Source organism: Larus michahellis, chromosome 1, assembly GCF_964199755.1.
Source record: "Larus michahellis chromosome 1, bLarMic1.1, whole genome shotgun sequence".
Classification (NCBI taxonomy): Eukaryota; Metazoa; Chordata; class Aves; order Charadriiformes; family Laridae; genus Larus; species Larus michahellis.
Genome location: NC_133896.1, coordinates 190,633,849 through 190,705,572, shown reverse-complemented (window position 1 = coordinate 190,705,572; position 71,724 = coordinate 190,633,849). Strand labels below are relative to the sequence as shown.

At 44.3% G+C, this 71,724-nt stretch overlaps 1 protein-coding gene across 10 annotated transcripts; it reads left to right on the top strand.

The window, feature by feature from the left end:
• The first annotated feature begins 14,926 nt into the window (after positions 1 to 14,926).
• On the top strand, positions 14,927 to 65,765 carry LCP1 (lymphocyte cytosolic protein 1). Of its 10 annotated transcripts, XM_074565386.1 has the most exons (18): positions 14,939 to 15,027; positions 41,249 to 41,449; positions 44,956 to 45,046; positions 46,797 to 46,948; positions 47,695 to 47,824; positions 49,101 to 49,233; positions 49,804 to 49,885; positions 52,235 to 52,400; positions 55,651 to 55,793; positions 57,466 to 57,492; positions 57,835 to 57,930; positions 58,456 to 58,651; positions 59,318 to 59,396; positions 59,600 to 59,714; positions 60,546 to 60,679; positions 61,681 to 61,804; positions 62,703 to 62,827; positions 64,285 to 65,765. In XM_074565386.1, the coding sequence occupies exons 3-18, from the start codon at positions 44,980 to 44,982 to the stop codon at positions 64,415 to 64,417; spliced, it is 1,902 nt and encodes a 633-aa protein (XP_074421487.1). In that variant the 5' UTR covers positions 14,939 to 15,027; positions 41,249 to 41,449; positions 44,956 to 44,979; the 3' UTR covers positions 64,418 to 65,765. The 10 variants fall into 10 exon arrangements, with proteins under 10 accessions (XP_074421476.1, XP_074421504.1, XP_074421487.1 ...); XM_074565375.1 differs by lacking the exon at positions 41,249 to 41,449 and having other exon boundaries at positions 14,927 to 15,027; XM_074565439.1 differs by lacking the exon at positions 57,466 to 57,492 and having other exon boundaries at positions 14,969 to 15,027.
• Positions 65,766 to 71,724: the final 5,959 nt, after the last annotated feature.

The window sequence follows — 71,724 nt, the reverse complement described above, 5'->3', positions numbered from 1 at the left end:
AGAGTAAATTATTGAATCACAAGTTAAGGTAGACCAAGGTATCCTTTAAAGGGGTCAGGTCTGGAAGCTGAAACAAAAAGTAGGCCTAAAAGATACATAAAAAATGGATCAGCTGCATAAAGAAATCCCTCGGCCTTTTGATTTAAATGCAAAAAAGTAACATCCTTAAGAACAATTCCTCAGGGTTCACAGATTTATCATGAAACAAAACCAGAAATACACAGTTTGATTCCCCTGTGAGTGGCGTCAGTTCAGGCAGTGCCAAAGACATGCCTGAAGGCCATATTAGCATCTCAAAGCCCAGCCCACCTTGCCCCTTGCCCCAAAATCCTTTACTGTCATTCTTACTCCCTTCCATCAAATCCAAATAACCTGTTCTCTTTTTTTCAAAGGTGGACACAGTCCAGAACTGGACTTTCTGCTAAATTTATCCACTCAAGGAACAATCCCCGGACACAGCTCGTGTGATACCGAGTGGCATATGCACACTGACTGCTTACCTGCCTGAGAGCAGACTGCACCCACACTGCATAGCACTGAGCCATGAGTGTCCTCTCTGCTTTCATACGTAATTATTATTTTGCAAGGTTTGTTGGTTTTTTTTGGTTTTTTTTTTTTTCAGAGTGCAGATTCGGAAATAAAGTGAGGATACTTCTTGAAGCCTACCATACAGGTGTCTTTGTAGTGTGTACAATAGCATACAGGAGGGTAGAGGCTGACAAGCCCTAAAGCATTCAATTAATATTGAAGAGAGGGACAAATCATGTGCAATTTTGTCCATGCTGCTTACTAAGTTGGGCCCCTGCAATGAAGCAGCCACAGCACTACAGCGGAGTTCTGTTGTAGAGGAAGCTGTTTGCTCACACCAAGAAAAACTGGGGATGAATGAACATTTTTTGCAATGTAGATGATCAGGGAACCAACATGTAACAGAGCACAGACACCGACACACAAGCTCTACACCTGCAATCATTGAGAGCAGCAAGGTCTTCTCTCTTCTCAGTGCTCTGGTCCAGGCTGCTTTCCTAATTGTGTGATGAAATAAGCGGCCCAGTTCTGTGGCTGCCTCCAAGCTCTGTCATTTTGGGCTTGCATTCTCTTTTTATCCCACCCTCCCATGTTGTTCAAACTGTGTTAGACTTCCCTTTTTAACCTTCCTAATGCATACTGGATATACTAGCTCAGGCAGCCTAGTCAAGTTCTGGACTATACTTATCCTCTAGAGAGGATCCAAACCATCCAAAGGTGTAATCCAAACCACCTCCGGAGCCCAGGTGGTGAAATTCTTTTTAATTTTGTTTCTCGTTTATTAAACTCTTTCTTTCATTTCTAACCTAGGAAATTTTATACATACTCTGCTAGGAGAACACTGCTTCTGCATTATCATGGCTCCTCTGGAAAGTATGCAGTTATTGTTACACACACCACCTCAAACTACAAAGACGCTGAGATAATATTTAACTAATGTTGCATATAATCTCAAATACACATTAATATATATAATCTAGCATCTAGTTCCTTGTATGCCAGACTTGGCTTATGACAAATACACAGTAAAGTATATTTACATAACATGCACTACCTATTAAATTGCCTGCAGTCATATAAAATCTAAATCTAAGGGCTACAATACAGTAAATTCTAAGCCATAATAAATAGGTACATGAATGTAAATAATGAAGACTATTATCATGAAGCAGGATTTATGTACTGCACCAGAGTTCAGAATTTTCTTAGATTCCTGGAATCTTTTTTGCAAGAAAAACAATGCTTCAGTGCTAAGTATTTCCCAGGGCAGTAGTAAATGACTGTAGTCAAAGAGCATCATCTATATTTCATTAAAATTAAAAACCAAAATGAAAATTCCTCTGGATGTAAAGAAAAATCTAAAAAATGCAGTTATAAAGACGAAAAATATTTCCAGCAAAAATGAAAATCCATTGCAGATGTTCTCGTTGGTATTTGTGAAACATTCAAGAGATGCAGTATGAAGAGGACAATCTTAGATACTTGAAGGATTTTGTCATGGAGTTCAAATTTGTTGTGCCGATTAATTGTTTCAAACTGTGTAATTCATGAACAACAGATAAGAGCTCTCAAGTATCTGTTCCTCATATGAACATAGTTCACTAATTTGGCAAACAGCTGCAACAATTCCTTCTGATTTTAAATAACTGCTTTTGAGGATTTAGAAGCAAAACCAGAAGCACTTTGTCTTGTAAGCAATATGATAACCCTGAGAAGAAATATCTTGACAAAACATTTACCGAGCTGTGTAAATGGTGGTGACTCTGCTTCACGTGCAAGCCCTTCCCTTTTTCAATTCACAGCACTTCTGTTTCTAGGAGTATCATCTGAAGCAGGAGCTGAACCCTGGAAATTTGTCCTGTTTTGGCTTAAGTGAGATGATGGCATTGGTAGTCCTCGGTGGGCCTAGACAGGAGGCTGGCAGGCAGTGCCTCTGGAGAAGGTGTGCATCTCTGGCCTTCCTCCCCTCTCCAGAGAGTGCTCTGGAAACTGCAGCTCCTGGGCCCTTTGTACAAGGGGGAGTTTGGCTATTCGGTCACATTCCCCATTCCGACGGATAGCTGTCTTGGACTCCTCCAAGGACAAGACAGTTGACTGGCTGCTTTGGTTCTAATCTGCTGATGGGATCATAAAATCTTAAAAGCAGGGCAAATTTAGGGTGGTGTTTCTCTAACAACAACAAACTATGGCTGCTCATGGCTTGGACAGGAGTACTCTTCACTGGGTAGAAAACTGGCTGGATGGCCTGGCCCAAAAAGTGGTGGTGAATGGAGTTAAATCCAGTTGGTGGCCGGTCACAAGTGGTATTCCCCAGGGCTGAGTATTGGGGACGGTTCTGTTTAATGTCTTTATCAATGACCTGGAGGCGGGGATCAAGTGCGCCCTCAGTAAGTTTGCAGACGACGCCAGGTTGGGTGGGAGTTTCGACCTGCTTGAGGGTAGGAAGGGATCAGGACAGGCTGGATCGACAGGCCAAGGCCAATGGTATGAGGTTCAACATGACCAAATGCCAGGTCCTGCACTTGGGTCACAACAACCCCATGCAGCACTACAGGCTTGAGGAAGTGTGGCTGGAGAGCTGCCCATCAGAAAAGGACCTGGGTGTGTTGGTCTGAATATGAGCCAGCAGTGTGCCCAGGTGGCCAAGAAGGCCAATACCATTCTGGCCTGTATCAAAAATAGCATGGCCAGCAGGACCAGGGAAGTGATTGTCCCCCTGTACTCAGCACTGGTGAGGCTGCACCTCAAATACTGTGTTCAGTTTTGGGCCCCTCACTACAAGACATTGAGGTGCTGGAGTGAGTCCAGAGAAGGGCAACAAAGCTGGTGAGGGGTCTGGAGAACAAGTCTCATGAAGAGTGTCTGAGGGAACTGGGGTTGTTCAGCCTGGAGAAAAGGAGGCTGAGGGGAGACCTTATCGCGCTCTACAACTACCTGAAAGGAGGTTGTAGAGAGGTGGAGGTCAGTCTCTTCTCCTAAGTAACAAGCAATAGGATGAGAGGAAACAGCCTCAAGTTGCACCAGGGGAGGTTCAGATTGGACATTAGGAAAATTTCTTCCCTGAAAGGGTTGTCAAGCATTGGAACGGGCTGTCCAGGAAAGTGGTTGAGTCACCATCCCTGGAGGTATTTAAAAGACGTGTAGATGTAGTGCTTACGGACACGGTGGTGGACTTGGCAGCATTACGTTTACGGTTGGACTCCATGATCTTCAAGGTCTTTTCCAACCTATATGCTTCTATGATTCTATATAACAGTTAAATAGTGCTTTTGCTGGAGTTTGCAATTACATCTTTAAGAACAAAAGCAAGACACCGTAGAGTTGCATGAAAACTTGTTTTCATATCTCACACGGTTCTAAGATGCTGAAAAATATTTCTTGTTTCCAAAAGAAAGCAATGATGTCAATAACATTTAGGTTTGTTTTGTATTGAGCAAATGGAAACGTCTCGATGACTTAGGAAGATATTATTATTTAATTCTTTTATGAATCTGCTTTAATAAATAAGCTGACATTTCAAAGGAAATGAGCCTTAGATAAGTTAAAAAATTATTTTGCAAAATAAAAGTTAAGACATTTAAAAGAAAATTGAAATTGTTGACTACTTTTGTAATTCAATTTCATTGGAAAATTTCAGACTAATTTTTAATGGTGGCCAAGAAATATCTGGAACACCAGAATACTTATGCTGAAATGAGGCCACTCCCCAGTTCTCATTTTGCTATTGACGTTTGCCATGATTCTGCATATTTATCTTGCAATTTCTTTACACCCAGATCTTCACTGCTGCACAGCAGACCAACACACAGTGACCCACAATTCTAGAGTTTCTGAACATGGTGGATTTTCAGGAACAGAACCCCAACCTCAGCAAAGCATCAGGTCTTTCAGTTCTCCTATAAACAACAAAAAAAATTGCAATACGACAAATCTTTATTTCCCTTATTGGAACCCTTAGCAAAGCTGCAGAGATCATTGTGTTTAGACGCTATATAAAGTTAGAAGACGGTTATACTGTGTAATAAGGCGTTTCAGACCTCAGGCAGCAGTGGAGAGACTCTAGGAATAACTAAAGTCAGCCTGCTCCAGCAGCACAACCACGTCAGGGCATTATTGTACATGAGCTGAGAGGCAGAGCTGCGTGGACTTGGCCACCCTGCAGACCCGGACCGTGTTCCTGCATGTAGCTGCATCTTACTGCGTGGATGTATCAGCCCACCCAAGGCTAGCCTGGAGCTCTCTGCAACATGCAAAAACTGAACAGGCCCTCATAAGGTTGGGACAATGCTGTGGTATTTAAGTACTTTTAAGTAATTCAAAATAATTTGGGTAGCTCGCCTCAAAAGAAGAACAGATGCAGCACAGCAAAGGTGATTTCACCAATGGTGACCATGAACCAAGAATCTTTTTAGTATGTGGCAAGGCCTGATTGTCTACTAAAAACAACCTGACAAGACTACACTTTCCCCTCTCAAGAAGTCAGCAAAATCAGAACAATGTTAGCAAATAGTTCTCTTAATAAGCCCCAGGCAAAGTGTAGATAAGTTGACTAAAACAAGGGGGGGGCGTGTGGTGTCATTTGAGGATCTCACTCTCAGCTGGTAAAGTGGGGAGTAGCTCCATTGATTTGGATGCTTTGGAGATGATTTATATAGCTGAGGAATTTACATACTGTAAACTTTTCAGCTAAAAGAAAAAAAAAATCTATAAATACTTTTCTCTACACCTACATAAGGGTATTGCTGGCAAGAACATGAAAAATCAGTAATTGTTTTTTTTATAGTACCAAGAAAGAGAACTCCCAGCACTGTTTGCTTGTGATGATGGTTCCGGTATTTCCATCTCTGTCATTGACAGTTTCTATCTTGGTCACACTTGCAGCAATGGATAATTAAGTGACATAATCTGTTTGATTTGATAATTAAACTTCTTCCACATATGGTAACAAAGAACCTCAAAATGTAAAAAAGTATCAGACAAAATTTGTACCGCATTGCTACAACAACATGGGATACTTCTTATCACATCTTCTAAATGCAGCCACATCACAGCATAACATTTTCAGGTACCAAGCAAGTTCACTGTGAATACTGACATTCAACAGGTTTTCTAGATGACAGAACAGGAAAGGGAACAATAATACCAATTCTTTCAAGGTCATGGAAAAAGGAATGGAATATTTAGTTGATTTACACAGAGCATTTGCTTAAGATTAAGGTTCATTTAAAGCAGAATGTATCTAGCTAGAATTACTCCCAAATCTCTAATCAATTATTCCTGGTCCACCCTCTCGCTAAATATATTTATTCTGAGATGTTAAAGTCCATACCTGAAATCTACTATCTATCTCCAAGGAGGAGCTTGCTTATCCAGATAGCACCTCTCCAATGGAAGCCTGCAGCAGGCAGTTGGGTGAAGCCTACAAACCATTTATATAAATGCAGCTTAGAAAACCGTTTCCTCATGCCAGCTGCCAGGGATTTGTTCTCCATGAAGGCAGAAACATAAATCCTGTCAGAGGACCCCACATGGGAGTTTGGGTGAAGCTTCTTCTGGCTTGTTCAGCCAGGAGACTAAACTGCTGGTTCAGGCCCACCAAGGGACAAAGTTTAGATCAGCAGGCAAATTCCCAGAAACCATGAAATACTAAATCTCCAGTTTCTTACCAAAAGCAAGAGGCACCTTCTCTCATTTTCTGCATCTGACAACTACTTCGTATGGTGCTGACATAACTTGGGTTGAATTACACTTTGGCAATAGGTACAGTGCTGAGCAAGTGCCATGAAAATTATGCAGGATGCATCAGAAAGAAAATGAGACACAGGAAAAGTACAGAGGAAATGGCAAAAGAAGGTGAGACAAAAGAAAAGAAGAAATAAACAACGGAGAATGGAACTATAGAAGAAAAGCATGTAAATCAGTTATAGCTACAGCTACTCTAATGGTAACAAAAGTTTTAAATCATTCTATGCACTTCTTTTTCATGCAGTGGTACAGTAAGAAAATTAAGATCATTTTTCTGTGGATAAGGTTACAAAGCCAAAAGATGCTTAGAATGAAAGCTGCTGTTGACTATTAAACACAGCAAAATGAGTAAAGCGTCTTTAAGGGATACACCTGAAGGCTAAGAGCAATCTTCTGGTACACAAAGCAACATAATACTTCCACTTGGGACCTAGACATCGGTTTTTCCTCTTCATCTTGCTTGCTTGCTATAAAATGGAAATTAGCTTCCCAAACATCCTCTACACTATTGCCATCAGAGGCACCATTAGAGTCTGTGATATATAAAAAGGATGTCAGGTATTACAGAACTTCTTGGGGGAAAGCAAACATTAGAAAATAAAGACAGAATGAGAAGTGTTTTCCAGACCTCCTACATCTAATCCTTGAGATCCTCTGTTGCCATACTTAGACAAAGCTCTCACACAGTAATCAATTAACTCATGAATACATGCACAAAGATATAAAGATTGCAGGTTCTTTACAAACACTTCCTTTCTCTTTCCTTTGATGGGAGAAGAGTTAAGTCTTCATGTACAGAAAAAACGGGGCCTGCAAGCAGAACCGGATTATGGCCTACAGTAATGGCAGGAGTTTGCCTTCCTCCACAGCTACCATTCCCAGTTACAGACACTACAGGCTTCTCATTGTGCTGGCGCGTGCGCAACCCGAAACAGTTCAGAAGTGGCATCCTGAGTGCTTTAGGTCTTGTACCTTCAACCTGACTGTCATTTCAATGCCAAACCAAGACTGCAGATTAATTTGTTATTAGCTTGTAATTACACTATTTCGCTAATGCAACAGGATGGAGCAGTTGTAGTCCTCCAGAGTCTACAAGTGGCATGCTGCGTTCCTGAGAATCTTGTTTCCCATAATGGCATTTTATGACCGTCAACCCATGACAGTCAACTGGTTTCTCTCTCAAAAGCGGCATATACTTCTTGATCCTACCTGTAAAGGGTCCTTCTTCTCTTTCAGGTTCAGGTAGCTTTAAGTAATGTATAGTACATGCTTTTTCTTTATTTTCCTCTTGCAAAAGTTGTCAGCAAAAGTATGATTCTGCTACTGAAGAGCCACATTACTCTATAGAGCAAATACTACTGATCTGCAGTCTGGGAATCATCTTAGGGTACTGGTGTGGCCAAAAGACTAGTCTCAGCCTGTTCTAATTTCTTACAAAGAGGGAAAAAAGATACACAATGATCTAACAAGGGGGCAAGAGAACAAGGAGTTTTTTGGGGTTTGTTTGTTGGTTGGGTTTTTTTTGGTAAAGGACCATCATTATTTTATCTGTATGGATACACTTTTTATGGAACATTACCAAAAATTAAGTAGTATCTCAACCTTATATTCTATGTTTAAACTTTTGATATTTTATTAGTTTTTTTAATAAACAGAAGTTCCTATCAAAATTGAAATACAGAACACAGTCCTATCTGCTGGGTCACATTTCTAAAAACACACATTTACATACCTAAGTGAAAAAAAAAAAGGGTAAAATATGATTCAGTGGTGTCTGTGAGCTCATGAATTTGACTGAAGGGCACTTGCCTTGAAGGAAAAAAGGAATAGCCAGGATCACTTACACTACAGGGCTGGCACTGAGCCCTAGTGTCCCACACTACTGAGGCAGAGGTTCATTTCATGCACCTCACGCAATAGATGGACTTTGATGCCAGGACTATCCCCAAAGATCTCATTCTGGAGGTCCACTGGTTCCCCAGCTAGTCCCCAATTTCCAAATAGTACTGCAACCAGTGGACATTTAGTCCTGAATTTTTTTATCAAGAAATAAATACTTAGTAAATTCATCCAGCCTATGTATATAATAAATATCTATAGGGCAGGCGTGAAGAGGACGGGGTCAAACTCTTTTCAGTGGTGCCTGGTGACAGGACAAGGGGCAATGGACACAAGCTGGAATACAGGAAGTTCCATCTCAACGTGGGGAAAAAATTGTTTACTTTGAGGGTGGCAGAGCACTGGAACAGGCTGCCCAGAGAGGTGTTGGAGTCTCCTTCTCTGGAGATATTCAAAACCTGCCTGGATGCATTCCTGTCAAGCCTGCTCTAGGTGACCCTGCTTTGGCAGGGGATTTGGACTAGACGATCTCCAAAGGTCCCTTCCAACCCCTACCATTCTGTGATTCTGTGTGTATTTCCACAAGCTTGATGCTCTGTTCCCTTTGCTAGGAAGACTCATTTCCAGGGACGTGCTGAGGGAGAAGTTACTCTTTATAGCTTTCTGCTACAACTCAGCTCTCAAAGAAAGCTGGGACCATTGGCTTATCTCCCTGCCTTTCTTGCCCTCCACCACAGCTGACAGCTTCCAGCCCTCTGCTGGCCACGGTTCCCCCCACCATGACATATCTGCTGCCTTTTCAGCCAACTGATTCGTTGTGTTACATCCTCACTTTCTATACTCCCCTGCAGGGGAAAAGACACCTATGCCACACCACACTACCTTTTCTTCCTAGCCCAGGGCTCCCGCTCTCAGGTCTCAGTCTCACACTTCATGAAGCACAAAATGATTCCATACACCAAGATGATCGAATTACCATTGCTGAAGAGTTGCTCGCTGATCAATGGGCATGCCACTATATAAATATCTTTCAGGTGTAATGGTTACATTTGGAGAAATGATCCTTGAACAGACTTTACTGCGCAGCTCTTAGATTCTTGTCAGGTTTACTATATAAATACATAATCTATAAATAGCATCCATCACTACTGTGTACTACTACAAGGAGAGCCATCACAACAGAACTTTGTTTCACGATAAAAGGTTCATCTATCACTTTTAAAATGGTTTAAATCATTGAAGCACAGCTCTGGTAGTCAGCCAGAAGTATTTACATCTGTTTGGATAGTGCCAGACTGGAAATGTATTGTACAGAAATAGATTTCACCAGCCTTTCAAAACAATATTCAGAAGAGCTTAATAATATGAAGGGGCCAGTAATTATATCATCTGACTTTTCAACCTTACTTCTCTAACTGAATTTTCTTTACCATTTTTAATACTGTTATAAAGGTATTATTTTTAATATATTACTGTTGTTTCTTTTAAATTAATATTACATAATGATAATACCAAATATAGTATGACAGTATTCTAACAAAACAAAAGTCAGATTACTTACCATTTATTTCAAGCATCATAAAAATTATTTTGATTTATTTTCTTTCTGTTTGCCAGCTTTATTGACTATGTGAAAATTGAGGAGTTTTAGCTACTTAGATACTCCTGCAGAATTATGGAAGCTAGATGGAAAAAAATAAAAATCTTGCTTTCGTCTCTTTAACCCGGTTTGTAGGGACAGCATTGTTTTTTTCATGCAATCACTTTATTCTACTGTGCTGATGTGTGAAAAAAAAACCCAACCAAAACATTGTAAAATTTCTGTGTGCTATACTTCTACAGCAGATCCTGTGGCCTGACATTTTTGACAGAAGCCAGTGAACCTGTTCAGATGCCAGGGCCCTTCTCTACAGATCTGTTTTCAGGATTGGTGCCTAGTTTCCAGCTTATTTTTTTTATTACTTAGGTTAAAAATGTTTTTGATTAGAAAAAAGGGCATTTGTTATTGTTTTTCACTTTTATTTTTAAAGGGTAATCCTTAAACATTTAATTAGTAGCTAATTTATATAAACTGGAAAGAGTTTTTCATTCACTTATACAGGCACACAAAATGTCAAGTTATTTCTGAACCATACTGCACTGCAAGTCCTTTGTTTTAATTAGAAATCCCTTATGCCTTTAAAATACTATAAACCAAGATATGTCTTTTTACATGGATGTATATTCTGAAAAGAGCAGGACTGACCCTCAAACACTCATATTTCCATTTTGCCTGAAACAAAGTTTTGTATCTCACTTCCCCTATGGTCTGACTCCATGTGATCTAACTTAATTTTTCTTCACACCAGCAGTTTTTCATGCTATCTCTCATCTTTTTAGATGAACTAGGGGGAAGGCCTCTATTATCTGGTGGGTAGTGTTCAAATCTGACAGGTGGAAGACCCAAGTTCCAGGACCTGCCCCAATGATTCTTCCACTATTTACATCAAGAGCCTCCCAAAGAGATGCAGGTCATAGAGGTAAGACTGCCGTCTTATTCACGCTGCTTTGCACTAGTAGCTTCACTTCCAATCTATCTTCTTCTATATGAACTTTAGAGAATACACGGAATTTGAAACTATGCACTACAGGAACTGTCTTCGTACAATTTACCTTTACCAACATTCTCCCTTGGTGTAGACAGTTTAGACGGCAGCTTAGGAGGCAGAGGTCTACGAAGCAGTTTTGGCTGCTCAACCATTTTCTGCTTTGCCTTTGTTCCTGCTGGGTGACCAAAATTTTTCCAAAAATTCAGAAAAATCTGACAAGCCAAACCAAAAGAAATAGTCATCTCTAGTTTAAGGTGCTGAACTATAAATGTCAGCTCAGATTAACTAGGTAATAGAAGAATCATAAAACAGGAGAAGTGTCCAAAAAGGGCATTTGTCCTCTTAGTGACTGATTCAACAGTTTTTCTAGTCATCATTAGTGTTTCAGGAAATAAAGCAGCGATATTATTAAAAAAAAGTATGAGCTATTCTATTAACTTTTGAATGCTTGCATTAAAGAATGTTTTTCAGCACCTCTGTCACAAAAGGTGGGGCAATTGGAGTACTTAACCTCTGAGTCGAAGGAGGAACAGTAAAATAGAGAAACGCCCTACGTCAAGCATTCTGAAAGCTTCCAGAAACAGTTTTCTGCTGGATAAACAGATTTAATAAAAGCAACAGTTAACCCCAGTAAAAGGACGAGTCTGCAAGTAGCAATTTTATGCTTCTTTCTGGCTTCCTATTAGTTTATGAATGCATACAATGATACTGATTTCAAGCAAAGAACCCTTGATTCGGTTTCAGAAATCCTGTTATTAGTTGCCAAGTTTAGCAAACCTCTGATGCACAGTAATTTTCAAGATTATCTACATTGTAAATTGCAGAGTTTGGGCTTTTGTTTTGGTGTAGGGCTAAAAACATCTAAGACATCACGCAGTATAAAGACTTGGTCCTAAAGAACTGGAAATCAGAAGGAAAACACAGAAGGGAAAGTACTGAAGTACTGATGAAGGTGACTTTGCAGAAAAACTGGAAGTGCCATCAGGAAACTAATGGCTCACAGGAAAATTTACAAAGATTAAGAAAATTGTCACATACAGCTAGAAGCAAGGACATCTCTGGGCAAAAAATATTTCAATAATTTAATTTGAAGGTAGACAAACTTAAGACTTCAGTGCGATTTTGCATGTGGACAAGATTAATTCAAATGAAGTGCAGCATTATATAAAACTGTGATGAACAGAACAAACACAGTCCTGAAGCACATAAGCAGGACTGAGTTCAGATTTGGCACTTAGCTAACAGACTTGAATGACAGTTAAACAAGGGGATGGAGAAAGGAAGAAGCAGGGGAAGTTTGAAAAGGAAGCCTGCAGTTCAATTATAGCCATGCTGAGTTTGAATAAATGGTCAAACATTGCAAGATGATGAGCTACCGCTACCCAAAAATAACTGGAATCCGGCATGGTTCATGACGTTAACCAGAGGCTGGGGGCAGCATCCTTGCAATAAACTGGAGGCATGGGAGGAAGAATATAATATTAAAAAAAGCAACCAAACAACCCAACAACAATGCAGGACTTCTCAAAAAGCCAAAGAAGTTGAGTTCCAAGAATGGGAACAAAACACTCTATAGCTATACCTGGACTTCCCTGGTGATACACTGCATCTTATCATTCCAGTCTTTCACTCTTCAGGATAAGGGTTCTAGCACCCGCCACATGGATCATAGCGCAGGGAATAATTCATCTTGGAAGATACCTCAGGAGGTCTCTAGTCCAACCTCCTGCTCACACCAGGGTTAACTATGAAGTCTGAGCAGATTACTCAGAGCTTTACCCAAGGATGGAGACGCCACAACCTCTGTGGGCAACCTCCGTGCCTCCTTCCAACACTGATAAAAATCAAGACATAGAGTGCACACGTGGTTAGGGCATACATCTAATGACAGATAAATGTTCTTGTTTTCTCTCATTTATAGGTAACCTGTGCTGAAACTGGCTGACAGATCAAGGATGGTGAGAAATGTTCACAGATTTGGCCAAGTGCCGTGAGGAGCACTGCCTGCAAATTACCCAGGAACAGAACAGACTGGAAAGAAATAAAGGCCTAGGATGAAAGTGGAGTGAAAGAACTCCTGAGAGTGAGTGTACACGCACATGCAATTGGCACAGTCAGGGAAGGAGGTGAAAGCACCAGAGGAAACAAGTTATGGAGATAAGCAGGGTGGATAAGAAGGAAAGCAGGAGACAGGGTGGGGGCAGTAGAGCAAATGCAGTGCCAAAAAGAAACCCTAGTGTTTCTGTCAGGGAAGAAAGATTGAGTTGTTCAAGCTGATAAAGACAGGAAGGACAAAAGCAAGCCAACGGGAGAGGGAACACGATTTTCTCGTGAGATAAAATTGACCATTATAGTTGGTGAAATTCTCAGTAAAAATCAGGATGAAAGCAGAACTGATAAGTATAAAGGCTGTGGTCACAAAAACATAGCTGTGGTCACTACTGTAGGTGTAATTTAGTTCAAGACACCAGACAGTTGAACCAACAAGACTCATCAATGCTGAAGAAGGGACAAAAAAAGTCAGTAGTGGGGAAATTCAGCCTGGTGAATAGGCAGAAGCAGAGTGAAGGATACAGGAGCAAAGCAAGGAGGTGTCTGTGATGAACCCTGCCAGGCAAAGACCTTGCGATGGGAGAAGAGCAAAGTCAGGGGCAGAAGTGGGGGAGGGAAACAATTACCACAAACATATCACGAAGCGGGAGAGTGGCGCAGAGTGACTTCAGATGTGGATCAAAAGAAACCTTGATACAGTTCGTATTCTGCTCTAACCATGGCCAAATACCAGGAACTGTCTGCTGCACGGTACCAAACCCAGGCTAATGTTGATCAGGAAAAAGCATCTGTTCTATGTATCAGCTTAGAGCAAAACTCTTTACAGAGGTGCCCTTTTAAAAATGTACTTTCTTGAACAATATAGTAACACAATAAGATACAACATTGTGCTTGGTTTTGTTCTTCACCCTGAATATTTCCCACCTTTAAGCTGAAATTTTGCCTTCTTCTTACCACCGTTTTCACATCTTTGTTTAAAAGGTGCCTTGCGCAGCACTGTCTGACACAAGCAGAACAGACCAACCTTTGACCAGATTTAGCTCTTGCCTGTTCTCAGAATGGGCAGCTCAGCCTCACCATACAAACAGTGTACAGATGCTCAGGACTTCTTGCTTTCATAGAATCATAGCATTGCCTAGGTTGGAAGGGACCTTTAAGATCATCGAGTCCAACCATTAACCTAACACTGACAAAACCACCACTAAACCATATCTCTAAGCATTATGTCTACCCATCTTTTAAATACCTCCAGGGATGCTGATTCACAACCACTTCCCTGGGCAGCCTGTTCCAACACTTGACAACCCTTTCAAGGAAGAAATTTTTCCTAATATCCATCGTAGACCTCCCCTGGTGCAACTTGAGGCCGTTTTGTCTTGTCCTATCGCCTGTTACTTGGGAGAAGAGACTGACCTCCACCTCTCTACAACCTCCTTTCAGGTAGTTGTAGAGAGTGATAAGGTCTCCCCTCAGCCTCCTTTTCTCCAGGCTGAACAACCCCAGTTCCCTCAGCCACTTCTCGTAAGACTTGTGCTCCAGACCCCTCACCAGCTTCATTGCCCTTTTCTGAACAAGCTCCAGAATCTCAATGCCTTTTTTGTGGTGAGAGGCCCAAAACTGAACACAGCACTCGAGGTGGGGCCTCACCAGTGCCAAGTAGAGAACAATCACTTCCCTAGTCCTGCTGGCCACGCTATTCCTGATACAGGCCAAATGCCTTGGCCACCTGGGCACACTGCTGGCTCACATTCAGCCAGCTGTCTACCAATACCCCCAGGACCTTTTCTGCCGTCCAGCTTTACAGCTTTAATTCATCCATGTCTACCTATCCCTGACAGGCCGCTCCGGCCCTCAGGCTGGGAGCTGAGGCCTTCTCTGGGCCCAGACCCCCAGGAAAATCCACCTTCCTCCTTCCACAGGTCCCCCTTCAGCCACAGGCCCCTGGCGTCCCCCACCCTGCTGTAAGGGCACCGCAGCCCCCAGGGAGGCTCTGGGGCAGCCGAGGGGTGCCGCTTCCCTCTCACCCCCCGCCTCTCCGCGGCTCCTCGCCTCAGCGGCAGCCGTTGCAGGCGACGCCTGACAGCAGCGCCCAAGGAGGCGTGGCCTGGCGGGGCGTGGCCTGGCCGAGTGGGCGTGGCCGGGCGGCGGGTGGGGGGCGTGGTCACAATGGTGGGCGTGGCCCGGCCGGTGCCGCCCGGCGGCGGCGGGAGCAGGCGGAGGGGGCCGCGGCAGCCCGCCCGCCCGGCAGCGCCTGTTGCAGCGCCGCTCCTCGCCGGTAATTATTCTCTGCTGTTAATTATTATTATTATTATTATTTCCCTTCCTTTAGCGGGGGCGGGCGGTGAGGCTGCGGGAGCCCCGGCGGCGGGGTTCAGGAAGGGGGTCCGGCGGGCGACCGGGCGTGCGGGACCGCGGACCGGTACGGTGCATCCTCGGAGGGGCTAGAAACCGGGATCGGCTGCTGTTGGTGTCACGCTCCGCCCGAGCGGGCCGGGATAGCAGGTGTAAATGCGGCGCTCCGTACCGCAAAGTGGGTCGAGCTGAGCCAAACCTCTGCCAATTAGTGTCGGAAAGATCATCAATTTCGTAAATAGACCCGGCGCTGCAGTCCTGATTTCCGCAAAGCCCATTTGATCGAGCGTGATGGAAATCTCGCCTGGGTGTAAAGTGTGTTGTGAGCGACTCTGAAATGTGGAATAGGGCAGGGAAGGGGACTGGACAGGACAGGGAGGGGTGGGACACCGAAGTGGAGGCAGTTTTAGCATCTCTCTTAGCTGAAAATGATCTCATTAGGTTGCATTTAGGGATGGATGAGGAGTCTGCATCTGCGTTACGAGAACACTGACCACCCAGCATCGTTTTCTGTGCCAAAAACTGCTTAGCTGATACATCTAATCCTAGTATTTATTTTTTAAATTCCTTTTTGTCCACAGGGTCCCGCTAAAGACAACTTCTTTATAGTGGTAATAGTTTTGAGAATTTCTGCAGGGCATTTCCTTTGCCTCACTATGGAAATGAAGAAGCTGGTTTGCATGTTGCAGATGACTCTGCTGTTTGTCCCCTGCCTGCAAGGTTAACGTTTCCCTACCAGGCTGGCAGCAATCAATTTCCCTCTCTTGCCTCTGCTTCTGCTCTGCCTTTGCACATCCTCCACTGGGTAAAGTGAGTGGAATAGGCTGAGGGAAAAATTTGGATGTCTTTCCTCAAAAGAAACTGCGTTAATGCAATTAAAGGTATGGCTGCAACATGCGTAATAGATGCCAGACGGGCATTATTTATGTAACGCACCAAAGCATTTACATTTTTTTATGTAACGGTCATTCAAGAATCAATATTGTGCCCGAGTGATTTATTTTATCATTGGCTTTTGTGCTTACCGGTGTGAGATTCAAAGCAAAACGTCACAACGAAGAAATACCCGTTACGTGCGTGCCATGCGGCATTGCGAGCTCTCCTCCATTAGGCTGTAAGCTCGTTTGGGCAGGACCTCTGGTGTCACCATCTTTGCGCAATAGTGATGGTTGTGTCTCCGCCATGGTGCAGCCACCCGCTGCGTGATGCTCGGGACTGGTGGGACACCTCACTTCCCACCCCCACACCCCTTTCTGAGGCAGAATTGGAGTGTTCATGCCTGCCTTTGGGTATGACCAGGGTGAGCATCCACATCTGGGAGCCCAGACACACTCCCGAGTCCCCTGGTCAGATGTAGGCGTGCACAATGAAGATGACACCCTGATGAAGGCTAGAAGGATACCTGAAGGATACCAGAATCCTCCTACTGAAACATTTTGTATGTGTTTGTGCTATTGACAGTGAAATACTGGGTTGCAGTCTTCCCTTAGAGGTAAATGTGTAATTTTATGACTGGCAATAGGGATAATCCAACAAACCCTTGCCAAAATTTTTAATTTTTCTTTGCTGGAGCACTGACTTCCTCAGGGTTAGTAGTCTCACCAACATGTAAGAAGCCAAGTGTTTGGCAGATGGGACATCGGGTCAGCCCAGGTACAGCAGATGATGGTGCTGCACTTGGGTTTGGCCAGGTCCTTTCTGCCAGGTACCTGCAAGGGAAGCCTTTCCTGAAGTGCCGTCTCATGGCTCTGCAACGGTGTCTGTATGGGCCAGTGCTAGGTAGTATGTGGACCCCAGACTGAAAATCCAACTTTTCAAATACCAGAGTGTGATTTAGGCTTCCTCTCTCAAGGACGTTTCGCATCCTGTGTTCTGCAAGCGACACGAAATTCTGCTCTTGTAGGGGCTCCTGGAAAAATTTCTCCAGGCTTGAGTGGGAGTGGGTTTTTCCTGCTTTCAGATGAGAGGAATAAGGTGGCCTTTGTGTTTGCAAGATCAAGGCCTACCTTTTTCTGTTTCAACATAAAAGACAGTTACAAGAGCTGTGCTTAAAACACCATCTCACTCAAAGGCTTGTGTGAGTTTTCCCTGGTGGGCAAAGAGCCTTTTTCCATTTTCTGTTCCAGAACCTTCCCACGGCAATGGCAGGGGCCGTGACAGCAACTGGGTGGTGGCACAGCCATCTGAGTGGGTCTCTACTGTGACAAGACACTTGGGAGGGCCTGTGGCCCAGATCCCCAGCAGTGTCTGGCACTGGTTTCCATTGGTGATCTGTCTTGGGTGACTGGTTGGATGGTGCTTCCATCAGCTGCTTCCAAAATTATCCCTTCTATTCCTTTAACAATCGTTAAGACATACTAATTGTGAGTGAGGTCAGCAACAGTGGCAGTCCAGTAACAGAGTATGCTATACATGTTATTCCTGAGTTAGAAAACAAGATGAACCTCCCTTTCCCACACCACCACATCACGCAGTGCTTCCTCACCATTGACGCTTTCTCTCTTGCATCCCATCACCATCTCTATGACAGACCTGCAATTCCTGAATTTTCTCACGTGCAACGCACACCTCAGGTAGCCCTTGCTAAAAAAATAAGTCCTCAGAAAACTCACACACTTCCAATCATCCGTGCGAGGTTAGAGAAAGGAACAGCGAGGAACCATAGCCAGGGTTGTGTTGGGAGCACGTGCCGGGAGATCATGATGAGGAACTCGGAGATAAACGTCTTATGCTCCTCTGCATTCACATCTGTAACCTGTACTATTGCTAAATAACCAGACTTACATATTTATCTATTTTATAGATAACCTGCAGATTTTTCTCATGAAAATACAATACTTCATCAGAAATTATAGTCTCTTCCTTGTTATTGGAGAACCCACATTTCCGTTTTGAGGGCTGGATGAAATAAGTACCAATCGTAACAGTGTGGGTTGGCAAAGTGGAATCATTTTCGCCAAGAAGAAGCTAGGACCATGCTGCTAGTCCTCCTACTGACCTTTTTAGTACTGGCGTCATAGGGAGCACACAACTGGAAAACACACAAATTGGTAATAGCATTACAAGGTGGACTTTGGTAATAGCATTACAAGGTGGACTTGAGCGATGGTTTTCTAAATTGATGGTGGACTCTGCAAAGAAAACATCTGCTTCTTTTCTCTCAGTATTTTGCTTTTTTTCAGGCTCTCCCTGTGCTGCCAGTGGGCAGAGACCCTCTGGAGAATGCCCGAGCAGAGCCCCCATCCCAGACAGCGCTCGGGAGCCCTGAAGTTTGTCCCACTGCGTGCATGCTTGGGAGCCTGAGTCGGATGCTCGGTGTTAGGGAAGGGAATGCTCCCCATGCAAACATCTGCAGCCTGTGGGCTTCCTCTTTTCCTTCCTACATTACCTAGTGACCTGGTAACCTTTAATAGTTACAGTGCATTCATTTCCTTCTCACTTATGGGAACACAGCTAGTCCAGTTTCCTTCTCTCTTATAGGAAAATAGCTAGTCCACTTAATCGGCATTTTGAATAAACCTAATTTATGTTTTAATCTGCTTTAGTTATATTTAATCTGTTTCTATTGTGATCATCCTTATACTTTTTTTAGGGTTTCATTCTGAATCAATATTTAACGTATTTCCCTAGTTAACATTTCCCTAGTTTAAAATATATTTATCTTTGTTCTTTCATTATTGAACCTTCAATATTTACTCTTCCTTTCCTGTTGTGATATTTTAGCACTGGTAGACCTTTATTAGATTGTGAAGGTACAGCCGTGACTACTACTGTTTCAGGAAGCCACTGAAGTTGTTTTGTAGGGTTTTTCTTAAAAGAAAATCTCAAATCTCAGTCAACACATTCCATTTTGTTCTTGCAAGCCCTTATCCTGCAGAAAGCGGACCATTTTAGATGGGAACACCCGTACATATGAGTTAAATAAGCATGTATGGTTTTACATCAGAAAAGTTTCCTTCCTCGTAGCATTGCATTTTAATGTAACCCTCTGAGCATGAGATTTGGGTAGATGAACTCCAGAGGTCCCTTCCAGCCAACATATCCATGCTCCTTTCTTCTCAGCCTGTTTAAAACTGGGTACCACAGGATGCAAAAGCGTGGTGTAAAACTCTAATGTCGAAGTATCTGGGACAGCAGAGAGGCAGCCCGTGCCTTTCACGTCACACTTAAATCAGCGAGTCCAAAAGTTTTTGGAAAAGGAGGTCAGCATCATTTCTGGAACTGATTTCCCCAAAGATAAGGCACTGTAAAACTACAGTGAAGAGATATTTGTTTCAGAGACCCATGTATTTTACAAAACGTTTTTGTTCCTGTAAGCAGAAATAGCCGTATTTCTTATCAAAGTGGAATTTCTTTCCTCATTACAGTTCCAGTCACCATGCTAATATGTTGCCTAACCCTGAAATAAAAGCAGTTTTGTTAACTTCCTACAAATGTTTGTTGCCATGTTGGGATTGAATTGCCTTTCTCTCTCAGGGCAGGAAAAAATAACAACAAACGTATCATTTTCTTGTGTGTAAAAGGGAGACAGTGTGCTGGGTAAGAGTGGAATTGAGTGAAAAAAAATCAAAAAAAAGCCAGAGTTACTGCTTCTTTTTTTTTAAATAATAGTTATATGGTCATCATGTTAAATAACAAGGAAAAATGCAAACCCCAGTGTCTGCTCTTAAGCAGAAGTCTCAAGTTGATTCACTGAAGACATACCTAAAAATAGCATCTTTAGAAAAAACTTGTTTGTTTTGTCATTATGTAAAGAACATTGTCTAATTTTTATATAAAAAAGTTTCTGAGTGATTGACCCTAGGAAGTTGTCGATATAATTTTTATTCTATTGCTTATGGGAAGAACTCAATTTCAGTGTATCTTGCAGAGAAAGCTTCTTTGCATTTACAAGAAAATAAATAAATAAATAAATAAATAAATTATGCTATATATAAAAATCTCTTTACAAACTGTACAACTTTTACCCTACTTTTTAATTCGAAAGCATCTGTACTCCTAAGTGTCAGCAAACTTTTCTAGCATTTATGCCCTGTATCCAGTCCTTGCTTGCCTGACATTCTGTGAAGAGAAATATGAAATTCAGTTTGTGAGATTTTTATAGAGTCATAGAATCATAGAATGTGTTGGGTTGGAAGGGACCTCTAAAGGTCATCTAGGCCAACCCCCCTGCAGTAAGCAGGGACATCTTCAACTAGATCAGGTTGCTCAGAGCCTCATCAAGCCTGGCCTTGAATGTCTCCAGGGATGGGGCCTCCACCACCTCTCTGGGCAACCGGTTCCAGTGTCTCACCACCCTCATTGTAAAGAACTTCTCCCTAATGTCTAATCTAAAGCTACCCTGCTCTAGTTTAAAACCATCGCCCCTAGTCCTATCGCTACATGCCCTTGCAAACAGCCCCTCCCCATCCTTCCTGTAGGCCCCCTTCAGGTACTGGAATGTCTCTATAAGGTCTCCCCGGAGCCTTCTCCAGGCGGAACAACCCCAACTCTGTCAGCCTGTCCTCATAGGAGAGGTGCTCCAGCCCTCTGATCATCTTTGTGGCCCTCCTCTGGACCCGCTGCAACAGGTCCATGTCCTTCTTGTGCTGAGGGCTCCAGAGCTGGACGCAGTACTCCAGGTGAGGTCTCACGAGAGCAGAGTAGAGGGGGAGAATCACCTCTCTGGATCTGCTGGCCACGGTTCTTTTGATGCAGCCCAGGATGCGATTGGCCTTCTGGGCTGCAAGCACGCATTGTTGGCTCATGTCCAGCTTTTCATCCATGAGTACCCCCAAGTCCTTTTTCCTCTATCACATCAAATATTAATATTATCATGAAATATTGGTTATAAACTCTTGAAATGTAACTGGCTCCTATTAGCTTTGGCAGACTATTTTTCTCTTCTTCCCCTCCCTATATGTTTGCTGTCTTTATGTACAGGCAGGTGCCATGACATTGCTCCTCAGTTTTTTCACCCGTGTATCCAGGCCAGAGTTTTCAAAATAAAACTTGGATTTCAGATTACCTAGTTTAACACATGAAAAAAAATAGAGCAGTCTCTGGAAAGTGCTGAGCAGCTCCCTTCAGAAAGCTGTACTGTACTTCTTAAGGTCCCAGGGAAGAGTATGTACCCAGGCTTTCTGGAAGACCTGCAGACTAGAAGTTCATGGAAGTCCTCAGGTTCTGGATCTCAGAGTTCACCCAGTTCCACTTGGGCTTAGAGAAAACAGCAAAGACCACACAACGTAAGTGGAAGTAGCTTGAATTACATTTTGCAGGCACAGTGAGGTCATTTGCATGTTAGTGACTTGATCAGCTTAGCTGTAATGAGTGAAGTTAATCAGAACTGTGATTAGCACAGGAGATGCAAGCAGGGACACGCAATGAGCTCACAATGTCAGAACGTTTATTTTTGCCAAAGGTGAATTAAAATGAAGTAGTTTATGCGTTATTTAAAAAACAAACTTAGTTTCACCTAACAGCTCTGTTTTAAAATATCCACCTTGCCATTTCTCCATTAGCGTGCTTTCCCATTGGCTTGGACCCTGCTCATCGGCGGGGTCCTCACCGACTGCTCTGCGATAAGGCTAGGCAGAGTAACTCCTCGCTTGGACGAGCTCCCCTTGCTAAAAAGACCAAGAATCAGAGGAAAGCATCCTCCTCACCAGGTACCCAAAGCCAAACGCCTTGTCAAGCTGGCTGGTGGGGTTGCCCCCGTAGCAGAAGCCATCTCTGAGTGTGGGAACAGGCTCCCCTGAACCTGGTGGGAGAGACCTGTGGGAGCATCTGCTGCCTGTGAAATGGTGCAGTAATAACATAGACATCGCACGGATAGATGGTTGCAAGGGGACACTGGGGCAGAGGAAGTAACACTGTGCTACTCCCTTCCCAACAAGGTGGGGTCGTCGGCTGCTGAAGGTCTCCCATGCTCATGGGAGCATGTTTCTCAGAACTGACACCAACCATAAACTCTTTGAAAAGAAACTGTCTTTGAATACGCATGTCAGTAGGAAGCCTGATATTTGCAGAAGTTGTTGGGTTTTGGGTAGTACTGGGGGTGTCAGTACGCCCAGGGCATATGGGACAAAGAATTAAAAAAAAATTCCTGCAAAGAGAAAATAATGTTTTGCGCATTGTGCTTCTTGACGATGGTAAATGCTGTACAGGATGAGGCAGTAATCTGTTTCTGCAAACGCAGTTGTTACATTGTCTGTTTGCCTCAGAGAGACTGATAGATCTAAAAAGAGATACCAAAGGAGAGAGATTTCCGAGAAAATGAGAAGGGGATGTGTAGTCAATCAGAGAAGGAAAACATCCTTCCTAAAGATCCTTTAGACCCGCCTTCAACAGGATGACGCATTTTACATCTGATTTCTAGTACCAGAAGGAATCAAAATCAAAATATTTGTTATTAATCGCATTTTTTTTAAAGAAATACCATCCTTCCCCTGCCTTCTTTTCATTTTGGATGTTCATTCAGTTAAAAAAGCAGTGCAGTCTTAATGCCGTGATATACCAGTGAGCCCTGGTATTTTTGTGTGGATGCCACACACGTAGCTGAGAAGACAGATTTTCAAGCCAATTCAAAATCAGCCCTCAGGTGAGGATTGGCATTTTATGCTGATTTTCAGGTAACCCCTGCTGGCTGCCCTTGCTGCAAAGCTGGGAGTGCCCAAGCATTCAACTTTGTGTGCGGTTCTCATTTGCATCCCGGTGTCCAGGCTTCACCAACATCAACTTTCACGATTATCTGCCTCACATTAGACCAGCAGAAAGTCGGAAGAGGAAGGACTGTCCAATGGTTAGACAACTATTTCAAACCGTGGGAGATCTCTCTCAGCTATGTGTATTAAAAATATGTCTTTCTTTAAATAAGAGAAGTAGAATACATTAGTCGGCGTCAGCATGGTTGCTACCAGCATTTGAGCTAGCTTCTTTAAGAAAACCCAGGTATTTCTGCACTATTCTACCTTCAGTGCCTACATGCCCTTAGTTAAATGCAACCAATGGTAACCAGAAAACCTAGTAGCTGCAAGAGAGGTATCCCTTTAGGCTATGACCACCATGTATCTGTCATGTATTTATCCTATCATCCTTCCTCTCAGAGGCTTTCTTGGTATGGGATTTGAGGACTCTCCTGCATTGGCCCAGGTGCACAGAACCCATGCAGTGGCGTGTCCCGGAAATTTTGGACAGAAGCACACAGCCTTTCCTTAAACGTTCACTTATTTTGCAAGGGCAGGTAGTAAAAGCTGTGGTTTGTGGCTGCAGATACCTGTGTGCTGGGAAGAAAGGGAGACCACAAAGCTTTGTGGGGAGGCTGCAGAGCAGCTGGTACACAGGATTTTACTAAATGCATGGTAATTTCTCTCATTCATGAGTCAACATCTATTGCATCCGTTGCTGGAACATACCCTTGGGCGTAGAGTAGCTGGAGCATCATAGTTCACATGCCAGCTGTCCTCACGGTGCCTCATTCATGCGGCCATGGCCAGCAATGCAGGCGTCCCTGAGCTTTAAGTAGAACAAGCCCACAGTACTGAAATCTCCCCGGGGCCTGGAAATACACTGGTTTTTAAAATGAAAGGTAACAGCTCTTCAGCCATGGAGGAAACTGAGATTACAACATACAGCTGAAACTAGCGAGGAGATGTAAACAGGCTGAACTAAATCTAGTCTTTGCAAAGGCACGTGAGAACCCTCTTGTTCAAATGCGATTTGCAAGTTGGAGCCTGCAGTCAAGGACGCACTTACAGTATCAGCGTGCTGCACAGGGGCACGGTGGGTCTGTCTTCTCTGTGAAATGAGTCAGGAGAAGATTGGTTGGTAGGGGGTAGTTGCAGGCCACCAGAGGCAACCACCCCAGTTTTTCTTCCTCTTGCACTGGGAGGAACAGCTCATGTGCGGAAGAGCAAGAGGGACCAGGCAAATTGGTGGTATTTTCTTCAGTGTGAGATCTTTGTCTGGCTCTGCTATAGTTTGGCTGTCCGGTGTTTCTGACAGCTAAAACGGATATTTCATTACACACTACTCAGTCATGTAATATGTAACGCTGTGAAGAGCCGAAGAACATATTTTCTTATACCTAAAACGTAAACACTTTCCACACTGATGCTTAGAAAAGGATTTAGAGTTACTGTCATGTAGGAAACTCTTTGCTGCTCATGTGAAGCTCATAACTCACCAGGTGGGAAAAGGCAAAGAAACGCCTGAAGGAGCGTTAAACCAGCCAAAGCAAGTTTAACCAGCGGACAGACTGCTCCTGCCACTCTTGACACTGAACCCTCTTTCCCTTGAGCTATTTGGTGGTTTGTGCTAATCTTTTACCTCAGTCTCATTGCACCTCACCTGTGTGCCTGTCCTTCAGCCCTGGCTAGGAAAGGGGATTGAAATAAAAACTGAAGATGCTCCTGCTTTCTTCTCCCCCTACCCTTTGCAGCTATCTGAATGATGGTGGTAGAGCAAACCAACCTTCTGTCTGTCTCGTATATCTGTTTTTTCTTACCTCCCTCTCTGTTTTGTCCGGGAGAGTGCGAGCCCTTTGAGGAAGCTTTCTTTCTTATCCTTTGTCTGTCTTCATTCCTGGAACCACAGTGCCTGGGCTCCAGGAGCTCTGGTAGAAACCAGCCCTAGGAACAAAGAAGACACAAAGATGCGAAGGGAAGAATAGCTGAGCACCCAGGAGCGTTCCGGAAGAAAGATTCCCATCTGCGTTACCCATTCCTCTGTGCAAACTTGAGGTTGGTTTCTGGCCAGCATTCACAGTGACCGAGGCCAGTTTCATCCCTGGGCAGTAACGTGGTACCTGGTCCCGAGTTTTGGAGTCAACTCCATGGCCAGTCTGTACATATTGCCCGTGGCAGCGCTTGCCAGCCACATATTTGCCACCAGCTTAGAGGGCGCTTGCCGGTATTACCGGTGAACATCACTCCGATAGCATGGGGCTTGTCTCCTGACTCTGCCCTGCAGAAGGCCCTGGTTTATAAATTCCTGACACCACTGACCAACACACACACACAAGATCAAGACAGTTTCGGAGTTTTCATTTGCTATTGAATTGTTTAATGTTTCAGTTTCCCCCGTGCCTCTTGAATGCTGTGTCAAAAGAGCAATTAAAGTTTGTTTCAAGTTTATCTAACACTCAAGAGCTAATGTTTCATGTTCGTTTCCAAGAATAGTTGTTTAGGGGCTCTTTTGACTCTTCTGACATTTGAAAACACACCTGATTACTTTGCCTCATTAGCTTTTGGTATGCATTGGCCACAGCAGCAGAGAAAACGGAGCAGCTAAGTGAGGATGAGGAGACGAGAAGCTCCTCTGCTTGTCTGGGGATGTGCTCTGCCCATTTTCCGGCAGTGCAGGCAGCTCCTGTATGGTACCCACTGGTGGCAACACAAGCAGCATCTGTGTGAGCAAACTCACACCACCCGATACACATCTGACACTTCACTCTTGGTACTTGCTTTCTAGTGGGGGATCTTCCATCTCTCTGTGTTCTCTCAAAGGTCTTTCGCTTTAAGCAGTCAGCAAAGTTAAAGTCTTGTTTTCTTTTTTACAATGTGTGCCTCCTGTATGATTCCTAACTTAAGTATCCTAATATAAGAGAGTCTTCCTGACCATATTTTAGTCAGGTGCTAAATAAAGTGCTAAAACTTGTCCAGGCTGCCTCAAACTTTTGTTCAGATGTGCAAAACCTTGCAATTTCGGCCACTGTTAGTGCCAAAGTCCTGATACTGCTCTATATAGACTTCCAGAATATGAACATCTCTTTGGATGAATACCCTTCAACTCTCTTGCAGAGCATAATCACACCTCTTCAACCTTATCTCAGCTGAGCTTCCAACCTTCTCTCGAATGAGCTTCCAAAACGTATCAGTGCCAACCACTAGGATAGAAAGGTCTGACCAGCAGGATGGAAAAAAAAAAATGCAAGGAAAAGCTCTGTTTTGCTTATTTGAGATAAGCAAAGCTGATACTGAAAACATGGAAGGAATCATAACTGTGTTTTTATGGGGCTTGGGCTGAAGCAGAATTACGGCTACGACCAGCTGTAATTGGTGTTCATGATTGCTCAGGCAGAGGGGGGCAAAAATGTCTCACCCTTTCCAAGCTTTTTCCCCTCATATTTGTTAGTTTATGTATGTCATGGAAGGGATTAATCCCAAATGCAAGCTCTGACTCAGAGGTTTTCTTAATTACCATGTAAAAACATCTAGATTAGTCGGGAAGGAGGGTGGCCTTGTAGGCGTTCCTTTTCCAAAAATAAAGATGCACCTGGTAAGAGTTTGTTGGGTTCAGGACCTTTGCGGAAAGCCTGACCTCAGATACCTCCCGTGTTTAATTTCCATACTAATGGCCCCACCAAGAAACCCCCCCAAAAAATCTTTTTTTGTCTTCCGGCAGCTTCAGTCGATGCAGGACATGTTCCTTCTGAGTGAAAGGCCGTCACCCAGTGTAGCACACAGTCAGCCTAACACTGATTTTTATTTATTTTTAATGTGCTGTAGAAAGACAGCAAGTTCCTCCTAGGAGAAGCAAACTTCCCCTCCCAACAGGGAACTAATAACTGCTTGTACGGGTTTCTGAGCAGCATTTCAAGCCGTTGACCCTCAGGCTTGGAAAATGCAGCCAAGAGGCTGCAAAAAGAAGTGGGGTTTCTGAGCTGAATAACCTTAGAAATATTATGAAGAAGGCTGGCAGAAGAGCATCTCTAGGGCAGGAGTCAGGGAGTGGGGAAATGGCAAGAGGTAGAAGGAGAAAGGGAAAAAATATAGAAAATGCGCCAAGGGAAAATGAAAGAATAAAGGGAAACATGCCAAAAAAAAAGAGGAAGAGATACAGGAATACAGCTTTTAAAGACGCTGAGTGAAAAAAAAAAAAAAAAGAAAAAGAAGTTAAAAACAAAGCAAACAGACTAAGGAGGTTAAAATTCCCAACATTTAAAAACATACGAAATCAAAACATAGTGGTAGATTATACAAGGAGGTATATACGCAAGTGTGCCTGCCTGCACACGACGCTTTGTTCAGTCCCGCAGGTGTTTGTGCGCAGATTTCCGTCTGGATGCAAAGCAAATTGGATTATTCTTTTCTTGGCAAAAAGCCAGGTGTGGAGAGTTTGTTCAGGAGAGCAGCTTCATTTGTAATCATTGGTTTGTATCTTGTTGTGGTTCGTTTTTTCTGCTGCCCCCCCCGCCCCCCGTCTTTGCCCCAGTTTGCAGCAGAAGACGGGTACTTGAAATTCTGGCGGTGGGATGGTGGTGCCTGGGTTCCCAGCGGAATTGGTTTATCTTTGCTGTGACAGGCACCTCGGGCACAGGGCAGAGCCCTGTGCCCACGTACTGGGGAGGGAAGGGAGGGGGCCAGGGGGAGCCCGTTTTGCTACCGTGCCAAAGCCACCTACGTTTCACCCATCAAAAATTGAGTCAGATTGAAGTTGTAAGTGGAGCAGATGAATGAGAAGGTTGGTTAACTATGGGACAGCTTTTGCCAGATCCAGGTTCTCAAAAATCACAACTTTGTTTCCCCCCAGCTTTGTGGAAAAAAAAAAAAAAAAAAAGTCATATTTATTATAATTAAAAATAAAACATTTTTTTCCATGTGTTTCTCCACAGTTTTTACTGCATTAAGCCCCGGGCCAGCTGAGCCACCGAAGTCACGTTTTCATACTTTCCTCCCCCTCCCCCCCCAAGGTTAAATATTTCCTGAAAGAAAAACAGAACAGCTAGAAAACAGATTTTGGGCCAAGTTCAGGGTCTAACGAAGACTCCGGTTTTCACAGGCGTGCAAAAAAAAAAACAAACACCACGCGTGGGAACCAATATTGTTGTAACAGCTCCTGCAAATGACACTTCCAGACTCATATCCTTCTGGAAATGGGTTTATCAGGTGGGCTGGTCCCTGTTCAAGAGGCGGGAGTCGGGGGCTGTGCTGGGAGAGCCAGGGGCATGTGCCCTCCTCTGGTGGCAGTCGGCCCCGGGGGCAGGCCACGGGATCGTGGCCACTCGGTCGCAGTGGCCAGGCTTTCCCAACCTCTTCTTCGCTCCCCCCACCAAGTAAAACCTGAGGTTAGCTCCGGCACCGTTATTAATATTTCACTAGTACTCCCCGTTGCAGCAAATGGATGGTTCTGCACAATAATTCATGGCTGGGCGTAGCCTATTAAATTTGTAGTGGGATGTACACTTTCATGTTATTTATTTATCATTGCTTTCATTTTAAAGGTCGTCCCCCCCCCCCGCCCCGCTATTTCATTTTTCACTTGCTTAAATGCCTCTCCTTCAAAGTTCAGACTGCTTGCAGGAAATTAATCTTGTTCCTTGTGCCTTTTAAATAAAGCTAAGCTCTTACGGCAACGGCCTGGGCCTGGTCCGTAAGGAAGATGTTCAGACACGGTCTGTCACTTCAGCGCAGGAGATCTCTTTGAAGCAAGTGACAACTGGGGGACGTTGGTACCAAGTCTGACAGCCTGAAGTCCATCCGTGGCCTCAGAGCTATCTGGTTTTTGTTCAACAGGGGTGTTTGGCTCATTCTGCTGAGGGACCAACCTGCTCCATGCCCAGCAATTGGTCACTGCCCCATCTCCTCCTCTGCCAGCAGGCACTGATCTCTCCTAGGGCCCTGCATGTATGTTTTGGGGACTATAAATCTTTCTAGGCTGATCGTAGGTTGTAACCCCTGCTTAGGAGTGGTCTGTTGCTTTGCTTTGTGGAAGCTGTCTACTCATAGATTGTTTGATCTTTGTGGCTCATCTTGATTCCTAAATAAGACAGCCTGTCAGCGAAACCGAAAGAAAGATTTCTTTAGAAGACTCAAAGACAGGTTTTCAGAGTTAAGGGTTTGGAAACCAAAAGCTGCACAAGCATGTAAAATCATGCACCAGTATCCCAGCCTAGGTTTAACAGGACATTATCATAGAATCATAGAATGTGTTGGGTTGGAAGGGACCTTTAAAGGTCATCTAGTCCAACCCCCCTGCAGTAAGCTTGATCTCCAACTAGATCAAGTTGCTCAGAGCCTCATCAAGCCTGGCCTTGAATGTCTCCAGGGATGGGGCCTCCACCACCTCTCTGGGCAACCTGTGCCAGTGTCTCACCACCCTCATTGTAAAGAACTTCATCCTGATGTCTAATCTAAACCTGCCCTGCTCTAGTTTAAAACCATTGCCCCTCATCCTATTGTATCCTTCTGGCTGTTCCTGTGCCCAGCTCCAGGGAAAAAGGTGAGGTTTGGAGACCCACTGCTTCTCAGAATGACCCCACCAAAACCACGCTTTTCAGTATGAGAGAATTTCTTTTTACATGCCTCTATCTCCAGATGTGTCACTATACAAGCCTAGATGTCCCTCCCTGCCCAAGTATCAATGCCTTTTTGCGGGTTTGTGCTGAAGGTTGCCAGATCTGCTGTGTAGCAGAGGTTTCCCTTCATTTTCTTCACACCTGTGTAGGCGTGGGCCATTACCCTCCACGCTGTCTTCTCCCTCCTCCTCTGGCTCCATGCAGCAGCTCTGCAGGGCGCTGCTGGGAATGCCAATACAAGAGGTCCATGGGGGTCGGTGGGTCCTGGCGTGGAGGACGGTGGTTGCATGGTGGTCAGAGATCCTGTACCCGAGTGAGGGAGAGCACGGTGGCAGACTCCAGCTGGAGGTGAAGCCCTGCGGGGGTAGGTCTGCCCCATCCTTCCTGCATGAATGGATTGAGACATGGAGCGAGGTGGTCTTGTTGCACCAACAGATATTCCTGATAGTATGATTCCACCCCCAAAGGACCCTGGTATCCGTGTCGTGACAAGTTCGGTGCGATCACCCACCATTGCTTTGCATTCTCGAGGCTTTTTCTGGCAGATGTAATGCAGGAAGAATACAGCGTAAAAGGTATTATTTTCACATGCATTCTGCCAAGCCCTCAGTCTTTATCATCCTCTCCCCTGCAGAGATCACACGTGGCATTTCAGGATACATCGCTAACGTAGGCAGTCCCAGCAGTGGGTCAAATTACCTCCCCCCACCTGAGCACATGCCATCGGAGTAATGACCCCCGCTTCACAAGGACTCATTTACCTTTCAACAGCATTTAAGTTCTCAGGGTCCATTTTCAGAAACGAGGCAGGCATTTCAGTGCCTAAATCACTAGTGGCTGCAGGAAGTGTCACTGACTTTAATAGGAACAAGAACAGGGTCACACGGAATAAAGGTGTGATTCAGACCGCGTCAAACTAGCGGGAATTAGATCGGGTCCTCTGTACTTACGTAAGAGCAAGATATTATTTGTTTAAATGAGATCACTTTTAAATAATTTCCATTAATTTTGATTTGCCCTAGTTTTTTGTGGACCAGGAGGTTCCCCTCAAAAGGTTGGTTTAAAATTGTGCTGTCTTTAAAACAAAGGTACTTTGCAAGGTCCGCAGGAAGCTTCCGCTCTCAGCTTGGACGCTATGTGCTGGTGTCCCTGCTCTGCTCCCCACCACGCCCGTCCCATCCTGTGTATGTTCTTGGATGGAGGACATGTCCACAACCCGTGACTGTATCAGCAGTGGCAAGGAAGGCGTTGCATGATACAAATGTGATTTTGCACAATAGTGCCTTTTGGAGAAACTCATTGCCCGAAGCAGAAGCAGCCTGCAGGAAGGCGAAAATCTCGGGAGGTGGCTGTGGGAGGTTACAAACACAAGTGCCAAGAGATGGTTGTGCCTCAAAAGGCCACCGAGGGAATACCCTTCCCTAGTTCCCACAAAGAAATTGTTCACTTATAGCAGACCCCAACTCCCTCCTTGTTTGGGGATCCCTGTAAACCCCCTCTGGGCTGCCAAGTAAAGTGAAGCTGCTGTACCTCTTCTTAGGCAGATGTCCCAGTTCATTCATTGACGGAAACGGGATGAATGGTTCCTGCAGGCTTTTTGGATTGCCGCTTACCTTGCTAAGAAATACCCGAGCTTGATGACGGGAGAAAGCGGGCAGTCGCCGCCCTTCCTAAGGCTCCCCAAGGCCCCCGGGGGTGAAGGGGAGGAAGGTGAGAGCAGGCCAGGAGGAGGGATTGAGCCCGCGCTGCGCTCAGAGCTGCGGGGCGCTCGGAGCTGCGGGGCTGAGGCCGAGGCAGAAGAGGGGAAAAGCCGAGGAAGGTGTTGAAGCCCTGCAGTGATACAGTCTGGCAGACCTGCAGTGAAGTGTGGCTGCGTGGCACGGGCAGCAGGATGAGAGTGTCAGTGATGCAAAAGGTGCGTGGAAAGACAGGTCCTTCAGGCACGGGAAGGATAAGGGGTAAAGCTTTTGAAGTGGTGACAGGAGAGGGGAAAGGATTGTTTCTGACCTGTTCATCTGCGGCTCAGGGGCATGGTCTGTTTATAATTATAGTCCTCCCTCTGTGAGTGTTTAGACACAGTGACTGTTAATTTATGGTACTTAATTTGTAGACAATCATCTTGGCTGTTTCCTAGTCTTTGCCTGTAACTGGAGGAACAGCCCTCCCTAACTCTTCTACCTTTCATGCAAGTAAATCTCAAAGTACCTGTGTTTGGATTTTGGCCCTAAGACTGGAGCTGTAGGTCAAGTGTATTATTATATATATATTATTATGTTATGTTATGTTATGTTATGTTATGTTATGTTATGTTATGTTATGTTATGTTATGTTATGTTATGTTATGTTATAGTATAGTATAGTATAGTATCGTATAGTATATTAGTATATTATGTTCAGCCTGGAGAAGAGAAGGCTCCAGGGAGACCTTATAGCAGCCTTCCAGTACCTAAAGGGGGCCTACAGGAGAGATGGGGAGGGACTCTTTATCAGGGAGTGTAATGATAGGACAAGGGGTAACAGTTTCAAGCTGAAAGAGGGTAGATTCATATTGGGTATTAGAAAGAAATTCTTTACTGTGAGGGTGGTGAGGCACTGGAACAGGTTGCCCAGAGAAGTTGTGGCTGCCCCATCCCTGGAAGTGTTCAAGGCCAGGCTGGATGAGGCTTTGAGCAGCCTGGTCTAGTGGGAGGTGTCCCTGCCCATGGCAGGGGGGTTGGAACTGGATGATCTTTAAGGTCCCTTCCAACCCGAACCATTCTGTGATTCAATGATTATTCTAATGCGGGACAGTCATGGACACTTAATATCACAATACATCCTATTGTAACCCCAGCTAACCATAAGCATACTTTATTGCAAAATACAAGCTATTTGTATTGAAGAGTTACGATTCAACACAATTCTAGGAAATCAGTACTATAATGATTGTCCCATGTAAGAAATTACATTAGAGAGATCATCGTCATATAATCATGCATTGTCAGCAATACCGCAAACGAACATCCCACCAGGTACAGGTAGGAGTTACCTATTGCACCATACCAGTTAAACGTATTTCAGTGCTGCCCAATAAAATTGTTATTTGTATGATGCTTCAAGGATCCACAGTGTAGAATTTAAATAGTGCGTTGTCGTGACAGGACTTCGGCCGGGGGTATGTGTAAAGACTACTTAAGTTTAATAATGTTTGGTGAGACAGCATCATTAGGTATACACAGTGGCATTCCAGTAGGTCATGAAATAAGGCAGAAAAAGGAAAAGGGATTCATGGTTCATGGGGCAAATATATCAAAATCTTTTGTTTATACTTGCCTTATAAATCCGTCATACTTTAAATCTCATCGCTGCTGTCCTTGTATTTCTAAGCCTGTTCAAGCAGTGGTTTAGGCTGGTGCCTATTGGTATGTACTGGTATGAATCAGTGCTGTGTACTAATGACACAGTATTGAGCTCATTCTAAGTGAGATGAATATAAAATATCATACGCTAGGGTGGAAAATCTGAGTGCCTCACCTACCTTCTGCAAAAGCTAAAATAACTCAAGAGAGGACATTAAGAGTGCTTAGCAAACATTTCTGGTAAGGAAACACCCACCCTTAGTGTTCCTGTGCAAGTAAGATGTTAGATTTAAGGCATGCATCCATTTGGTGACCTCTTCCCTATCTCAGAAAAGGTATTGCAGCGTTCAAGAGATGTTGTGGAGAGCAATAGAAATAATTAAGGATTTGAAAAAGGTCTGTAAGAAAAAAGTTGGGGCAAACCATCAGGCCGGTGTTAAATATCCTAGAAAACCAAGAAGAGGAGCCCCGGCACAGTCTATCAAATAATGAAATACCACAGGGGAGGTATTTTTCTGATAGAAGGACGTCATCAAAAATGCCTGGAACATGTTTCAATGTAATTCTGAATACAGCAATGTATGTGCGCTTCAAGGATGGATCTTAACTATGGGGATTTGTTCAGAAGAAGGTTTTCCTGAAGCTCTCTACATCAGCATGTAGCTGATAATCCAGCTGGTCTGATGAATCGTGAATGAAACCTTTTTCATTAAAGCCATCCAGTTTTGGTTATTTTTTTTCAGCTGCCTGTTTTCAGAGGTAAAAGCATGGAAGTTGTTAAAAAAGCTGAAGGATGATTCTTCAGCCTGTGGAAAGTGATGGGAATTTTGCTGTTAAGGCAGGACATTTCTTGAAATCTCCATGGGGTTGATGAATCACTTTTATCTATAGATGTTGTGTTTTCGGTTCTGTTACACTGCGTCATCCAGGTTGAAAGACAGCTAATATTTGCATCCGTCAAGCACTTTTATACTTGACTCTCCATGTAGCTGGGAAACGTGTCCTTGAAATTGGTGTTAGTTGTGAGGTGATGTGAGGAGCACTGTGTCCTGTTTGAGGCTCTCCTGTACAAGAAAGGCTTTGACAAACTATAGAGAGCCACCAGGGTGGTCATAAGCTGGAGCACACAAGGTCCTAGAAGAGGCAGAGAGGGCTGGACTTGTTCAGGCTGGAGAGGAGAGGGCTGAGAGGGATCCTCTTGGTGTCTACACCTACCTAATTGGAGCTTATAGAGAAGGTGGAGCCAGCCTTTTGTCAGAGGCGCGCACCGAGAATAAAAAGAGCAGAAGTTGCATCAAGGGAAATTCCAACCACACGCAAGGGAAAAAAGTTTTCACAGGGAGGACAGTCAAACGTTGGCAGAGGTTGCCCAGAGGTGCTGAGGAGTCTCCATCCCTGGACACACCACCCCAGGTGCCGCAGCCTTAGTTTGCAGCCAGCCCTGTGTGTTGAGCGCGGGGTAGGACTGCAGACCTTGCTGTTCTGCAAGTCTAAAATGTGGCTGCTTTTAATTGACAAAGAGAGAAGGTGTTTTGTGCATGCGTGTGTGTGTGTGTGCACCGCATGTTCTCAGTGAGAGAGAACAGAACTAAAGAAGGGTAAAGCTGAGAGGAAGTGGTACACGCCAGTGGCCCTGTTGTAGGAGTAACGTGGTGAAGAGCGAGACCAGAGAAGGGTAATGTCCTTATAAAGACAAAATCTATTTCACAATGACGTTTTGTCACCAGTCACTTCCCTCTCTGGGCTCAGTCTTGGGCTTGCAGTCTTGGGCTTGACTAGCGGCTCTGCAGAAAAGGAAGATTTTCCTAGTCACGCAGCAACCTGTTTCGACATACTACTGCGCCGTTTCCCAACCTCCAAAAAGTTTTATTTTTCTTTTTAAAAGAAGTTCTCCCCTTTCCATTGGATTTGCAGCTGTCAAGCAGTTGCTCCGGCCGTTTGGACCCCCAGCTTGAGCCCAGGAGGTAAGATCACAGCACCTGCTGTTTTTTTTTTTAGCAAGCCGCCCTCATCGCGCGTACGAGCAGTTTAACTGCACAGGAAATTGTGGTCACCGTGAAAAAGCAGTGCAGGTTCTGCATTAGCCTGAAGCATTTTCCAATTGTCTTGTGCACGGCTTTTCTACCGACCTTCAGGAAAGTGTTTGAGGGATGTAATTGGGCAGAGTGGTCTTTGACTAAGTGGAGTCGTGGTCTTTGGCTGAGTAGAGTGGTGGCCTTTGAGTGGAGTGGTAGTCTTTGAATTTGCATTTGCTGGCATTTCATTGGTTTGGCAGGGTGTGATAAAGTAAGAAGCCCTTATTTATATTGCAGAGTGAAGCCCTGGAAGAGGGTAGTCCTTATTCCAGTGATGAAAAACACGGATTCATAAAGCTAATGTATTTTGTCCCGTATTGTTTACAATACACTCTGCTGCCTGTTAGGACATTCAACACTAGGATTTTATAAATGTAATTTTACTCTCCAGAGAATAAATCAAACTGATGGAGCCTGATTGTAGTAGGGACTTCTGCTTTAAAAATGGTGGTATGTGGTGGTCCTAGCATTGTATTTGCCTTTTAAGATCTTGACTGCTGAAGCTGGTCAGGCTTGTCCCTTGTCTTCTTTAGGATTTCAGCTCAGGCTGTAGATGAACTGTGACTTCTAAAGGTCTACAGACATTTTAGGTGGTAGAATTGTGAACAGGAGCCTTTGGACTTAGCTTTTTGCTCTGTAAGAGCAGTAGACTTGCTGGTTTTGTCAGACAGTGGTTTCCTCAGCATGTGCATTTGGTTTGAACACTTGTCTGTACAACTGACCCTTGAGCCTGTGAGCAGCTTGACTTTTCAAGCAAATGGGACCTTTGTTAGGTCTTTGTTAGTTTAGCTGAAGTCACAGACAACATTGGCAAGCTTACCCCTCACTGCTGCTGATATCAAGTGAGGATGATCTCTAGCAAATGGCAGGCGAGACTGTGCCATCAGAAGTGCAGATGGGTGCTCAGCAGATGGCTGTTTGATTACCTTGATAAAAGTAGATCACGCCCTGAAACCTCTCATGGAGAAAAACTCCAGCATGTATCACCTTCCTCCCTTCTTGCTCATCATGCCGGAGCAGTTTGCCCTTCCGAGATGGGGCCAGAGGGTCTGCAGGGGGTCAGGGATGGGGCTGGGCAAACTCTCCTGAGAGGACAGGAGACGTGGAAACCCCCCTGTGTGGTGGGAAACTCCATCAAGGAGGGATGCTAGAGCCAGGAGGGACTGGGAAGTACCTGCCTGCCTGCTGGTAGAGAGAGTGGGGATTTCTGCTTCAATCCTGACCACGAGGTCCAAATTTACTTAGCTCCGAAGCTGAAGACAGTGCTCACTCAATAGGTCAAAAAATAGGTATTATGCTGCTGATTTTGAGTCTGCTTCCTCAATTGAAATCAAGTAAGGGTTGGGACTAAATACTGTTATGGTTTAAAATGTTTGAGAACCTATATGAAACTCACTGTACTTAAATGAGTCCAGTGGTCTAGCGTACCATGCACTCCATCGTGCTGTATTATGCTATCAGGGTTTTTTTTTTATCCTGTTTCCTTCTGATTTCAGTCATGAGCAGCCTAAAATGCAGCTGTGTAGCACGGAGCAGAGCTATCTTGATAGAGATCCTACAGTGAAAGTCATCACCATATGTTCTTTCTAAAGTATGAAAGAACTTTAGAAAAGAGGTTGAATAAAGGGGAAGGAAGGAGATGGGGGAGATTGGGAGAGTACAATGCATTCAGAAACATAGCTGATTTTCATACTTTTAGCCCTTTCATGCAAAGCAGCAGACTCCAGTGAAATGCTGATACAAAACGTAAAATATTTATCAAAATGAAAAATATTTATGAAAAAAACCTGAAACAGCATTTAGGATACTGCAACCAGCTGTGCTGCAAGATGGAGTAGGGGGCTCTGCATCGGTCGCTCTGTGCATCTTTGCAGTTATCGAAGGGGAAAGCTGTAGGGTGGGAAATAAGTCGGTCCATCCCCCCCCCCGCAAAGGTGAGACCAGCGGGTGTCCCAGACATGGAGCCAGCACCAGCGGAGAAGGATACCTGGCAGTGGGGACTCAGGGACCACACTGTAAGGCCAGATTATTCTTCAGAGGAAAGGAGCATGAGAGGACTGTTCCTCCTGCTGCTCCAGTCCCTGCTTTGGTTCCCCATTACATACTCGGCTCCCAAAGTGGCACCACTGCAGGAGGGCGTCCCAAGCAGCAGGACAGCCCGTAAGGAGATCTATGTTGAGATGCGTTCTCTGTTTTCTGGTTTGATTTGGTGGGTGGAAGGGACTGATCACTCAGGGTCTTGCTAAGCCCCTGTGAATCCCTGCTGAGCTGAGGGAGGAGTCCTGCAGAACGGAGCACAGGACACAACTCCCAGAATGGGAGCAACAGCAACAGATTCATAAAACCAGGTGGAATCAGTCAAATGAAAATATACATTTGTATCTAAAAATAATATATCCATCTCCTTTTTACAGCTGGAACATGTTTTTAATATTTTCCATGCACAGAGGAACTGTTTTCCGGCTAACAAGCTGGAAACGGAGTCCACGTTCTCCTTTTCTTGTATCAGATACCAGGCTTCCACAGGGCATTTGGGACTGAGTCAATACTTTGTGACCTGACCTTCTGCCATTGGGCTGCAGTACGATGACTACCTCACAGGAATAAGAAGAAAGGCTTTTCTCTGTCTGCCCCAGGGTTTTGTGCCCCATCCGCCACCCCGGTGATGATGGGGCAGAGGCTGGGTAACTCCTTGTACCTGTATCCAAAGCAGCCCCTGTAGATGCTCTCGTCTTCCCCCATTCCCCCACACTAGTTAGCGAAGGTGGAACTGGGTGGGGCAGGGCTTTCCTTGCCAAATCGGACATCTGCTGGATGAATGAAGTTGTTTGTCAGTTTGGCTTTGTTTGAAAACCAGCTTCGGGGGGGGGCGGGGGGGGAGGGGAAAGAGAGAGAGAAAAAATCACTGGAAAGTATTTGAGAATCAAAATGTTCCTTTTTCTATGCGAAAATGTTTTAATTTAAAAGCTAGCTAGCTTGTGTTGGTAAAGGGATAGAAAACCTAAGTGACACAACAAAAATGTAGTGTACTGAATCCATTTTTTCTTAAAAAAAAATAAACTACAGACTTTGGTTGAAAAATAATATGCGCATATATAGTGTCTCCCTGATAGGATGTTATCTGACACATAAAAGGCACATAAAGAGAGTTATTTATGGGTTCACAGCTCTGCTTCTTCAATGTCTTAATTTCCTTGAAGGATTAGCACTCCCTGCCACTGAGTGGTATATTGGAAAGAGATCTCCATTTCTCTGCAAGCTCTGTGGATTTTCCCTTCCTGAGCCCCGGTTGACTCATATTTGATTTAGGACTCGGGCATCACATTGACAAATAAGGTCCTTTATAAAACGGAACATTAAGGAAATAACTCACGGTCATCACCATGTTGCTTTCTGAACAGCAATAAATGTCTTTTCTCTGTGTTTCTTCAAATTGTATACAAAATAAAATATGTGAAGTGCAACAGCTTAACAATTCCAGTGCCTGCGTACACGGTGAGATTTTGCTGTTGCAGGCACCAGTCTTTTAAAATGCCTTTGAGGCAGAGAGTGTAATTTATTATGGGCTAAACGGTGAATCTTTATCACGTACCAGGGAGGAACTATTTGCCATAACTTCAGAAAGACTCCTCTCTGTATTTTGTATGCTGATTTAAACAGCAAGATCCCACCCAGATTGAAGGTACTGTAACATCCAAGTTCACATCGCTAATAGAGCCAAGTATGTTTGTGTCTACTTTAGGATTTAAAATTTAACTCAGCATCATTGAGGAAATGAGAAAAAGCTCGTATCCATGTGTGTATCTATACCTATTTAAATGGGGAAGTAGTCATACCACTAAGTGCACGGCTTGAAAAGTGAATTTTTCTTTATGAACCTCCTCACCTGTTCAAAGATGCTGCAATTCTTCATGCTTCTTCAGTGATTTTCAAAGTTGTTGTGCAAGAAATGCACCTAATTGACATGTGGTTCAAAACCTGGTGGTATTTGCTGATGCCGTCAGTCTTGGTGAGTAGCTGGCTAGCTGAATAACTCACCAGCAAGGAGTTGAAATATGGATTCTAGATTTATCTTGCATCATTAGCAGAAAAAAAAACCCTATCACCAAAAGATGTCCACGTAATCAGCTTGGAAACTGTGACGCCAAATAAGAATAAGGGACATGGATGGCGTTGTTTTTCAGTCTAGGATGGATACCCTAGAGCCATCGCTGCAAATTATCACTGCTCCAAACTGGCAGTAAGGGTGGGCAAATTTAGCATTAATGCTACTATCCTACTTTGCTGCGGGTAGTCAATGGATCACCTTGCTAGAGCAGGAATACAAGCACATTATTTTGATCAGAACTGCAAGAAAAACAACAGATAACGATAAATCTATGAGAGAGAAACATGATAATAGCATGTATGCTGAAAATATGAAGTTTAATTAGGGGAGATAAACTATTCTGGATCACGCAAAAGAATATGTGGCTGACTGCCAATAAGATGGCTTTGCCTTTTAGTTGCATTTTAGTTGAAGTTTTTTTGCCAACACGCACAAGATGAAACTTTAAAATTGAGGATCTTCCAGCCTGCACTGTTGTGGTTATAGCATTGATTCTTCTTTCAACATGAGATCCACCGAATAATTTCTCTTTTTCTCACCCTTTAGCGAGAACGAAAATGACAAAAACTTGTCTCCAAAAGGAAAATATTTATCAGAGCATAACTCATAAATCTTCTCTTTTCTTGTCTCCTCCTCAGCACTTCCATACTGTAGAAAATCAGCTGACTAAGGCCCATAATTTCAACAGAAATGCATAGAGATATATGGACTTACATGTGGGACCTTGTGAGAGAAAGGCCAAGGGAAATATTTCTGGGGAGGAATATCCTGCCAGGGATGTTCTGATGAGTGACTGCCAATGAGGAGGGCCCCAAATGTGCAAGAAGTATGGGGCAAAGATTGAATACGCTCAAGATACTCCTTTTTCCCATGTATTTTTCTGGCCTGCAAGACACTTTGGATCTATCACAAGAGTTTCTGCACAATTCTGAGGCCACTTCTGTTATTCCTGCCTGCTGGCAGCGTTGCCCAGGGCGGGCTGTGCACTGGGGGAGGATTGCGGGTGGTGCCTCTTTGATACCAGCTAGAGAGGAAAGGCTAATGCAGAAGAGAGCTGGGGAAGGATTCCCCAGCCCTTATGGAAGCTGGACATTTGGAAATTGAATTTGTGGATGAGACAAGACAGGGGAAAGAAAAGGAACTGGAGCTGTGAGCTCTGATAAAGTAAAAGGCAGAGTTTTGTATGTGGAGGGGGACACAGTCTTCTGCTGCCTCATGCAACTCTTAGAGCTATGTTTTGCAACAGAGAGTGCCTGTTGTTTCATCACTTTCAGAAAAAATAAACAAGTTTGAAGAGAAGACAGCAGAAGGAATAGGGAAATTTATAGATGACAGGGAACAAACATGAGGTCCTTTATCTGATCACTCTCCAACAGCTAGAGGGGTTATCATATTATTGGCAAAGTACTAGTACTTTAACAAAATAAAGCTTGAATGGTAGAAAGTTAACTAATATTAGTAATTTATTCAACTTTCTCGGCAGTGAATTCACAGTTAAGTCGTTCCTGAAAACTTAAATGTGTGTTTGTGAAATGTAATGTTGCCCCATGAAATTGTCTTTCTTGCTTTGGGGAAAGGTACAACTTTATGTCTAGCTGTAAAGCGCAGTTTCACATCTTCAAGGCTTTCATTGCCTTGCTTGCAGTAAAGTTTAAACACCAGGGAAGTGGAGGAAAATATGAAACAAGGTAACCATTTAACACAAGTCTTGGAAACCTTTAGGTTTTAATGGCTTTGCCATTTATTATTTATACTGCATGGTGGGTACACACTTTGCCAAGTAATACATAACCAGGCGGCTTCTCAGACTACGGCTTCAAAATCGAAAGAGATGAAAGAACATCAATAAGCCTGTGTTTCAATTTAGCAGTAACGTTCAGGTTTGAGATTATTTTAGTTCTTCCTTTATGTTCCAGACTGAAAATAGTTTGTTATTGGATGTCTTAAAACATCAGTCTGGTAGTAGGTTCTTCTGAGGATAAGGTCAAGTGAAAGGAGGCTTTATGGCATGGTTTGGAAATGAAGGCAAGAAATGGAGTGCTTCGTAGAGGCTCTTTTGATATCAGTTTGTTATGATTCTCAGCAGCTTAGGTGAGGCCATTTTCCCTTTTTGACATTAACCTGTAGATCATCGGTCTTCTGGGGAGGAAGGAGTGTATTTGCACAACTTCATTTTTGCTTTTGCAATAGCGGATTTATGCTGTTTGCCAAACAAGAACCAAGTGTCACTTCCAGGCAATGTGTAATCCGGATGTCCTAATGCCATCTGAAGCTCGGTCTGTCTCAAGGAGTCTTTAATTTTCCTTCTGAATTTTTATTACCTTCCATTTCTTTCTTGTTGGCAGTTCCATTGTCTGTCTTGTTCCAACCCGTGGAACTCTCTTCCCCTCCTCGGCATCCTGCCTCCACATCTGAACATGTGCTGACTTTCATCTTGTTCTCTCTGAGGAACAGCGATTCCTTCACTGATCTTCGATCACGCCAAGTTCAAGAGCCTTTCTCCCAGCTGCTGCTGACCTTCAAAATCTCATTTGTGCTGATGATAAGTAAGCTGTTTGCATTCGTTCTTCCTCAAACTCCCCTCCCTCCTGCCATGCCTCCCCCCTGCCCAGCTTTTCTCTTTGCTTCTTGCTGTACATCTCTGTGCTCAAAGCCATCACCTGATTTTCCCTTTGCACCTCCCTCAGCTGCTTAACGTCTATTCCCTTCAAAGAAGCTCTTTCAACTTGTTCGTATTGCCTGTCATCTCCACGTATTCTTTGCTGTTATGCCGTCCTCTTCATTTTTTTCTCTGCATCTGTCTTGTCATACTGAATTTGCAAAAGTTTTTGGAGCAGAGCAGTGCACCATATGCTTACAAGGCCTTGTGGATTATCAGTAATTGGACCGGGTTGTTGGATGCCCTCTTGATGGCATGCACAAAGTATTTTCAATTTGCACCGAGGAAGGTGAAGTGTTGGAAGTGTTTGGCCCCTAGAAGCAAATGACTCTGCTCTTGGCTGATAAAACAGAAGGAAAATATTGGGCCTGACCTCCCCCACCATTATCCAGAAGCATTTTACATTTCTGTGTGCCTATTACTTTTAATGATCTATGCAAAATAAGCAGTTTATACACTGAAAAGTAACTTTTGGAAGGTGGATTTGCTCCTTTTTGCTGTGCGTTGCCAAAGTGTTGGACTTTTCCCTCTTGATTTCCCTGTGTGTTGTTTTTATGACTTGAACAATTTTAAAACTGTCAGCAATTTTTAATTGGGAATAACTCTGAAGCCTTCAACCTTAAAATACTGGTTTTGATTAGTTGAGTGTAAATTTGAGCGCTTTCACACACTTCACGGAGGTCTTCTGCCTGCAGGTGAACCCATAAGACCCGCAGCGAAGACTTTCAACTCTTTCCCTGCCTTTATTGCGGTCCCTTGCCAAAACTGTGACTAGAGTTAACCCTGAAACCATGTAGAGGTGATGGCTATAAAGGGGGTTTCTTGCTGGTATGGATCTTAAGTGGCAGATGTACTGCAATGGGCACCAGTGTCAAACCCTCAGAGAGATGATCCATCGTAACTTCAGGTTATGGTGCACTTGACCTGCCAAAAGAACTTTGCAGGTGGCAGCATAGGGCTGGCTGACAGAGAGTGCCCATCCGAATCTCACCGCTGCATAAACCGAGAGGGGGATTTTAGTCAGCAAAACCAGGTGATGGTAGATGGTGGAGCTGACAGGCTGAGATCAGGATACACTAAGGGGATGAAAATGCAGAAGAAAGTAAGTTGTGTGTTGGAGCGGGCGGTGACGATACCTCCATTGCCCGAGTACAACTACTGCTCGGGTGATCGAGGACCAGTTCCGCTGCTCAGTGCAGAGATTCATCTGATTTCTCAGCTAAGTGTAGCCACCTTTACAACAGAGTGGGTAATATTGACCTAAAAAGGATGTCAGAAGGGTTCATTACAGCAAAGTGCTTCATCCTATTATGTACTATTAGTATAAATGCCTGCACATGTAAACTTGTGTACTACTAATAGGATTCTCTGTATTTAACAGACCAGTTAGTTACTGACCAGAGGCCACAAGTTCTCATGCAATCGAGAAAAGTCCATTTTATGTTGGTGCTAATTTTTTCTCAAGGTTATAAAACTCTTTGCGAAAGTAATGCTATAGGCAACAACCTGTGGTGTTTCTTATCTGTTAAACTCTAGAACACTCTTAATGCTATTAAAAGTTGTGTCGCAAATTATGTTGCTTGATCAATTGACTGGACTGGAAAGGATGATCTTGCAGTGGAATATAGATTTTCTCGCTTATAGTGTAAGATTTTCATGTGTTCGGGTGCATTTTAGGTAATCCACATGTTGCAAAAACACAAGGCATGCAACAGAAAAAGATTGGTAGTGAGGAATCAGAGGCAGGAAAGATGCCAGGATGAAGGAGGAAGACTATGGATCTAATTTTACCCTAGTATACATAACCCACATTGCTAGTGGATCACAGAGATTTTTACAGATAATCCTTGAAAGTGTGTTGCTTAGAACCACTTTTAATATTATATTAGTATTTCAGTAGCAACGACCAACTCCCTTGTGCTGAAAACTGCAGCTGGGTTCTTGTGCGAGTGCATTATGGATTATCCTGCATTTCTCTACTTATGAAGGTTGGGGTGAAGGAACAGATTTTTCTCCGGAAGCTGTCCTCACCCTAACATCACAGTCACGAGGCAGATAAAGGGTGCACGATACGACAGGGAGACGGCAGACAGGAAGCCAACCACACGAAACTGCCTTTGGCCTATTTCAAAGCCGCGTCCATAGTGGTTCTCGCTGATACAAGCAATCAATGCATGAGTTCAGGAGAGCATTAAATCTGAAGCCCAGCTAGGCTGTACACAACTCTGTGTCTTTGTGTAGAGGGCTATAGCAAATCTGTAATTTTTAAAATTATCCCCATATATCTTTATATGAAGTTTGGAATCCAAGCCTCTGGGATGCAATGTTGGTTTTATTCTGGGAATGAGGCATTTCTGATTTTTTTTCTGCCCTGTGAACACTGCAGTGGCAGCAACCACTTTCCAGGATCAACTCAGGTTTCCATTCTATTCTATTTAAATAGTTGCTCGGTTAATTAATACTTAAAGAGACATAGGACACTAGAGTCATTCTCACAAATATAGAATAATAGAGAGATAGTCTGTCTCCTGAACACTTTCCTCATGAATAGATGCAAGGGACAGTACGTGCATGAAAAACCAGAGGGGTATAATGTGCATCCTTTGGCCGTATATTAAATGATGTGACAAACAGAAGTAAACTTTCCTTTTCTCATTATTAAGAAAGGTGCCTAGAAGGGGGAAGTCTAATCCTGCCTCCTGCTTTATATCTCTGATGAGAGGAAAGGCAGGAAAACTCCTTCCAGCTGCCCATTCCTGAAGTGCCACCCAACCTCAGGCACTGACTTAGGTACCTTGGGGGGCAAGTCCGTAAACTCTCCCCATAGCCAGGAAGAGAAGTAGCCCTCTGGGAGCCCAACCTGGTGCTCTGAACACCTTCTGAAGGAGCTTCTTTCCATCCATCCACCCCATAAGGGTGACCAGCCTCCTCGTTAGGTGCCCAAAGGGACGTGGTACAAATATCTCTGGGGGCTCTGGAGCCCCGGGAGCAGACAGAGCTGCCACTTGTCTGCCAGTGCTGCTGCTGAAGCACATGGTGAATTGTGTTTCCGAACGGGGAATAACAACAGCCAGCACCATTTTCTTTGCTTTCTCCATGAGAAACAGAAGTTAGCAGAGGTAGGATTTAATTCCAATTAAGATAGGGTAAATGAAACTGTTGGGATTTTGAGCAGGGCCTGTCAAAACAACAGGAGGGACATGGATCTGTATCTCATGTACGCAGGATTTTACCGCTTCACTTGATTTCAGGATGTAGAGAAGGTTTTCAGCAGTGGAGAACTGCTCCGAGACTTTGAGTCGTTCTGTCAATCCCAAGGGAAAACCCCTCTTTTCCATCATGATTACAAACCCACAAAGGCGCCAAATAAAAACAAGTGCTTTCTTCTTGCAGACCTGCCACTCGGAGAAATAAGAAATGGCGTCGACAGTGCACTTCTCGGAGGAGGAGATGGCAGAGCTGCGAGAGGCTTTTGGCAAAGTTGGTGAGTACAGCAGAAGTGTCAAGTGCTTTTCTCATGTACTGGCCAGCCGTGAGGAGAGGGAGCCTACTCCAGTGCTGATCTGCTGTGTCACAAAAACCACAGAAAGTCCTTTTCCTGCCACTGCAGGCCTCCTAGATGAAACCACATCAGCACGCTGCAGAGCAATGGCCTCTGACTGGGGAGAGATGGCAGGGCAATGAGCAGGAGGGTTTATGAAATAACCTCAAAAGCTGTACAGAAAACCATGTTGGAAATGCTCTCAAGTGTTTTCCTAGGAGTATTGTTTATTCCTGGCAAGTTATTTGGGAGGCAAAAAGTTTTATTTTAATGTAAATTGAGTACTCCCTCTGGGGAAGAAGAGTCTGGAGAGGTCAAATGTGCAAATGGCTACAGAATTTGTAATCCCTTTACTACGACCTTTTAATTTTTTAAAGTGTGTGTTTCCTTTCCAAGCCTTTAAAAGTCTCACCTGATTTGCCTCCTTTAAAGTCATGCAGACCCATCACTGTCTACTCAAATTCTAAGAAAAGGTCCTTATGCTTCTCAGCAGCTCACTTAACTTTTATTAGCAGATCTGTCAGCCTCGCTGGGTTACGTGTTAATCAGTTCTCCTCACTGCTTCGGGTGATGGGCTGTTTGATTTCTGAGCAGACAGTAGTCCAGGCTGGTGATCTTGAACATCTGGGCTCTGTGTGTGCCCAGTGCACCCGATGCACTGACAAAGCGAATGCTGGAAGTTAGTTCTCATTCCCTTCCCAGACATTTCCCTCTCCAAGTCCAGATCCTTCTGTTGTATGACTTCAAAAATGGGCAGGAGGCTCTTTGCAGGCTGCGTTTACCCTGCGCTGCTGATGCTGAGAGCCGAGCGCCTTTTTGCTGCTTGCCACAAGTGATGCACATCGCAACTCACCACGCAGGAAATTGCCATGCGCTTCTTCGAAATCACCTCGGCCTCTGGGCTGGGGAAAAAAGAGCCTGCAGAACAAGAAACACACAGATATACAAACCCCAAATATAAAGATATAACCATATATAACTATATACATAACTATATATAACCGTAGAGTTTTAACAGAAACTCTTCACGCAATAGATTCACTTTCCTTTTTTAGTTGTGGAGATTTTCACAAACTGGTACAAAAGAAAGGACTACTTAACCTGTATTGGTGATCTTCTCATAAAATCTTGCCCTGGATCTTGTTACAGGCCCAGGAGGACCATCTGTGTTAGCACCATCACAGAGAAACACCCAAGTTGTTATTTTAAGCATGACCATATGCAGTTCCAAGCCTCTAAACTCATGAGTTCTGATGATATTAGATGCAGAAAACAGGCCAAAATCACAAGTTATATCTAGGAATGCGTAAGGTGTAACTCTATATTGCATCAACTCCATTTTCTTTAGCTGTTTTGTAGACGGGATACTCCCTCTATAAATCACTTGCATGTTTGTCTATCTGTAAACCTTGGAAAGTCAATTATATCCATCTAAACCTACCTTTGTTAAGATATTACTGTATGTCTAAAACATACAAATTCATCACTGTGAGGTTTTGTTTGTTAAATGGTGATTGTAATTTTTTTTTTGGGTGTGAATGACACTGCAGTGGTTGAAAGTATTGGATTTCAGGATAAAAAATCTTTATATATAATGTACGCTTCCCTAGGTAAAATAAAAACAGCAGCCTTTGCGTGCATAAGATTTCATTAGGCTGGTGTAGAATCTGAATGTTTGCTTTAATCTTTGCAGATATCAGCGGGAACGGCTTCATCCACGCCAACGATTTAACTAATGTGTTGAAGGCAGCCAATCTCCCTCTCCCAGGATATAAAGCCAGAGAACTCATTCAGAATTTGACAACCACGGGGGATGGGAGGATCAGTTTTGATGAATTTATTTCAGTAAGTAAGATGTTTTTTGTTTAGGAAGATTCCAGGCGGGATACTCAAGGTGGTCCCCAGGGCACAGCAGAGGCAAAACCACAGGGTCTCATGGGCACTTAGTTAATCCAAGGAGTTCCCTTGCTGGGCAAGATGAGAGCAGGAGGTAACCGAACTAGACATCCCGCAATTAACTGGGACAAATTACACAAATGCAGGTGCGTATTGAATAGACTTAATATCTTTCAGTTTGGTTGATGCAGCGGGATGAAGTTTTTCTGTTATAAACTGTGAATATATTATGTTCTGGCTAGATGGTTATGAAATTTTTCAGCAGATCGAAACCGAAAACTTCATGGGGCATTTTTTCCATTAAAAAAGCTTCTTCTTTTTCTGAACTGGGATGAAAACAAATGCTAAAATAGTGGATTTTCCCTTGGGATGGAGAACCGGTTTTACTTCTCCTTTCTTCAAACGAAAACTGTTAAAGGCCCTCCTCCTGCACATTTTAGCTCCATGGTTTCATACCGTCTACATTTCTTTTACTTAGCTGATCTTTGTTCACTGCTTTGAAAACACAAAAGCTGTGTGTGATCCTGTTCTACCACAGCAGATACACAGATTTTACACAGAAACCCACTGAATAATGCTCAAGCTGTGCTTCCCTACGTACGAAGCAGAGAGGATGTGTCTCCTGGTCCGAGAGCTCACTGTTTTAGCTTGGTTTAATCCTCTGAAATTTTGAAATTGTCTCTTGTGCTTGAAAGATTTTCCAAAACCTGAAGAGTGATGACGTTGCTAAGTCGTTCCGAAAACAAATCAACAAAAAGGAGGGGATTTGTGCTATCGGTGGGACGTCAGAGCAGTCCAGTGCTGGCACACAACACTCTTACTCAGGTAGGTGCAGCTGTCCTATACTGATAGCAACTAGGAACAAGCCCTTGGAGATCATCTGCACGTTATCTTGGTGCAAACCCAGGTGCTCTGGCCTCGATGCGCTTTGGTGTCTGTTCAGGCCAGGCTGGTGCGAGGCAAAGAGTTGGTAAGGTGACAAAACACTGCAGCAGGGTCTTTGTCAAAAGTAGCGTGAGCTGGTTCACTGGGGTGGACAGAGTTGTGGCTATGGGAGGAAGCTCCAGCCAGCTTAGCTTCCCTTGCCATAAATGCATTGCAGCTCTGCTGGAGAAGAGCCTCCTGGCATGGCTGCAGCAGCACAAAGAATGGCCTGTTGTTGTCCCTGCTCACCAGCATGGGTTCCCCGCTGTTGTTAACCCATTTCCTTGTATGTTTTAACAGTTCTCTGGTAGCCTTTCTGTAAACTCACCTGTAACCAAATGGTTCCTGACCTTTTTCTAAAGAGGGCATGACCCCATCAGAGTCCTTCTCCCAGCCTGTTTCTTCAAGCTGAAGGTTTGGGGCAGCCATGGTTGCTTCTGCTGCCTCCTGGGCATAGCCCACTCTGAAGCAGCTCCATGGGGAGGAGGTCCCACCCTTGGCTGCCTTCTGCAGAGGCAAGGCTGCGGAACTCTCTCTGGAGAAGGGAGAGCAGAGGATGCTTCCAAGATCTCCACCCACCTGAGCACAGAGGACACCTTCTCTGAGTTACTGGGGGTGGTGTGAGCTGCTGCTGGTACAGGATAGTTACGTTACAGCCCTGTTGGACTACAGGGAACATTTGCGCATTACCCTCTGAATGCTTCTTGTCAGAGTCCAATACACCCTGGCCAGGCTCTTGTAGATATTCCAGACGTGGAGGGTGTAATGTACAATACAGAATTCACTTATTTGAACTTATTGGAAGCTATGTGAGATTTAGATTTCGCACAGTGATACAACAACGCATTCAAATTATGGTGCAAGTATAGAGCATAGTAACTGGAACATACAGTTGAATCACATGAACTTCATTACCAGTCTCTATAATATGCCTGCCCTCAGGACGCCGGGCAACCCCATTCAGTGGGAAGGACTATGGAAGGCGTATTAAGCAGCTCAAGCCCACTGCTGTCTTCAGCTCACTTGCCTGCCTCCTCAGAGCCTTCATCCCTTGTAGCCTTCATTGATCAGTCACACTGATGGGAGAGTCTTCTCCCCCAGGAGTTCTACCTTTGTAAGTAAAATGATGGTGGAGGTATTGCAGAACAAACTGATGGATTTGATGTTGCGTCCACAGAGGAAGAAAAGTATGCCTTTGTCAACTGGATTAATAAAGCCCTTGAGAAGGACCCCGACTGTAAACACGTGGTCCCAATGAATCCAGAAACAGATGACCTCTTCCAGGCAGTCGGTGACGGCATAGTGCTTTGGTAAATAATACCTATCTTTCTCACAAATGGGAACTGTGAGTTTGCAGTAAATGGAAGCTGCTGACTTTATATTAAGCTCATGAATCTTTGCAGATTCAGGGCCTTAATAATACTATGGGTTTTTTGCTCCTTTTATCTTTAAAAATATAAAGCTTCTTTCATGTTAAATGAGAGGTTTTCTTTGCCTCTGAGCCCTTACAATAAGATGAAGTCAGTGAAATTTGAGGAGTGAGTTAGTTTTATTTTTGTCCAAGGACTTTTGGGGGTTCACACAAAGCAGCACAAGATAGTGATTACTTTCACAGGAATTTCTGCACAATAAACCTCCCACACAACTTCACCTTGTGGCATTCTTGACCTCAGACCTATAGTACAAACTGCATGTGACCCAAAAGAATTGCTCAAGTATTGCATGTGTGTCTGCGTGGGTACATGTGAAAACAGAGGCTGACTATCTATATGTGTTCAGTAACTCTCCAGCTCTTTCACTTGTCCTACAAAAGCTATATCTGTATTTTGTGTGCACATAGCTAGTAGAGTATTTCTTGTTGTTTTTTCTTTTATTTTCAGTAAGATGATCAACTTTTCAGTGCCAGATACCATTGATGAGAGAACAATCAACAAAAAGAAACTCACACCCTTCACAATACAGGTACTAAAATGTAACAGGATTCTTTGCTTTTCCCCTTTGGATGCTTTGATATAATCACTTAGAGCAAAGGCCGAGGATACCATGGTCCTGCCCAACACAATCAGGCAAAGTTGTGGCAAAATGAGATGCTCAGGTCTACGTCATAAAAACATGAAGACTTATATTTATGTTTCTTTCCAAACATATGAGCAATCTGACTAAACAGTGTTTTTATTTGCACTTAACACAATCATAGAATCATAGAATTGTTTAGGTTGGAAGGGACCTTTAAGATCATCGAGTCCAACCATCAACATAGCACTGTCGAGTCCACCACTAAACCATGTCTACCCATCTTTTAAATACCTCCAGGGATGGTGATTCTGCTGCTTCCCTGGGCAGCCTGTTCCAATGTTTGATAAGCCTTTCAGTGAAGAAATTTTTCCTGATATCCAATCTAAACCTCCCCTGGTGCAACTTGAGGCCATTTCCTCTTGTCCTATCGCTTGTTACTTGGGAGAAGAGACTGACCTCCACCTCTCTACAACCTCCTTTCAGGTAGTTGTAGAGAGCGATAAGGTCTCCCCTCAGCCTCCTTTTCTCCAGGCTGAACAACCCCAGTTCCCTCAGCCGCTCCTCATAATGTATAATGCTTATCAGTTCAAAGCTTTAGATACTTTTGTGGTTGACGCCACATGAATGCAAGAGCAACTAGATAATACGGTGTCCAATTCCATTTGGAGTAGCTCTCAGAAGGCTGAACTTCCTCTCCAAAGTCACGCAGGCATGGCCATGGACTTGAATTCACAACTGCTGTGTTGCAGTCTGATGTCCTCACCAAAGTATTCGCTGTGATCCAGGAAATACCGTGGTATGCAATGTGCCTGAGATGGGACCGTGGCCTTTGCCTGCCTGTTACAATCTCTACTTTTACACCTCAAATACTGAATCCCTTCTTTATTTCTATTATGTGCACACATATGTGATTTAAAAATTGGACAAAAAAGGCAAATTTTCACCTATTTAAGGTTTATTGTGTTTCTCACATAGCAGTATGTAGAGAGATATTTTTCTATGAACAGCATCTATGCATCTGGGTACAGAATATAAGTAGATATATGGAATAGATATGAACCTAACCCAGTTTAGCCTCCAGCTACTCTGATTTGATGGAACATTAGCCAGGCTCAAGTAAGCTCAGAAGCCATTAAATTGGATTTTTATGCTGTATACCACAATTTTTCAGTTCTAATCGTTTTGGTCAGCAGCATAGCTTAGTGATGCAGCTCAGATCAATCCCTGTCACACATAGACATGATTTGATCAATATAGCTTCCACTTTAACTTAACCCTTTTACAGCTGTCTGGTGGAGAAAAGGTAATTAATTTGAAATGCTCCAGTTTTTCTAGCTTATGAGAATTTACACTATGTCTCTCTCTGCATTTTGTATGTAATCAAATCTCTCTGTCATGCCAGCAGTGATGAAATTAATGTGAAAAATTGCGAATCTGTGTGATAAATTGTATTTTCCAGGCTTCTTTGCCTGCTTTACTTGTCCTCTGTTTACCAAGCCACCTTTCTGAACAGGGCAGACCTGTAGGTCAGATTTTCTTATACCCTTTGTTTTAAATGGGAATGAAGTGGTGAAGGAACATAACGTCCCTGAAACATCACTTTCTTTCTGCCCCTCACTGTGAATCACAGAATCCCTCTGCTTCCACCGAACGCTCCCAAACCGGGACTCCATACTCCAAAGTTCAAAAAGAAAATAACAAGTTCTGACCTTGACTGAACTACAAAGTTAAAAACTCAGCAGGTTTATTCATGCTGATTCCTATGACCCTGTGCTTTTTGTATACATTGTCAGCTAGCAACTTATTTGTATCTTAGGTGGTAGGGCTTTTGCATAGTGCTCAGGGAGAGCTGAGCCTGGAATATCTGCTCATTGACTGGATTCTATCTTCCTCGTTCCTCCATGTGTGCAAGACTGAGTGGAGGAGAGCTTGCCCCACGCTGAGGCTATGTCTGCACTTGAACATGTGCTTGTGCGTTAGCTATAGAGACATCCTGGCTTTGATAACCAGGATTGAGCCAGAACGTCACTGTGAATGCAGACGTATGCTCTGAGCTCCGATGCCTTTTGACATGGTGTCTTTCACCTTTGCCAAAGAGGTTCTTTCCATCTTCATGCTGGGACCCAGAATTTGCCTGTAATCCCGGGAGATTCTGCGTTCCTCTGTGATCAGACATGTATGTAAATGCTTTCCCAGTGAAGCTGCTCACAGATTTCCCTAGCTTTGGCTGTGCCCCCTTCCTGTATCCTCAGCTCTCAGTTACTGCGTGATTCGGAAGTTCTCTTCTTTCCCTAGGAAAATCTGAACCTGGCCCTGAACTCTGCTTCAGCCATTGGGTGCCATGTTGTTAACATTGGAGCTGAAGACTTAAAAGAAGGGAAACCTTACCTGGTTTTGGGTCTTTTATGGCAAGTCATCAAAATTGGACTCTTTGCCGACATAGAGATCAGCAGGAACGAAGGTATGTCTGGCACTTCATTTCAGTGCTCTGCTGTTATCACTGAACAGTCTTCAGGCTAAAGCTGTTTAAAAAAAAGTATTTAATTTTTTCTGCAAATATTTGTTGCCTTTCTTCTTAGCTGCTCTAATTTCCTTTGCTCTTCACAAGTTCCAGCACTCCAAAGTCCAAGGCTGTGTGTAGGCTTGTATGTGCAGAGCCAATTTCATGCTCCCTGGCCCTGGAACGATGGTCTGCACCCAGCTATTTTGTCACTAAATCTGGGATAAGGAAATGCTACACTGTATTCAGGAAGCTTTACTCTTTTCTTGCTCTTGATTGCCAAATATCTCCTCTTTCTTTGTGAAATCAGAATTATAGAATCCCAGAATAATTTAGGCTGGAAGGAACCTCTGGAGGTCCACTCTGGAGGTCCTTTGGTTCAGCCATCCAACTACATGCTTACAGCTGTACCAGTCTCAAGATTAGATGAGGTTGCGAAGGGCCTTGTCCAGTGCTCTCCGGGCAGCCTGTTCCAGAGCCCAACCACTCCTGCTGTGGTCTTTTTTTTTCTTATATCTAGTTGGAATTTCCCTTCCTGCACCTTGTGACTGTAACTTAGAATCATCGAATAGAATCATAGAATCATTTAGGTTGGAAAAGACCCTTGGGATCATCGAGTCCAACCATCAACTCCACTCTACAAAGTTCTCCCTTACACCATATCCCCTAACACCACATCTAAACAAGTCTTAAACACATTCAGGGATGGTGACTCCACCACCTCCCTGGGCAGCCTATTCCAGTGTCTGACCACTCTTTCTGTGAAGAATTTTTTCCTAATGTCCAGCCTAAACCTACCCTGCTGCAGCTTGAACCCATTCCCTCTTGTTCTATCGCTAATTACCTGTGAGAAGAGACCAGCACCAACCTCTACAATGTCCTTTCAAGTAGTTGTAGAGAGTGATGAGGTCTCCCCTCAGCCTCCTCTTCCTCCAACTAAACAGTCCCAGCTCCTTCAATCGCTCCTCATAGGATTTATTCTCCAGGCCCCTCACCAGCTTCGTTGCCCTCCTCTGCACTCGCTCCAGCACCTTGAGATCTCTCTCATATTGAGGTGCCCAGAACTGGACACAATACTCAAGGTGTGGCCTCACCAGTGCTGAGTACAGGGGGACAATCACCTCCCTACTTCTGCTGGTCACAACTTCTCATCCTTTTGCTGTGAAAAGGATTTTTGCAAGAGAAAATACAGCTCTGGCCCCTCTGTAATTGTTGAAGACAATACTTGTTCCCCTCTCAGACCTCTTTCCAGGCTAGAAAAAACCAGTTTTCTCACCCTCTTCTCATATATCACATACTTCAACCCAACCATCTTGGTCTCCCTCCATTAAACTGGCTGCAGTTTGTTCAATGTCGCTCTTGTACTGGAGAGCCCCAAACTGGATACAGCACTCCAGATATGTCTCACCAATGCCAAAATTCTCCATGAAATAGCTTCAGCGTGAGGCTGTGGGTGCGTACATGCAGTCCACGTGGCACCTCATCTTGCTGCTTTGTTCCGTGCACCTATGGATAGTCCACTCATCCAACTTCTTGCCTCCAGTTACCATGTGGGTATTACTTTCATTGCTTCACGCCTTGCACATTTCTGTCTTTCATTGCCAGAGCCACCAGTTTCCAGAGTCCCCAGTTCCCATTCCTTTGCTAGCAGCCTTACCTTGCTTAATAGCTATTTTTCCATTACTGGTATTTTCTCCTTCACTTCCCATCTCAGACTTCAGTTTGTCAGGATAGGCCAGTCAAGATCATTTTGATTTCTTTTCAGGTTCTCTCTTTCCCTGAGAGCCCTTCTCTGCAGCTGTTTCAGCTGAAATTCCCCTTTCTTGAATATGGGACGCTGTTTACAATGAGCTCTCATGAGCACATGGTATCAAGGCAGGAATACATCCCAACCCCTATGGGAAATGCCTGAGATGCACTAATATCATGTTTGGTTTTCCCCTGGTCATATCATATGGTGGCTCAGAGTAGCTCAGAAGACATCTAATACACTTGAGTTGTTCTCATCCTCTGTTTGTATAAGCTTTTAGCTAATAGCAGTTATTCATATTAATTACCTAGTGAATATCTTTGAACATAGCACTATTAAATTACATTCCATTTTTATTACTGTCGTCTGGTTCTTTCTGTCTGATTTCCTGATCATCCTCTGTATTGACTGTGCCACCTAGTGAATATCATCGTCATCAAATTCTTAGCACGTTGCTAGTATTTGTGCCAAGATAATTGATGCCAAAAAAATGAAATCATTAATCCAAAAATCAGTCCATGATCAGCTCCACAAGAATCTTTCTTCCAGCCTACTTCTCTCAGTGCTAACATTGTTCTCTTCATAAAATCTGCTGTCTACTTTCAAATGCTTCTGTTATCTCCTTCTGGTTCTGTTTAACCTCATAGCACCCTATATCAAGTTGTCCATGGAACTCCAGATATAGTAAGTCTCCCCTGTTTCCTTTACGTAGCAAATCCATATTTCTTTCAAGGAATGACAAAAGATATTGGAAGGAGATCGGGGTAGTGTGATACACTCTCCCTTTTTATCTCATTGACAGTGTTATTTCCATGTTATTAATCGTTCTTGTCAAAACTTGTTCTAAAGCCTTTCATGCTCCAGAGATCAGCTGAACATCCTGCAGTTGCAAGGGTCGATCATTCCCTCCTGCCTCTTCCTCCTTTTATGAACATAACTATTATGTTAATTTTTCTATATAAATAGGATATCTTCTCCATTTGACAGATGAGTTAACCCTGCTGGCCCATGAGCTCATGAAGTCATGTGCAAGTTCTTCAGAATACCTGTGTGGATCCAGTTTCAGTGCGAAGGTCACTGAGATTTCTTTCATCTAAGCTGCAGAAAGACCGTGTCTATTTTTCTGATTCCCATCTTGCCCCTTTGTTCATTGTCATCATCTTTTTGTTAAGATCTGAGGCAAGGAAATCGGGTAGTTCTTAGACCACACTGAAATTGTCTTGCATTTCTATATGATCCACTACTAGGTCCACAACTAAAAGCCGTGTCCTCATTTTATTGATGAGACCCTTTTTCTGTTTATGTCCTCTGTCATGCTAAACCAGCTTGAATTTTGGCAACACTTCGGTCACTCACTTTTAGAAATTAGGGTAGCAAAATGTGTAAGAGAGAAAATAGTTACACATTCTCCTCTACAAGTATTCACAACATCATTATTTTTTTCTTTTTTTCCCTGCTTAGCCTTGATCGCTCTTCTGAGAGAAGGAGAGAGCCTGGAGGATCTGATGAAGTTGTCTCCAGAGGAACTGCTGCTGAGGTGGGCAAACTATCACCTGGAGAACGCGGGATGCAACAAAGTCAACAACTTCAGCTCAGACATCAAGGTATGAGAAACACTGATCAACAACAGCCAAACAGCAGCTCCACACCCGAATCCCTATCCTCCAAACAGGGATTGTGCACTGAGACAACCCAAGCAGCTGAGACTGCTCTGCTGAACACGTGGGGCTGGGTACAAAAAAATCATTTTAGTGGGGTTTACCTTCCTGCTCAGTAGTATTCCTCCTCCTCCTGACCTCCCAGTCATCACTGCCAGCCCCAGCACACCAAATGCCCGGGAAGAGAATGGCTGCTGATTCTGGACGGAGCATTATGGATTCTACCACTGTATTTTCAGTTCTCTGCTTCTATTGCTCTCCTGCTTCCTAAATGTCCTTAAATGCCTCTTGGCCTGGCTGTGGTTTGGAAAAGGGTAGACCTTACCCAGACACGTAACTAGGTGTAGGGGAAGAGGATGGGGCTCTTCCAACTCCCCCACTCGATCTTTCCTCCAGTACAACACCTGGGTTATGTGCTCCTCTGTCCCAACCTTTGCTATAATCCTGAAAGCACCCACCTGCAAGTTTTAATTCAGTGGGACTATTCAAAGTAATATAGCTAGATGGGGAAGCACTTGCAAGGATGGGTCTCTAGTTCGTAAAGCATATTTCATGTACTTGGGACTTCATGGACTTCTGGGTGCAGATTTCAGCAGAGCTTTCTCTGTAGGACCTTCATTTTTCCTAGACGGATGTATTTGAACCTCAGTGGTGCACACTGATGAGTTTCAGACACTGAAGGCCTCAGTGTGAGGCCCAGCCAGCATCCCAGGGCTGTAGCAGATATTCCAGGGAGGGTGTCTGAGCTGGCTTCCAGGCAACCCAGGGGCTGGCCGGCACACCAACCTCACCAGCCACGACCCAACCTGCCCCCTCCCAGCATAGCATGGGGAAAAGGCCCGCTCCAGAGATGCCTGGTTGTAGGCTTCACCAGGGACTGAAGCATGAAAAGTCATTTACCATGACTTGCTTGACATACAGAAAAAAAACACCAGGGAAGACAACAGGAGAGTCTGAGAGTCATATTGGACAACACAATTTTTATTGTAACAAGTTTTTGGTTCACTGGGTGGAGGTGACTGGAGAATATCCATGGAAAGGGAAGGGAATGGAGTCCTTCCCGTCTTTATGTAGGCTGGCCCAGAGGACTGTAATGCAACTGATTAAATCCTATCTGCAATTGAAAGATAAATCACACTTACCATATTTACAGTTGGAAAATAAGGCACACATTTACGTCTCAGAGACCAAGACTCCAGCCTTTACAGCCATTCTCTAATTAAGTGTGTCTCCTCACCTCGCTTCTGTTATAAATAACCACTTTCTAGATATGTTGGGTAGTAATGCAGATGTATAAGATTTAAAATAATTCAGGTAATATGCTGTATATTTTGAAGAGCATTAGCTGGGTTAGTTAATCAAGTCCCTAGACACTAACATATAGCTTGATTTTCAGTTCTTTGAGTAACATTACATTTCAGAAAAGATTAAAGACACAACATGTTAAATCCTTGTCTTGTTCCTGCCCTTTTGCCTGAAAAATGCTGATACTGTTGTCAGTTTTAACTTTTGTCCTTGAAAACTATGCTTTCTCTTCCATAACTGTTCCAGCGTTGCTTTGAAATCCGCTTTAAACATCTGCTTTCTCCTTCTGCATTTTCTTTTATTAAACGCTCAGCAGCCTGACTTCTACAGCATTATAAAGGTATGCATTTTCTTATTTCTAATTTAATGTTCGGATTAAGTCAATTTTAATATCTCTTTGTTGTTGCTGTCCTTGTTCTAAGTGCAATACATAGCGTTTTGTCTCGTGCATTGAGCGTTCTGCAGCATATATGTATTGGCTTAGGGAAGAAATAGATCTGGCAAATACAGCATAAAGTAGGAATCGCTAAGTGCTTCCAGCTTAATTAATTTAATTATGTAGCCCAATGATTGATGTAATAAAAACGAAGCATGCAGGCACACTGTTCAGGGGAGCACTGGCATGCAAAAACTGAGCTTTAGATGTAATTTTTCCTCCCTGTAATTTCTCTGTCTGTCACAGGACTCAAGAGCCTATTACCATTTGCTGAACCAAGTTGCCCCCAAGGGAGATGAAGAAGGCATTCCGGCTATTACTATTGACATGTCAGGATTAAGGGTAAGATGAGATAAGTTTAGAGTAAATGCCAATATTTTCTGTCTGTTACTTGCATTGCTGGCCAACAAAGACTTGCACCAGGATGCCAGAGCAAGTAAACTCTTTTTAGCATTGCAACATGATCTTGTGTTTCAGAAATCAAAGCTTTCAAAGAATTAAGTGATGTGTTTTGCCTTTTGTTACATATTATCGCTGAAACTTTAACCATTGAACCACACTGATGAACTACTGACATGCAACAAGTATATTTAAATATATTTATTTGGGAATGTCATCAAACCATTCCCTTTTATATGGAATATAACTGTATATGCAATACGGTGAGATAGCTGGATTGTAGGTAAAGCCCATTTGAAAACGCAGACCTGCTGATAGTAAAAGTGGGAAAGGAAATAGCTATAAATCCGACAAGGACCTGCTTTGATGGCCCCACACCAAGGTCCACACGTGGAGACCCCGAGCGGGTCTTGCGTGCAGTGCCGGGCGGTGGGGTGAGGCTGATGGCCCCGTTTTGTGCCGGCGCAGGAGAAGGACGATGTCCAGCGAGCGGAGTGCATGCTGCAGCAGGCGGAGCGGCTGGGCTGCCGGCAGTTTGTCACGGCCACCGACGTTGTCCGGGGGAACCCGAAGTTAAACTTGGCCTTCATCGCCAACTTGTTCAACAAATACCCTGCCCTCCACAAGCCAGAGAACCAGGACATCGACTGGAGCTCTATTGAAGGTAAGGAAAATGCAAATAAAGGATGTTTCTGGTCACCCGTGCCACAGTATCCCCAGCTCCGAGTTGATGATATGTGAACCTAACCTCACGTCCTTCAGACATATATGCACTGCACCATTAGCACAGGCAGCCTTGAGGAAGAGGGGCTGCTCTTTACATGCATGTAGCTTCTAGTATTTTGGGTGTCTGTTCTGCAGATAGCATGTGTCTGAACCCGTATGGACTATTGAGCGTGCTTGTTAGTTGAAATTAGAGTTGCTCTGGCAGCCCCTGAATTGAGAATATAATTTAAAAATCAGATCTTACATAAACCTGCTGTCTGCTTGCTCTGGGTTGGCATCAGGACCACCTTTGTATGGATCATTTGCTGAGCTTCGGGTCCTTCTTTCTCAGCCTTATAGTAAAACTGCTCATTCTAGGGCACAGGCTGTTCTTGAATTCTTGAAGGCATTTCAAGGCCAATCTGCCTAAATACTATAATATATAGGCCATGAAGAAATATTACACGCTGCACCGTGCTCTCTTATTTCGCATGTCAACCAGTGTCTCCTTCTATTTATGGGTCAGTGCACTGTAAATTCTGAGTTATGGTTTAATCACAAGACATTTATTTTACTGGAGTGTTGTGTTTCACAGGCCTGTTGATTGATGTATCTGTTGTTTTAGGTGAGACAAGGGAAGAGAGGACATTCAGGAACTGGATGAACTCCCTGGGTGTTAATCCACGTGTAAATCACTTATATAGGTAAGAGGAGGTATTACACTTCCTTTGGATGATAAATACAGCCAGCAAATTGTTTACAAAAACATAAAAACTTTTGGACACTACAGGAATATATGATTCTTTTTGGTTTTTTTTAGGAAACTAAGTTTACCTCTACTAATAGTTCAGTTGGGTTCCTTCCTTCTGTTCTTTGGACAATGATATATCTTTTTTATTGTTTTCAGTGACCTGTCAGATGCCTTGGTTATCTTCCAGCTCTATGAAAAGATCAAAGTGCCAGTAGACTGGAACAGAGTGAACAAACCACCATATCCTAAATTGGGTGGCAACATGAAGAAGGTACAAAAAGCTGGAATAGCTCCAGTAGCAATGCCTTATGCTCAAAGGATGTCCATATCATTTCAAACAGCAATGTGGGCACTCGTGTTGCTCTCAAGTCCCAAGTACAGCACATCAAATGATTTTTTTGTCTAGTCAGTGAATAATTTTTCATCCTGAAAAAGAAACATGCATTCGACTCACTGGCTCTGTTGGCAGGTGAACAATATTTGTGAAGTAAAAAGACTTGACACCTTTTGTGTCAATATTTAAAAACTGTATTTGCAGACCACTTTTGCTACTGTCTTCATCTCCAATTATATTGCATCTTCACCGTGAGTCATATGGCACCAGCTTAATTGCAACTGTCTGGATCACTGCCCTCCACATCAAACGAAGACAGTGATGATAAGCGTTCTTGACCAGATGCCTCAAGAACCGATCACAGAGTTGCTGCTAAATACAAAGCTTTCTCCCAGCTATCTGGATGAGTGATTCCATCCAGTTAGGCCAGAGTGATTAACTGACCTAAAATATTGACTGGGACACTTATCCTTTGTCTCAGTCCAATGCCGTGATGCTGGCGGTAGCCACGAGCCATAGATTCGTATATTCCAGCGTAATCTGTTTTTCAGGCTCTGATGATGAAGTATAACATTTCCTTCTATATTAACTATTTACCATGGTATTTTTCGGATGGAACTGGCTGCTGTTATTATCACAGAGCCCCAAAGCTCCTGTTTGCCCAGGAGGACCTGGGCGAAGCGATCCAAAGAGTTTGAAGTAATGGTGTCTTGTCTTCCTTTTTTTTCTGTATTTTTGAACCACACTAATTCACCCTGTCATTAACAGCTTGAAAACTGCAACTATGCAGTGGAGCTGGGAAAGAATCAAGCCAAATTTTCCCTTGTTGGCATCGCTGGGCAAGATCTGAACGAAGGAAACCGTACGCTCACGCTGGCCTTAATCTGGCAGTTGATGAGAAGGTATGGCAGCCAGACACAAACTCCAGAGTGTTTCTGTATACTCAGTTTGCATTGTAATAGTTTCCTGATGCTATCCCCGAGAAGGCTCTACGGGCTACAGCTTTCTCACTCCTCTGTTTGCACTTATATGCAAAGACAGATTAACCTTTTGCGTACTCCTAGTTAGAGATGCGATCAGGAAGCACGTTGTCTTGTGGGCAAGGCCATTACAGTCAGCTCATGCAGAAGGTTATTACTGTCACTATCTGTATAGCATGGATAAATGTTCATTGCATGGAAGAGAGAAAAAGAAGTTGAAAGGTCTCTGTGTCAGGGAATGGGGAGAATGTACTGGAAACAAGGAACTGATGCAGAAGTTTTGTAATCTGCTACTTGAAGCGGATGCAACTCAGTAGCTGTCCCCACTTCAATGTAATTCTGTCTGTGTGTGTGTGTTTTTGTGTGTGTTTAAAAGCTCCATAATTGGGTGTAAAGAGACCCAGTGGTTAGGAACTGAATACAGACTAAATTCAGTCTATAAAGCAAGGTATAGGTTTATCAGGCAGGTAGTTAATCTAGGGATGTGGTGATTACTCACCGACAGTTTGGGAGGTCTTTCCAAGGTGTACGCTGATATATAAGCAAAATATTCCAGGCTTGTGTTTATGCGGAAGGTGAGCATAACAATTCCCTTCTGGCCTTGAATTCAGTGATTATTTTTTAAGCACTGTGAGAATGAGTCATTTACACTGAGATCCAATAAGAAGGACCTCGTGGGAGTTTTGAATATCAAAACCTTTTGACACTCCCAAAACAGTGATTAGGGAACTGGGGGTGAATTAGATGCAATAGATGAATTAGCATGTTATAATATAATTCATATGTACTGTGAGCGTGTGGAAAGCAGGGGAATATCAGGTCTAAGAGGACTGTTGGGGTGATCCCAGTTAAGCACGTACAGGATGGTTCTGGGGTTACGGTAGACTTTGAGCAAATGCAGGTATCCTGGCTTCCCTCTGAAGGTACACCCTGAATATCCTTGAAGACATTGGTGGTGGAGAGAAGGTCAACGATGAGATCATTGTCAGCTGGGTCAATGAAACACTGACTGCAGCCGGGAAGGATTCAACCATCTCCAGTTTCAAGGTACAGTTTTTTGTTGGAAGTCTCTGCTTAGGAATCTCTTGTTCAGTGTGTTTGTGTGTATGTTATATACATTGCCTATATATAGATATAGATAAGCATATATATATATGCACGCACAATATGATATAATTAACTATATAGTTTGGTTATTTTTTCATTCCCTTTTAAAGGCATGTTCAGATATAGAGATTTTATTCAAGAAGCTTTATTATGAAAAGGTAACAGAAACATGATATGAATGTAACAGGAAACACCCTGAACGCCAGTTTGACACAGCAAATTGAAGTATGGAGCCAGGAATGATGACTGGAATTAAGCAAGAATGGCTGTGCTGTTGATTATTAAATGACAGCAATTACAAAAAGAACAACAGCAATACTTTAATAGTATGGTAGTACCATTGAGGGCTGGTGCCCTGTTTTGCAAGGCACCTTATAAACACAGAGACGGTCCAATTCCAGAGAGCTTCCAATTTTGCTAACACATGTGAGACACTTCCCAAGCTGGGAAACATTCAGTGGATGTAAATCAGCAGTTTGCACCAGGCGAGGACAGATCCATCAGACTTCACATAATGAGCTCAGAAGTCATACAGCTGGTCCCCCTCGCACCTCCCATCAGTAGACCTGTATCAATGTCATCTCCCCACAGGAAGCAAATTCACTAGCCCGGCAACCCATCGTTTGATTTAATGATGTCTCATCCATTGGGAAAAAAAAACAATAAACCTTGAAAGGGTTCTTAGTCTGCCTTAGGTGAAAAATGATGCTAAGGAGCCCTTTGTGAAGATCTAAATGGTATTTGACTGAGCTGTCCATTGCTCTTGAGCCTAGACTCCGGCTTTGTGGGAGATCTGTCATCCTGTTCTTGCATTTAATTGTATTTTTCATCTATGCAGGATAGCAAAATCAGCACCAGCATGCCAGTCCTGGATCTCATTGATGCCATTCAACCAGGATCAATCAAATATGACCTCTTGAAAACAGAGGACCTGAATGATGAGGAGAAACTAAATAATGCTAAGTACGTTCATGCCAAGCGACGCTTAACACGCGTTACCTGCTCAGGCTTGCCCGACTCTGTCTTTGAAAACTGCTCTGCTATCATTCTCATCTGGCACAACCTCAACTGTGAAATACCTCCAGAGTTCGAAGCATGAAGGCTAGGAGTTAGGTAGTAAAAAAGACTATCAATGGAAATGAAGTGTGTAATGTTATAATTCCTGCTTTAAAATTCCCTCGAAGGTATCAAAATCACTTGGCTTCACAAGCTCCTATTTTCTCTTGTTAATTTTAAAATTCTTTCAGAGATCAGGGAACAATGCCAGCAATACTGAGCCATGGAAACCAGCGATTAGAGGACACGATACCTCGTTAGTCACATACAGGGGGAACAAGGGCATATTTAAGAGAGAAGGGGGAGGACAGGATTCATGCCTGAAAAACAGGTTTTATGGATGTGGATATTGATTTTTTTTTCCTGAGCGCAAGCCATTTCCTAGCGGAGAGCGAATCCTGGGGGCACCTCCCTTTCCTTTCAGAGTTATACAGATCACGTCCCGGTCTGATCATCAGTTTAGCTTCTCCTTTGTTTTGTGGCAACTACAAAAGAAAAAAGGATGACTGTAAGGCAACCAGAGCTGCCAACATTTTTATAAAGGCTTTTCCCACTGTTTTTTTCCCCTTTCATTTCCTACCATCCGTTCTCTTTCTTTCCTTGCAATCCTGCATGTGCTTCTCTCCATACTTAATTTCGTCATCTCTCAGCTGATGTTTTCCTCTTCCCCCCCCGCCCCTTTCTTTCCCCGTCCCACTCAACGTGTTGGTCTGCATTTTGGGGATAATTTCACAAATGTGTGTGCTCTGCAGTAGGAAGAACCTGGGATTTTCTAGCTTTTTCATGAAAAAGTAGAGAGAAGGGACATACCCACTGGAGAACACCCAGTAGCCGTGCAACAGTGCACTCTGAGGAGGGAGATGGGAAGGTCAGCTCATAGATTCTGGGTACGAATACAAGCAGAAGAGAAGTCCCTGAATGTTGATTTTCCAACAACACAGATCTCCACCAACACCAGCCTTCTGCTTTCCATCCTCATGAGTTTGTTTATGTGCGAAGACTGAGCAGCAGAGGTTGAGGGGGAACAAGACCAGAATGGCTGCTTCTTGGGATAATCTTTCAGGGGGTGGGAGACTAAATGTTTCATACCAGATTTTGACCCACAGCCTCCTGTGCTGCAGGTAATCAGTGCTCTAACCATCAGGGAATACACTCTACCTTTCACTAGAAATTAGTTCTTTATGAACCTGTCTCATACATTCCTATAGAAAAGTTTAATTTTGTCGAATGAATAAGAAAGTTCCCAACCCACTCTGTTACCGATCATGTAAAAAACGTCTTAACAGAGGGAAAATCAATGCTACTGCACTAATTTATTTCTTTGTTTTGTTTTTGTTTTTGTTTTTTTCACCCTTGCAATGCAGATATGCCATCTCTATGGCGAGAAAAATTGGAGCAAGAGTCTATGCCCTTCCAGAAGACCTGGTTGAAGTAAAACCCAAAATGGTCATGACGGTGTTTGCTTGCCTTATGGGAAAAGGCATGAAGAAAGTTTAAAGCACAAAAGACTTGTACTGATGCCTGGTATTCACCCTTTTGATTCCCTCAAACTGGATGCTCTTCTCCGTATCAAGGAAATATGCAGGGTGCTCATGTTTTTAAGGCATGAATGTTATACACGGTTCCACATCATATAGAAGTTGTGTATCCAGGAAATGTTTTGTTTTGAACAGTAATGTGTGCTTGATTTCTTCGCCTTATTTTCCACTTTGCTAGGTATAACCATTTCATATTCCTGAGTAAGTTTTCAATAATGAGGCCTATACATATCTTTCTATTAACGGATACCAGAGTTTTCTGTCAGAGAATGTCCCAGACACCTTTGTCTTGGGAGGTACAGAGAGCTTTTAGGATTATGAAATGTTATATACTGCTTCTGCCTGAAAATGTCTTCATGCTTCTAGTAGCATTTCTGCCATACTTTCCTTCAGTTTCCACCTGGGATAACAGAAGGGGTTTCCCCAAGCCAATGCAAGTATTAGTGACTATATTTTTGGAACAGTAGGATCCTCTTAGGAAATTCTTGTGGAAAGAAGTGTTTGGAATCTGCTATGTGTTGCTGGTATATGAACTGAGCAGTACTTTTCCCTGCAAGTTATGCCTCTGCTGTCAGTGGCATTACTCACAGAGTACATTACTACTCACTCTAAAAAACAGGCCGTAACCCGGTCCTCCAAGAACACCCGAACTCTGGAACCTTTCCAAGAAATGCTCTCCAAAGGATAATTCATTTTTATGTCACAATACACCTAAACCATAAGCAGATTGCAACGCATGATAGAAATGAAAACCATGTTAAAGAAACTAAGGGGACACACTCAGTTAGCAGCAATAAAATAAGAAGTGAACCAAAGGGACGCAGAATAACATATTTATGTAGTGAATAAAAATTAAACTCTGTTAACTTGCACTCCAAGGGCTGTGGCCCTCATTCAGGAGAGCATTTAAATGTGTGCTTGCATATGAACCACATACTAAAATGCTTCCCTGAACCCAGGTTGGGATCCTCAATGGAGCTAAATCAGCATAGCTTTGCGGCTAACAAGGCGCTGTCACTTTGCCTCAGTTGAGGACCTAGTAGCCCTGTCTGCAGATAGTCAGTGGGATATATTTGCACCAAATCTCTTCCTTGGCTTGAGTCATTTACTGTTTTGGCCTTTACATGGATTTTACTGTGGTGAAATGTGGAAGGAGGGAATTTTGCCTTAATGCAATCCCGTTGACACAGTCAGTTCCCTCCCTTTTCCCCTCCCTCCCCTCCATCCCCTTCAGAATTGCCTTAATAAAGAACCAATATTCAGTGACGTCAGAAGCCTCTCCAAATAAAATGTTCTATAAAGCCAAATGTGTTATCTTTGTTTTTAGTAATGCATGTGCTAATGGGGATATGTGTGTCATACAGCTGAAATAGGGACAGATTGTAAAAAAAAACAACAGCAGGCTCGCTAAGGATGTGTCTTCCATATTGTTATTGAAACCATAGATTGCAGAAAGGGCGAAGAATTATTTCCTAGGTCATTTCTGTGTGTGCCACTCTGAGACACTGCTGAAGATGGGACACTGTTCTGGCTGGACCCGCAGCCCGACTCCGGTACGATTTTCCCCATTCAACACAACACCCATCATCCACTTCCTTTGCTCATATACTCATAAACTTTGGGGTTTTTTATGTGTTCAGCAATGCAAATGTGGCACTGGGTTTCTGTACTAAAGGTCAGATCCTGTTCCTGATTGGATCTGGCTTCCAGATCGCCGTGGTCGCCGTGGAGACCAGCTTCAGTGCAGGTAAGGCCTCACTGGGGAAGGGGATCGCGGCGGATAAGGCCGGCAAAGGGCTCTTTTGAGGGCTCTTTCGAGGGCTCTTGTAGCCAGGAAAGGCGGCTAGCTCGTGCCGAAACCGGCAGCTCGGGGGCGGGCTGCTGACGCGGCAGGGGCGGAGTCAGCGTCACACGCGGCAGCTCTAAACGGGCGGTCCCGGAGCGCAGCGGCCGGCCGCTGCGCACCCAGCACGCGGGTAGCCTACGTGGGTCACCCAGGGCGGCACCGCAGTGCGAGCGAACGAACAAGGAGCAGCATTTCGTACGGTGGGTCACTGGAAGCCTTGAGTCTAAGGTAAGCAGAAGCTGGGCAACCACAAGCAGAGGAACATCGGCGTGCAAGGGCACCGGCTCAGGGCGCGAGGGAAGCAAACAGCAGAGATCCTCCATCTCCTGGCACGAGAAAAGAACATGGCCGCAAAACAGTCAAAAGCTTCTGCGAGGAAAAACATGGGAACTCAGACTGAGCTCCTCTGCAAGCATATGGCTGTGCAGGTCTCGGGCTGTAATGAATGCCTGAGTCTGGCACTGCTCCCACAGGGTTCCAGGGACACTGTGTGCATACGGTGCGATCAAGTAAATGATCTGCTCAGGAAGGTGGTTGAACTGAAGGAAGAGGTAGAAAGGTTAAGAAGTATTAGGAACTGTGAAAACGAAATAGATTGGTGGAGCCATACCCTGAGGCAAAGGCAGCAGGAAGAGGCTCTATCAGAAGTGGATGACCCACTTCCCTCCTGTCACCAGGCAGAAGGAGAGGACTCAAGGGATAAGGGGGAGTGGTGTCAGATCCCTCCTCGGAGAGGTAAGCGAAACCTCTCACGGCCCCCCTCACCATCCCAACTGCCCTTACGTAATAGGTATGAGGCTCTGGAAATTGAGGACCAGGCGATTGAGGATGGAGGAGCTGATCCATCCAGTGAAATGCCCAGTGCTCGTCACTCACCCCCACGCCTCAGGACGTCCTCAACAAAGAAAGAAAGAAGGGTTATTGTAGTAGGTGACTCCCTTCTGAGAGGAACAGAGGGTCCTATCTGTAGACCGGACCCATCCCACAGGGAAGTCAGCTGCCTCCCTGGGGCCAGAATTAAGGACATACGGAGGAAACTCCCTTCCCTGGTCCAGTCATCAGATTACTATCCGCTACTGATATTTCAGGTAGGCAGTGACGAAGTAGGTACCAGAAGTCTGAGGGCAATGAAGAATGACTTTAGGGCCCTGGGACGGCTGGTTAAGGGATCGGGAGCACAAATAGTGTTCTCCTCTATCCCATCATTTGCAGGGGTAGACGAGGGGATAAATAGGAGGAGCCAGCAAATTAACTCCTGGCTCTGCGACTGGTGCGTCCGGCAGGACTTTGGCTTTTTTGAACATGGGCTGATCTACAGGAAACCAGGCATGCTGGCATCAGGTGGGGGAAGCCTAACCCGAAGGGGAAGAAAGAGACTGGGACAAGAATTAGCAGGGCTTATCCATAAGGCTTTAAACTAGGTTTGATGGGGGATGGGGACGAAACCAGGATCACAAAAGTGGTGCCTGGGAACAACATAGCAGTGCTCATGGGTATAAGTGATAGCAGGGTCTTGCAGCCTGCCCCAGCGATGGTGGGGGATAGTGAATTGTGTGGCAGCATAGACACAAGGAGTAGTGATAATTTGGTAGCTACAGTAGTGTCCGAGAATGACCAGGTGCAAATCAGGGCCTGTCCCCCCAAGAAAGTGGCAGGACAATTAACCCAACTGAAGTGCATCTACACTAATGCACGCAGCATGGGGAATAAGCAGGACGAGCTGGAGGCCATCGTGCAGCAGGGAAACTATGATGTAGTCGCCATCACAGAAACGTGGTGGGATGACTCACATAGCTATAGTGCTGCCATGGATGCCTATAGGCTCTTCAGGAAGGATAGGCAAGCAAGGAGAGGCGGGGGTGTGGCCCTGTATGTTAAGGAGTGTTACGAATGCTTTGAACTTAATGATGGTGATAATGGGGTTGAGTGTTTATGGGTAAGAATCAGGGGCAGGGCTAACAAGGCGGATATCGTAGTAGGAGTCTGTTATAGACCGCCCAATCAGGATGAGGAGGCAGATGAAATATTCTATAAACGGCTGGGAGAAGTCTCAAGATCGCGAGCTCTTGTCCTCGTGGGGGACTTCAACTTGCCGGACATCTGCTGGGAATACAATACAGCAGGGAGGGAACAGTCTAGAAGGTTCCTGGAATGTGCTGGGGATAACTTCCTGACACAGCTAGTGAGAGAGCCAACTAGGGAAGGTGCCCTGCTGGATCTGTTGTTTGTAAATAGGGAAGGTCTTGTGGGGGATGTGAAGGTTGGAGGCTGTCTTGGGAACAGTGACCATGAAATGATAGAGTTTTCAATTCTGCGAGAAGCAAGGAGAGGGGTCAGCAGAACTGCTACCTTGGACTTCCGGAGGGCGGACTTTGGGCTTTTCAGGAGCCTGGTTGACAAAGTCCCCTGGGAGGCAGTCCTCCAGGGCAAAGGAGCCCAGGAAGCCTGGATGATTTTCAAGAAGGAAGTCTTAAAGGCGCAGGAGCAGGCTGTCCCCATGTGCCAGAAGACAAGCCGTCAGGGAAAAAGGCCGGCCTGGCTAAACAGGGAGCTAGTGTTACAACTTAGGGAAAAAAAGAGGATCTATGGCCTCTGGAAGGAAGGGCAGGCCACTCAAGACGACTACAAAGAGGTAGTTAAGCTATGTAGGGAAAAAATCAGGAGGGCTAAAGCCCAGCTGGAGCTAAACCTGGCTTCTGTTGTCAAGGACAACAAAAAAAGCTTCTATAAATCTATTAGCAATAGGAAGAGGACTAAGGATTATCTCTGTCCTCTAGTAGATGGGGCTGGCAACATAGTGACCAAGGATGAGGAAAAGGCTGAGGTACTTAATGAAGTCTTTGCCTCAGTCTTCAGCAGTAGGACCAGTTGTTCCCTGAGCACCCAGACCCCTGAACTAGAAGACAGGGATGGGGAGCAGAATGAAGCCCCTCTAATCCAAAGGGAAATGGTGAGGGACCTGCTTCAGCACCTGGAGGTGCACAAATCTATGGGGCCGGATGGGATCCACCCAAGGGTATTGAAAGAGCTGGCGGAGGTGCTCGCCAGGCCACTTGGTATCATTTATGAGCAGTCCTGGACAACCGGGGAGGTCCCAGCTGACTGGAGGTTAGCAAATGTGACACCCATCCACAAGAAGGGCCGGAAGGAGGATCCGGGGAACTACAGGCCAGTCAGTCTGACCTCGGTGCCTGGGAAGGTCATGGAACAGATCCTCCTCAGTGCCATTACACGGCACATGCAGGAGAACAGGGTGATCAGGCCCAGTCAGCATGGGTTTGTGAAGGGCAGGTCATGCCTATCTAACCTAATATCCTTCTATGATAAGGTGACCCACTTAGTGGATGAGGGAAAAGCTGTGGATGTTATCTACTTGGATTTTTGCAAAGCTTTTGACACTGTTTCCCACAGCATTCTCCTGGAGAAACTGGCTGCTCATGGCCTGGACAGGTGTACTCTTCGCTGGGTAAAAAACTGGCTGGATGGCCGTGCCCAGAGAGTGGTGGTAAATGGAGTTAAATCCAGTTGGTGTCCGGTCACAAGTGGTGTCCCCCAGGGTTCGGTGCTGGGGCCGGTTCTCTTTAATATCTTTATCAATGATCTGGATGAAGGGATTGAATGCACCCTCAGTAAGTTCGCAGATGACACTAAACTGGGCGGGCGTGTTGATCTGCTTGAGGGTAGGTTGGCTCTGCAGAGGGATCTGGACAGGCTGGACCGATGGGCTGAGACCAATGGTATGAGGTTCAACAAGGCCAAATGCCGGGTCCTGCACTTGGGACACAACAACCCCATGCAGCGCTACAGGATTGGGGCAGAGTGGCTTGAAAGCAGCCCGGCAGAAAAGGACCTGGGGGTGTTGGTTGACAGCCGGCTGAATATGAGCCAGCAGTGTGCCCAGGTGGCCAAGAAGGCCAACAGCATCCTAGCCTGTATCAGGAATAGTGTGGTGAGCCGGACTAGGGAAGTGATCATCCCCCTGTACTCGGCACTGGTGAGGCCCCACCTCGAGTACTGCGTTCAGTTTTGGGCCCCTCGCTACAAGAGGGACATTGAGGTGTTGGAGCGTGTCCAGAGAAGGGCTACAAAGCTGGTGAGGGGCCTGGAGGACAAACCTTATGAGGAACGACTGAGGGAGCTGGGGTTGTTTAGCCTGGAGAAGAGGAGGCTGAGGGGAGACCTTATCACCCTCTACAACTACCTGAAAGGAGGTTGTAGAGAGATGGGGGCTGACCTCTTCTCCCTGGTGACAAGTGATAGGACGAGGGGAAACGGGTTCAAGTTACGTCAGGGGAGGTTTAGATTAGATATTAGGAGACATTTTTTCACTGAAAGGGTTATTAAACATTGGAATAGGTTGCCCAGGGAGGTGGTGGATTCACCATCTCTGGAGGTGTTTAAAAAAAGAGTAGATGGGGCACTGAGGGACATGGTTTAGAAGTGGCTCTTGTCAGGGTAGGCTAAAGGTTGGACTCGATGATCTTAAAGGTCCCTTCCAACCTCAACAATTCTATGATTCTATGATTCTATGATTCCCTGTTCCTATCATTAACGTAGATATTTAATACAGGGTGGGAAAGGAACAGCATCCCAAGACCCCATCCCATCTGGTCACAATATTGCCCAGTGCTGGCAGAGAAGGAGAACATCTCGAGTGTTATATGAAGGAGATGTCACCTCAACTTATTGCCCATCGAGGAGGAGTTATCAGAGCACGGCCCCTGCGCTGCTCCTCCTTTTTCTAAGCATCGGACCCACTGTTGCCATACAAAAGGGATGGCACTGAAAAGGTGGCTGCTCTTCCCTTATGTTGTTTGACTTGGGAGTCCAGCAGAGGTAAACCAGAGGGAGGAAACTGTGACCACAGCATTTCCCTCGACTGGGACAACCATGCATTTTGTATGTGTTGCATGTATGCGTGTACTTCTGCAAACTACAAGGGCCATTTTCGGCTGGACAGACAGTGTAGATCTGAAAAGGTCAGGTAATCCTGCCTGAAGACAGCCCTGCTCCAGGTTTCCCGTCTCGGGGAGATGCCCTCGCCCCGGACGCAGGGGTGGACGTGAGGGATGAAGCAGATGATGGATGGGACATGGCAGCAGCACCAGAGTGCAAGGAGGTGCTTTTCCCTTGGTCCCAAATGAATGCTGGCACTTGCTATCCCCACAGAGAAGAAGGGATTTTCCGACACAGCATTTCCCATTCGCCAGCCCTTAGCAACACATTTTTTTTGCACGAGGGTAGGATTTTTAGAGGAGCCTGCTGGCAGAGGCAGGGAGAGGAGTCTTTCACACATCATGCATTTCCCATAGGCAAGATGGAGGACTTCGGTGTCCCTGGAGATTGAAACCTGCCTCTAGCTCAGGCTCCGGAGAGGGGCCAGGTGATGAACACTGTTATTTGAAGCGTGTTTTGTGAAG

Bases quoted from the DNA above. Each gene is read 5' to 3' on its own strand.
- LCP1 (XM_074565375.1), top strand. From the start codon at position 44,980: ATGGCGTCGACAGTGCACTTCTCGGAGGAGGAGATGGCAGAGCTGCGA. The intron at 49,886-52,234 runs GTACTAAAATGT...TTCTTTCCCTAG, and splicing joins TCACACCCTTCACAATACAG to GAAAATCTGAACCTGGCCCT. The intron at 59,715-60,545 runs GTACAAAAAGCT...TGTCATTAACAG, and splicing joins TGGGTGGCAACATGAAGAAG to CTTGAAAACTGCAACTATGC.